At 41.0% G+C, this 71163-nt stretch overlaps 3 protein-coding genes across 5 annotated transcripts; 2 read left to right on the plus strand and 1 right to left on the minus strand.

Annotated features, from left to right (window-relative positions):
- The first annotated feature begins 1750 nt into the window (after positions 1–1750).
- On the plus strand, positions 1751–9729 carry RBP2 (retinol binding protein 2). Its single transcript, XM_063408694.1, has 4 exons — positions 1751–1823; positions 4507–4685; positions 7660–7761; positions 9481–9729. Exons 1-4 carry the CDS (start codon positions 1751–1753, stop codon positions 9532–9534), a joined length of 408 nt encoding a protein of 135 aa, XP_063264764.1. The 3' UTR covers positions 9535–9729.
- A 16748-nt stretch (positions 9730–26477) lies between these two features.
- COPB2 (COPI coat complex subunit beta 2) lies at positions 26478–40216 on the plus strand. 3 transcript variants are annotated; one of them, XM_063408077.1, is made up of 22 exons: positions 26478–26633; positions 27772–27909; positions 28163–28249; positions 29114–29240; positions 29797–29945; positions 31062–31208; positions 32170–32269; positions 32388–32530; positions 32751–32950; positions 33242–33352; positions 33594–33682; positions 33760–33866; positions 34146–34289; positions 34933–35063; positions 35357–35564; positions 35752–35862; positions 36676–36890; positions 37162–37254; positions 37361–37541; positions 37653–37721; positions 39349–39441; positions 39858–40216. In XM_063408077.1, exons 1-22 carry the CDS (start codon positions 26631–26633, stop codon positions 39951–39953), a joined length of 2742 nt encoding a protein of 913 aa, XP_063264147.1. In that variant the 5' UTR covers positions 26478–26630; the 3' UTR covers positions 39954–40216. The 3 variants fall into 3 exon arrangements, with proteins under 3 accessions (XP_063264147.1, XP_063264149.1, XP_063264148.1); XM_063408079.1 differs by having other exon boundaries at positions 39355–39441; XM_063408078.1 differs by having other exon boundaries at positions 26479–26633; positions 39352–39441.
- A 495-nt stretch (positions 40217–40711) lies between these two features.
- On the minus strand, positions 40712–46559 carry MRPS22 (mitochondrial ribosomal protein S22). The gene is made up of 8 exons (XM_063408080.1): positions 46441–46559; positions 46047–46207; positions 45120–45284; positions 43921–44064; positions 43383–43466; positions 42293–42438; positions 41137–41245; positions 40712–40887 (listed from the first exon to the last, which is right to left on the minus strand). The coding sequence occupies exons 1-8, from the start codon at positions 46538–46540 to the stop codon at positions 40795–40797; spliced, it is 1002 nt and encodes a 333-aa protein (XP_063264150.1). The 5' UTR covers positions 46541–46559; the 3' UTR covers positions 40712–40794.
- Between the last annotated feature and the right edge of the window lie 24604 nt (positions 46560–71163).

A 71163-nucleotide genomic window follows, 5' to 3' on the forward strand; every position in this document is an offset into this window, starting at 1 on the left:
TAGATGTTCAGTCTGATGTATTTGTATTTTTACAGTACCTTTCCATATTTACATAAATTGTGTAAATAGTAATAATGTATTATTGACATTGGTGCAACACGGAGTCTCTGAGAAAGAAAGCACACAGACATGCAAAATTAAATTATTGCATGAGTATTACATAGTGTCACTGAGAACAAAAGGGGTTTAATTTTCACTTTCAATGTGAAATCACTCATAGAGTTTCTGGAATCTCTTAGAGTGGAAACAAACACATCAGTAATGGTAGTAATAGATGTGATCAGCCCAATAAATTGTGTTTCAAATGAGACACATTGCAGAAAGCTGTTCTTGTCCTGTGTGAAGGTAACCACCACCATCCCTGGAAAAACTGCCCTGCAGACAAACTGCATCCCGGCCAGGGATGCCAGGGGGCATTCCCAAGGAATTCACCTTGCTCCAGCTTTCAGGCACAGAGTTCCCTGGGCCTCTGCTTGATGCCCCGTTGAAAACCCTCTTCATGTCTCCTACAAGTACAGATCAAGATTCTTTTTCTTGTCTTAAATTAGCTCTTTAAGTTGAGGCATTTTAAGAACTCAGCTCCCAGAAACTCTCAACTTTCTTTAGGTTTGAGTTTTTAATGTTTGTACAAATTTTCATCATCTGTGGAATTTTGCATTACATTTTAACAAAGTAGAGGCATAGATGAGAAATCATAAGAGTAGTAACTCTTCCCTTTACTTATTTCTGAGTTGAAGATCTAGACATTAATATGTTTTCTAGCAAATTTTTAAAAAATATTTCCATTAAAAAAGAAAAAAAGGAGAGGAAGGCAAGGAGTTCAAGAAGTTTTTGACTTTTGGTCACTTCAGTTATTGTCTCTGTAGAGCCATCTGTAAGTTATCTTGACTGATTAAAGCCACAAAACATAAAATCTTATCTTAAATTAATTTGCTTTTAGTACTTAAGTTCCAATAAACTTTGACTGCACATTCTCCATTCTGACACATTCTGAATGTGCTTACCTGTGCAACTGAACTCTGTGTTTTTCTCCACAACAATGTATAAAATAGCTTTCCAATACAAACTGACATGTTTCAGAGGAATTAAGAAATCATTCTCAGGGCAGGATTGATACTAATTATGATTGATTTTGATTTACTTTACATCTGTTTGCTCTTAAACCAAAACAAAAATATGAAAGTGTAGTTGGTATAAGTACAGCTGTTGGTATATGGCAGATATATTGAAAATCAAACAAAACCAAAAATACTTTGAACAGGAGTATTCTCTTTCCTGTCCTGTCTAACGTTTGTTCCACATTCAAGACTCCCATACCCTTTAAATGGAAGTTCTGGATGGGTCACCTCTGTAAGGCTCCACTTTGTAGGGAAAAGTGACACATAGAAAGGAGCTAAAAACCAATTCACCTTGGAGACTTTAACTGGGTTATACAATTTGCCACAGTGTTTAATATATTTCAAAGGTGTCCCATAATAGCCAGCAGCTCTTTGCAAAGGTCACTGTAAAATCATATCCTGTATTACTCCACGTTTCTGAAAGTGTTCCTTGTCTGCTAGCCGTTCAACTGAACTTTGTCAATGAAAGCAAAGTTTCCAGGGTTATCACTCTGCCCCTTCAACTGCATTATCTACAAAACCATAAACCTGAGTGGAAAAAAGATGTGGAAGGGTTTATAAAACCTTCTCTGTGCAGAGGCTGTTTCCAGTCTCCCCTCCAGAGCTGAAGCTGTGTCTAGGCTCTCGCCACCATGCCTGCCAATTACAATGGGACGTGGGAAATGGAAACCAATGAAAACTTTGAAGGCTACATGGTTGCTTTAGGTAAATGACAAAATATTAATTACATCAAGAGAAAATGCTTCAATTCTAAGTCAAATCCTTCGAAAGCTTTTTCTGTAATGTACATTGTGGTATCAGGGTTTCTGCCAATCACATTACAAACCAAATAATTGTTCTTAAAATTGCAATGATCTAAATATATAAGCAAATGAAGACTTGTAGCCAAAGATGTTATTCTTTATTTAGATAAATGAAAAAACAGATACAGATCGGGAAAAAAGCTCCAAGCCAGCAGGTTTTCATATCTAGAAGCTCTTTTTTTACTCCTGGTATATTCTTAGTGTAACAGTGGAACCATAATCTGGTTAAAGAGGAATAAGATATTCTATACCACTAAAGTAACTATAATGCCATAATTTAATTAGTGCTTTGAACTAATTATGGTACAGAGAAAAATTTTGATGCTTTAACTGATTTTCTACTAGTTTTACCAAAGAACCTTAAAACAAATTGATTGATCTGTTCCGACTGAAATAGAAGAAATACAAAAATACATTAAAATAAATTCTCATCATTATTCATCAACAATTTAAAGCAGTTTCTCAAAGCTGCAAAGTTGCAATTTTCTCAAAGCTTTAACTCTCTTAAGAGAGAACGGCAGGTTTCACTATTCACAATTTTTAGCTTTTGCATTTGTGGGAAAAAAACTTAATAACTTCAGGGGCATCTGTAAATAATATGCATATACACCAGTGAGGGACAAAAAGAGAGAATGCTTGAAAATTAGAATGATTAGGACAATCAGAAAGATTAGGACAATGTCTTGAATTTCAGGAGAAAGATATATATTAATTGAAGTGATTTTTGTGCCTATATGAATGATAATATTATAGTTATATATATATACTATCAGTTTTAGATACACTATCAATTATAGTAATTTAAAACTGCCAATTAATAAGCAAAAAACCCCAACACCAAAACCAGTGCAAACATGCATATACTGTTGGTGATTCTCAGAAGGAAATGGCAGGGAAAGGGTGAAAATATATTCTTCTGCTCTTTTTCTCACCATTTTACATTTTGTTGATATTTTAAGTATTAATCTGTTCGGATTCAAAGCACACTGAGGTTTTGAGGGTTTTTTTTTTAATTCATCTGTCCTTTTAATTAATGCATACACATTTTTATACTTTAATTAAAGATTAGTTTCGCCCTTTAAGTCAGAAAGTTTGATTTTATCATAAACATGCTACAAAGTATTTAAATCTACTATAATAGAACTACATATCATTTTTATTGCTTGTATTGTTCAAAATGCAGTTATGAAAACCATGCTTTAATAAAACCTCCCTGATTTTTCTCCAGGAGCAACAAGACCAATATATTAGTCAGAAATAGCATTTCTTTAGAGGTCTAGACATTTTTTCCCTCAGAGAGAACTAAATTTTATGTTGCCTGGCTATAAATCAGCCTGGAGATACCTTTAATCCACCACAGCAGATAAAATATACCCAAGAAGTCTTGAATATAAATACTGAACAAGACCATTATTCCCCACGTTTAAAAGTCACATTTTTTTCCAGCCTATCCTCTTACTCAATTCGATTAGTACTTCACAAGTAGGATAATGAATCCAGCAGAAGAAAAAGGGCTCCATTAGCAAGTGGCATTGCTGAGCTGACAGTGATTAACGCCCACTGAAACCACCAAAGGATGGCCAGCAAACCAAACCCATTTTTCAATCTCTTGCAGAAGCATTGGAGATCATTTCATTTGCGTACAGCCCCAGAATAAGATGCTCTGGCAGCTGGTCAGAAATATTTCTTGCAGATGGTGGTGCTGCTGGCAGGAGGGGGTTGGCTGGGAGCACTGGGATCGTGGTCATGGATATTCTCCCTCTGGTCACTGGCAGTGCTTTCAGTCCCAAGCAGTTGTGTGCATCATCATATTGGTCCTCAGAATGAGCAAAATAAGGGTGTTAAGGAAATCAGTACTACAGAAAATGCTGACAGAATATTGAACAGAAACTGTCAAATTCTCTACATGGATACTTTTTTGACTTCTGACTTTGAGTTTGTCTCCTTTTGAACTGAAATTTATGTGTGTGTCTGCTATCGAACAATAATGGATTTCAGGGTTTTATTTGATGGCTTCTTTTTTCATTAATATAATTTTCATTCTTTTGAGCTAATTAATTAACCTCTTGTATACACCCACAGACTATAGGTTCATCATAAAAGTAACATGCCTAGGTCCTCTTGATTACATTCTCATTCTCCCTTGATTACATACCCATTCTGTCATGCTAAATCTCTGACAAGGAATATTGTTCTGAGATCCTTCTTTAGTGAGGCCAGAAAGGCACTATCAGGCATAATAGCCCCTTTTGTTTCACATTCCCAAAAAAATTCAGGTGATTTAACACAGCAGCATGTATTCACTCCTGGCTGTATGTTGTATGCTCACAGCATTCCCACAGATATCCTGTTAATAAATTTATTATCAGTGGAAGATCCTCAAATTGCAAGTGTACTTGTAAACACAAGATGATTTTTATTTGAAATAATCTTTTTCTCTGGAAAATGTTTCATGCAAAAGCACCATTTGTGAGACTATGTTTCCCTTATTTTATTTATTTTTTAATGTGTAAATATAAATGCTGTGGGGCTTTATTTTTGTTAGCAAATTCTGGAATTTTTGCACTCTTCTGTTTTTTTGACAGGTATTGATTTTGCAACTCGTAAGATTGCAAAACATTTGAAACAAACAAAGGAGATTGTTCAAAATGGAGACAATTTTAAAACCAAAACACTTAGTACTTTCAGAAACTATGATCTGGATTACACTGTGGGAGTGGAGTTTGAAGAGCACACCAAAGGACTGGATAACCGAGTGGTAAAGGTAAAAACCTTGTACCTGGTATCTGTATATGTTGCAGTCAGCACCAGGGGCCAGCAGTGCCCCAAATCAGCTGAATATATTAAGTGAAACCCCAGTATTTTACAGACATCAGAGGAGTTTTATAAAGCAGAAATAATTTGCATCCTGGGACAGTTTTCTTTTCTGCTACAAGCATTTATTAGAAATGCAAATCAGGATGGCTACTGAGAGACGTGAGGACAATCATTAATTAGGTTTTTCTAGTGGGGGATTTTTCCAGTTTCTCTGATACACCTTATGTATCTAAAAGTAGCAGAATTGTATTTTTACCTATGCATCCTCCTTAATGAAACTGTGGGTTCATCCCTGTGAATTTAGGACTGTGTCAATTTCTTAACAGAAAATTCAGAAAATTTTATTTTGGGATGGCTGGGTTTGCACTGATTAGCCTCAGCTGGGCAGTTTAACAGTTGGACATTGTTAAAAATAAACCTGCACTAACTTTAAACGTTAGGGGAGCTTTGGGAAGGGGCAAGAAAAAAAAACTGAGCCAAAGCTCAGAGCGGTTCAGGTGGCAGGGCACTGGCAGGGCAGAGGGGCAAGGAGGAGGCCCAGCAGTGGCTGCTTTACTACCTTGGGAATAATTGGAGTAACCCGAGCTCAGAACTCCCCCAGGAACCTGTGGCCATTTGTTCAGACACTTTTCAGGGAGATTTGTGGACAACACCTGTATTAAGGGCCGGGCTGTAGCCCCTGCCCTGCCTCCTGTGGCACAGTCAGTTCCCGAGGATTCAAACAAGGCTCTCTCTGAGAAGTCAGGGAGGAAAAGAATACACACAAGCACTGATTCACTGATTTCTGTATCAATACTGCCTCTGTTTTACTTTCTTCTCTCTCTGAAATGCTTAAGCAACACTTTCAAATTAGAAAGGCCAGTAGATGATAAATTTCCATTGGCTGTCCTTGTTGGAGCCTTGCTGATGCAGCATCCAGCTCCTCCGTTGGTCATCATTCACTGAATGTCCCTTATCAGCTCTGCTGATGTCCACACCTGTATTCTGTCACTCAGCTCCAATTGCCAAACTCTGAGAAGCTGAGATCAAAACTCTCTGTCTTGTTAGTTTTGGCAATTGCCACAGGAAAAGTGGCAGCATAAACAACATGTTTACATTGGAACTCACATCATCCTTCACTGGAGGGGCACAAGTTTAACAGAAGATATTGTTTTTTCACCATGGATCACTTTTAATTCTCAAACTAACTTTGTGCAGTGTAATTCCTATGATTTTTTCCAAATTATTTTTTATTCACAGCACTGCAAGCCATCAAAGAGTAAGATATATTTTTTCACTATCCTGAATATCTCTATATCTAAATTTTCTTTCTGTCTCCTTCTCCAGAGGGCACTGGATGGAACAAATTCCTGTGACAAAGTCTATGCTTAAAAACACTGCTCCCACATATCTTCAGATCAGTTGAAGGCATTGCTAAGAATCTAAGGACTCATTAGTTTCATCACTTCTTAAATCCATCAATTAGTGCTCCTCCAGTGCCCATCACCAGTACCAAAGCCTTGCTCTGCAAAAGGAGGGAGGGAGGGAGGGAGGGAGGGAGGGAGGGAGGGAGGGAGGGAGGGAGGGAGGAAGGAAGGAAGGAAGGAAGGAAGGAAGGAAGGAAGGAAGGAAGGAAGGAAGGAAGGAAGGAACTGTGCATTTATAACCTTACCTGATTTAATTACTTTTGCCTAATATTCATTTTAAAACAAATCATGTTGTTTCTGGAGAGGAGAAGGAAAAAGGATGCATGTCATGCCATTATCCTCTAAATTGCTCTAAAAGTATTTTCTGGTCATTTTATTAACAAAACAATGCCCAAAACACATTAAAGTTAGATGAGAATAATAAAATTGCTAGGCAACATTTAAATGTAAAGAGGGCATGGATAATTTAAAGAGCATGTAGCTTGAAAATTTCATAAATAAGAAAGAAATTAACTGAAATGGAATGAGTTTTGTCTCATTATGAATGGAAAGCTCCCTCATAAGAGAAATAAATCATCCAGTGCTGACTGGAAAATGAATTAAGCTCCCAATACACTTGGAGCTTTATAATAACTGAGCTTTCATGGACTGTAACCGGTGTCTAATAAGGAGTTGTCTGATACATGGTTAAATATGTCCCTAAAGGACAATGGTTCAAGTGCAGAACAATTCCAGCAAAGTTGCTTCGAATGTACCCTGCCACATCTGTAGCCAGGTAATTCAGCCTGTGAAGAGAGCTTTTGCATGCTGAGGGTTGTTCTGCTCATGGACAAGAATCAGCATACCCAGTGCCTTGCCTGCTGCTGCTAGACTGAATCACAGCAGACCAGGAGGTGGTGGAGGATGGAAGGGATCACCTGAGAGCATCAGGTCCAACCTGTCTGCTCAAGCAGGGTCAGCTACAGCACATTGTCTAGCTTGTGATCACACCTCTTTAAATTTCTTTCTGAAAGTGCATGAAAATATACAAATAAATTTAGTATATGAGATTAACATACTCTTTCTCTTGTTACTTTATGCAGAGCTAGAAAAGGTGTTAGCACTGCACTTTTCAGTATAAGCCCTCAAGTCTTCACTCATGAAACCCTATAATTTTTCATTAATGGCTTTCAACAGCAAGAAAAAAAATGCACTTTGCATATATTGCAGAAGTAGTTGTGTATAGTATATTAACGCACTCAACAATTCACCAGTTGGTGTGAACACTTGGTACCCATGTATGTGAGGAAACACATGGAAATGACAACAAAGGACTGCAAAAGCTTCCCTTCATCACACTGTTATCATCCTGAATGCATTTGGGTTTTGTTTAAATGCTTTGGGGTTTTTTTTAATGAGGAAGATGGAGAATGATAGGGAGCAACTGTAATTATGTATTCACATTGTTTGAACTTATTTTTATATGTTCATAAACTTCTGATTAATGTAACTGAGTTAATTATCTGATTCATGCAGACCCTGGTGACCTGGGATGGTGACAAACTGGTCTGTGTGCAGAAAGGTGAAAAGAACAACAGGGGCTGGAAGCACTGGATTGAAGGAGACATCCTGCATCTGGTAAGGGCTGCTCCACAGACCCACAGCACATCACTGAGGCTGCAGCATAGGCTCAGGATTTCCATTTCAAAGGATTTGTTATTTTTTTCTAGTTAGAAAGATCTTTAGACAGTTCTGATCTCTGAACTCTAAGGAAATCCCCCCTCTGCTTCAACTCAGGAATGCTCAATTTATTTTCACCTGATCTCAATTAGGTCATAACCCTGCAGTGGTTTTTTTGCTTCAGTCCACTTCTCTCCAGCTCTTAACCCTTCTTGTTACATTGCACTTCCAACTTATTCTCATTCTTGTATAATCACTGGTAGAGGAAAAAAAGAAGGAAAAAACCCTATCAGATTGAAGGAAAAATGTTATTCTTTGTTCTGAGTGAAGCAATATAAAATGTTAGTACACTGTGCTGTAATACAGATCAGAAACACTTAGATATTCAAGGATCCCACAAACAACCTATACTGCAATTTTTTTTCCTAGTTCAATAATAAATTCAAACATCTAAAGTAGCAAGCTGTAGCCCAAAGACAGATGTGGTGAGTGCAAGAGAGGCCAGAAAAGCCTGTGCAGGAAATCAGCAATCAGTGATGTGCAGAAAGATTTCAAAATAACAGTATTGTAGAATCATAGATTCATTAGGGTTGGAAAAGACCTCCAAGATCACAAAGTCCCAACTTCAACTGAACACTCCCATGTCCATTAAACCATATCACAGAATGCCACATCTACTCATTTTTTGAATGTTTCTCATAATGATAATCATTGCAGAGTTTCCTGGGAAAGCAATCAAGAAATGGGCATGATAGTACTGGATGGCACAGCAGGTGGATGGAGTGAGATTCTTGAAAAGAGCCCATTGTCTGTCCTATGCTTTGCTCCAAGTCATCTGCTCCTTCACAAGTTTGCTTTGCACATTTGTGGTGTGGGCAGTCACAGTGGCTCCCATCTCTGTGCCTGAAAGGTCAAAGACAGGAATTCAAAACCACAGTGTGCCACCCAACTAAAATCACCTGTCCAGGGAACTTCTCCATCTCTGTCTAAACACACATTCAAAAGTTGACCTAAAAGGTTCTACATGCTGGCACCAAGATTTAGGCTGAGGCTGGTGGAAACAAAGCCAAGCGGATCCTTACAGCAGTGTTCAGAAAGTTTCCTGCAGGTTCAGCCCACTGCTGGCCACAAAGGCAGCTTCAGTCCCTTCAAAGCCCTGTTTGGCACAGGGATGCTGCCTGATGGCACCACCCAAACTGGCTGCATTGCAATGTGCCAGCCTTTAAGAGGTCACTGCAGCCCTGGGCAGCAATGGTGTATTGTTCTGGCCCCTGAGAAATGGCTGGGCACATCTCTGAAGCAAATCAGCTTTTTAAAGCATTCCTCTTTTTTATTTATTTCCTTGTTTCAGTGTACCTTGTGAATTTTGAGGTAACATGAATTATAAACTATTACAGTATATTGTTTTAATAACAGAACATGAAAAAGCCTTGAATTAAAGCACAATTCTAATGCATTTTTCATGTTTATCCTTCTTAGAATTCAATTCATGTATCAAAAACTAATTACTGCAACATAAGGTGCATACCTGCTGTTTGGTTACATATAATGCACTGTTCTCTGTTTCATAAGGCTTTAATGCAGTGGCTCAGTTGTAGCAGTTTCTGGTGGGATGTGATATACATGCAAAATAAAACTTCTATCAGTGTATACTTACAAATTGTTTCAACGCTGTAGGAACTGACATGTGAAGACCAGGTGTGCCATCAGACATTTAAGAAGAAGAACTAAAATGGAGCAGAAAGCCTCCCAGATCTTCATCACAATGTTATGCTGTTATGTTTTGTCTAAAAAGAAGAATGAAGCTGATTTTCATTCCTTTGACACTTCAATGTGGATATATTATGTGCCTGTTTATGGAAACAAACACATCTTTTAGAAATAACATCAAACAGTTACAAACCTCATAAATTCCTTTGCCTTTCAGTCTGGAGTTAAATAAAAGTAATTGTCTTTCAAATAATGTTTCCCTGCATCTTTCTAATGAATTCCAGAGGAATGTCCATTAGCAACAAGGCTGAAAATTACCAGTCACAATTATTTTGATCACAGTCTGTGTCTCCATAGTGCTGTATTATCATAATGTCTTTGGGTGACTGAGTAACATTGGATATTCACTGGACTGTTTCTATTCAATTTAGTCCTGGATCACTAAGCCCACGGTTTCAGGCAACAGAATGCCTCACTGAGCACAATACATGTCCTTTCACATCTGGGCTGTTCCCTTGAATTTGGACCAGGTCTCAAGCTGCTGGTGGTTATCACCTGACAAATGTCTTATGGCCTTTGTGAAGTGCTGCAGCTCCTCACTACAATCCTAACATGGATCAATGACAATGCTGTAGCTTCCAGTTAGAACTGGCAGCCTAATAACCATCCCAATGGAGAAATCTGCTGTCTGAAGCAAACTCTGCACTGAAGAGTTGCTCCATGGTGTGCACACTAAGGCACACTTAGGACTGTGAGATGAAAACTACAGAGTACACACAGTCTGCGTGTACCCTGTGCAGAAAGAGTGCCCAGCACGCTGCAATCTTCACCTTGTACCACCCTTCAGAGACTGTAAAAAGAAAAGTCTTTTCCATGCAATTCTTCTCAGTTTTATTCAGGGTGTTTCAAAAGAATTCATCCTCTTTGCTAAAGGCAAGTTTAAGTTAACCATGGATGATGAACACTACTTCAGTAGATAGAAACTTTTATTATTCAACAAAATGTGTGCACATCTTCCCCAGAAGAGCTTGTATGCCCAAAAGCTCATTTGCTTTTTCCCAATGTCATGAATTATTCTAATAAAAAACACTGTCTTTCCTACAACCTTGCCTTTCAGATATAAAAACTTTCACACCAGCTTTAGCACTGTTAAGTTCCCTCTTGTCCATAGGCCCCCATCCTCCGGTATGAGAGGAGTGAAAATCCACTAAACAGATCAGTGGTAGGGAAGAACAGAAAATATGTGAAAGACTTTGGCAGAAATGGAGGAGCATATGCTTTCTCCTCATCTCCACCTGCTCCTCAGCCCACTCACTGTCAATAGCTCAGGGTAGGAAAGGAGTGAGTCTCTCAGCTGACAGCTAGGTTACATCTGCAAAAATCCCATTAATATACCACCAATACTTCTATGGCCATGGCCATTATCCTGGTTCCAGCTGGGATTGAGTTAATTTTCATTTTAGTACCCAGTACAGAGCTGTGTTTTGGATTTAGTATGAGAATAATGTTGATGCCACACTGATGGTTTAGTTGTTGCCAACTCATGCTTCCTCTAAGTCAAGGACTCCAGGTTCCCTGTTCTGCCTGTAAGGAGGTGCACAAGAAGCTGGGAGGGAGCAGAACCAGGACAGCTGACCCAAACTGGCCAAAGGGATATTCCACACCATAGAACATCATCCTGAGCACATAAAGCTGCAAGAAGAGGGAGAACTGTTGTGTTTGGGGTGGCATTTCCCAGTAATTCCTTGGTCTTCCCAAGGAGCTGTTACACATCCACTGCCCTGGACATGGCTGAACACTCACCTGGGAAGTGGTGAATGAACTTGTTCCGCTTTGCTTGTGCACACGGCTTTTTCTTCACCCATTATTCTGTCTTTAGCTCAGCCCAGCAGTCTCAGGGAATGGCTGTGTGGTGCTTAGTGCCAGCTGGAGTTAAATCATGATGGGCATGTCAGGATATTTTTTGAACTGGACTTCGCTCCTCCTAATAAAAATTGACTTGGTATCAAACTTCCTGTATCCTTTGCCTGAGCAATGCTTTCATGTTAGTTTGCACGGAAGAAACTGCACTTGGAGTTAGTAAACTCCTTATTTTGTCTTATTCATCCCTGACCTGGACTTTTATTAGAAATGTATTTAATTCATATTTCTAAGTCTCCGCTAGTTACAAGGATAAAAAGTACTACAGCTCATTAAGTTTTCAAAATATTATCAGCATGTAATCACTGTGAAACAAAATGTGCATGTTTTAATCAGTGACATTTGTCCTGGTTGGTTCTTGCCAGGAGTAACCCTTTTTGTAAATTCATACCAAATCATAAACCCAAAGAAAACCTTTAATATATCACAAGACACTATCACCAATTCACTAACGATGAGTTTGAAGAAGGAAAGCAAACATTTTTCAACTGGTTTCTTATTATGCTCACTAGTTCTATCTAATGGTTATGGTTCAGAAGTAAAGGAAGTAGGCAATTGAGCACAAGTAAACTTCAATTAGGAGAAAACTGGATCTGACCCTATTTTTTTGCTTATCTTGGAAATTAAAATTTCAGACTTTTTAACAGGAAATTAGGAAATATGCAAGCTTTTTTACTCTCCTAAACAACATTTTGGTTTTGCACATACTGATACGCAAGAAATTGCAGTCTCCTTTACAGCTGCATGCACAGGGCTGGAGACAGAGGAGATATTCATTCCGTTGTATTATAAGTACTTCCAAAGTTGTCCTCATTTGTATCATATTTGTGATATTAGGCTGGTCTCTAAGCTGTTCAAATTCCCTTATCTCCTTGTCAGCAGATTAAATACTTGTGCTGGAGGAATGGACCTTGTTGGTAAATCAAAGAATGTTCATTCATGTTTTGTCAGCCCTCTGGCACACAGTGCTGTCTCAGCTGTTTTGGAGGATTACCATTTGCATGGATTCTTTTCCTCACAGAGCATATTGCTCAAATACAGCCCCAGGAAGGGAATTTATCAGCAACCTTCTGATCCAGTGGAGTGAGTTGATAGATGGATTCTAAGAACCCACCAAAGCCTCTCTCTCACTCCCATCTGCAGCTGCACGTGGGAGAGAAAGAACAAGAAACGGTTCATGGGTTGAGATAAGGACTGGGAGAGAGATCCCTCACCAGACACCATCACAGGCAAAACAGGCTCTAATTAGATATTAATTGACTTTATTACTAACAAAACAGAGCAGGATGATGAGAAGTAAAATTAAACCTTAAAAACACCTTTCTCCCACCCCTCTCTCCTTCCCAGCTCTACCTCCTGCCTGCAGTGGTGCAAGGAGACAGGGAATGGGGGTTATGGTCAGTTCCTCACCCACGGCTTCTCCTGCTGCTCAGGGAGAGGAGTCACTCCCTTGCTGTATGTGGGGTCCCTCCCACAGGAGATAGTTCTCCATGAACTTCTCCAGTGTGAGTCCATCCCATGGACAACAGTCCTCCCAAAACTCCTCCAGTGTGAGTCCATCCCATGGACAACAGTCCTCCCAAAACTGCTGCAACGCCCCTGCTGGCTGCAGAGTTTTTCCTCTCACATGTTCTCACCCCACTGTTCTCTGGCCACAACTGCACAATAACTTTTTTCTCTCTTCTCAAATCTGTTCTCCCAGTAGTGTTGCCAGCATTTCTACCTGGCCAGCCCTGGCCAGCAGCACATCTGTCTTTGGTGCTTCCAGGATTGGCTCTGCTGGACATGGAGGAAGCTTCCAGCAGCTGCTTACAGAAGCCACCCCTTCAGCCCTCGTCCTCCCAAAGCTTGGCCATGCAAAGCCAATAAATCCGGAACAGAAAAGCCTGAACAATACAAAGCTTTTCCTCATGAGTGCAGTACTGGGGAAGGAACCAGTACCATTACCTGTCACTGGGCTTTTCAAATGACAATGACAAAGCTGTGCAGAGCAAAAGTTTATGGTGGAATTTCTAAAATCTCTGCATTGAGCCAACTGGCTCTGCATTAAGCCAATTTTTCTTCCAAAAAGTTATGCATTTTACTGCCAACTCTAAAAGAAGAGAGCAACACTGTAGGCAGAGGCTGTAGAATAATGTTGTTATTGCTCCTATCAACCATCTTCTGTGGCAAGGCCCTGCAGCGCTGTCTTTCTCTGGAGCTCTGGAGGGTCACGGATATGCACAGAATGCCTTCCAAATTTGCCACGGATATTCTGGATGCTTTGCTGCTTGTGAAAGATACTCCACTACCATCTGGCAAGAAATCTGAAGGTTTTAGGTCAGCATTTGCTTCGAGATCTGATGAAGACAAAATTTAACAACAACAAAAAAGTTGCTTAATAAGATTAATTTGTATTCTTTTAAGAAAGGGTATATATTTTGCTTTAGTGGGGAGAAATTGATAGAAAGGATTTCTTTAGAAAGTTTTTTTCCCCACTAGAAGATATTCCATTTTTTAAAAATTTGTGACTGATTTAAAGGGTAGAGGTTGCAGATACTTTAATTTCAGCTTGCTGATTACACTTCTTATGCAGATTGTGAGGATTAGAAGAAATCATTTTGTGAAAATGAGATTTAAAATAATATTAATGAGACAAGCTGTTCAAGAGCTGCAAAAATTTCATGAGTTATTCTCTAAATATCACACTTTCTTAAATTATATCTCACACTGCAATGCTTCAGTCACCATTAACTAGAAATGGGAATGCAATAGATGAAAATAGATATTCCGGAGTTCTTCAAGGTGGAGGAATCCATGGAAAGATGAGGAGCTTTGTCTTACATGAGAGCAAACATACTTCACTTGGAGAAAGGATATAAACGTGGAAGGAATAGGGGCACACTCTCCTCCATGCTCCAGGACTGGAAAAGATTGACAGGACAAGAAGGAGCAGCCTGGAACTGCAGCATGGAAACCGCAGGTGGACATCAGGCTGTGCCTCTGCTCTCCAAAGAGATGAAGGGCTGGAAGAGACCGGCAGAGGAGCCTGAGGAGTCTCTGTGGTCCCACCACAGAATCCACTTTCTTCCATCAGCAAACCTATCATTGTACCTGGAGTAACAGTTGGCAAAAAGACTGGCAAGAAGATCCCAAAGATGTTATAATTCTGACTGATGTTATGGGTGGAAAAGGGTCACCTAGAGTCCCTGTAGTAAGAGAAAAGCTAGTAATGTATAGCAAGACCCAGAAACAGGAATTACTGGAAGTTCTCTTCCAGTTGTTTTCATGCTACCATACTTTGGATTTCTGCTGGGTTTGGTTTAGGGTACAGTCTTTCAAAGAAAAGCTTCCTGAAGATCTGATAAACCCTTCACAAAGGCTTTTCCTGTAAACTTAGTTACGATTTCAGAATTAAAGCATGGCATGAAAATTAAATGGGATGGCTCCCTGTGAAAGCTGCAGCAGGCATCCGTTGAACTGCTTTTTAATGTGCAGTGCCCTTGCTGCCTTTGTCACTGCACCTAAAGTTAATTGTTTTCCCATAATTTCTTGATTGTCTTCCCTTGTCACCTCTGTTTCATTCACTTTTGGATATACACGTACCATATCCATGTGTTGGAGTCCAGGGCATAGGTTATGTGTGTATATATATACATATATATATATATATCTTTACACACACACATATTTATATCCAGGGGTAGAAGGGTTCATAGGTGCCCCCAGTATTTGTTGGCCCACAGTCCCACAGCTTTCAAACCAGTTGCCCAGGGTAGATTGGCCAAGCAAACCTGACTGTAAAAGATAAAGTCTCAAAGTAGAATATATCTACAATATTATGTGACAATTAAGAGCCTGATAGAACACCTCCAGTAAGAGAAAGGCTAAGGGTGCACAAATGTTTGTCAAGTTCCAGAAAATCATTTAGGATAAATGCTTATAACCATGGAAAGCCTTCAGCTGGATGCCAATGAACTCAAACATAAGATAAAATCCCCTAGAAACCAAGTTTTGGTGGTTCCGCTGCTCACAGCAGTGCTTGTTTCATTGTCTACTTTACAATATTTAACATTTTTTCTATTTACTGAATGATCTGATTTGTCTTTTTCTGGCTGTCTCTCTAGGAACTGACTTGTTTTTTCAAAATTTCTTCACCTTTTCCCTCACGTGTAGGGGAAAAGAACTTTAATAGCAAAAGTATACATTTTTTTCTTGGAGGTGTCATAAAGCCAAAGATTGCTTAAATTTCCTGATGATCAGACTAAAGCAGTGCTCTTCCAAAAGGGCAGCAGTCCTAAAGTCCTAAAGTCCTGAAGAGTGTAGTGTGCCTTTTCTTCACATTGCCTGAAAATCCCCCCACTCCGGGGTCATGCCTTCCAGCTTGGGCAGAGAAAGGTTATTGAGCTTTGGCATAAAAGTGAGTAAAGTCATATTAAAAGTCAGTTGGTGTAACAAATGAGACAACTCTAGGTCCTCAAAAATATATAATTGTATCTTTTCTTGAGATGGTTTTAGTTCATTTTCAGCTTTTGAAATAATTATAAGGGTGTCAAACTAGATATTGGAGCTTGTTTTGCAAGTAGTTCTACTCAAGTCAGAGCATTTCCAGGGAGTCATTTATTCAGTTCAGCCAGATCACATCAGGCCTCTACTGAAAACAGGCTCTGAAGTTGCAAATTTAATGCATTCAAAGTATCAGGGTCAGAAAAAATGAGTATTGCTATTCACTGTTGTTGATAGAATAAATTATTGCAATGAAGTTCCTGAATGTTTAGAGACAGGGTTTTAAGTTTTTCTTTTTGCCTAGATATTGAAAACAGGCAACTAAACATAAATGCATGTGACATATGGCATTTTTTGTCATTTAGAAAAATGAGAATTTACATTTATTTATATAGACACATATATTGTATTTTTAATAATCACGTACAACTTAATTTAAATTACACTTTCATTTTCTAAACACTTTTAAGAAACCACAAGCAGTCAAATAGTCAGGAAAAACACCTGGAAGATGAGCTTTACTGATTAGAGGATTAAGGCAGAGTTGAATTGCTCCCTTTGTGAAATAACAGCCTTGGTTCTCTAAAAACACAGATTGCTGTTTGCTACTAATGGGTGCCTTGTGTAGCATTACAGCAAATTGCTTTCCTTGATGGCATAAACTGAATATGCAGCTAACACGAGCACTTAGTTAAAATGTTAGCACATCCAGAGTCGCTAAAGGAAAATAACTGTTTTCCAGAGCGAGGTTTTGGATGATCAGAACAGAAGGATTTCTGTTTTAGGGGACTCATGTCATCTAAAACAAGAAGCAGCCCCAGGTTTTCTGTGGCCATGCACAGGGGCAGGAGGACCTGAACCCTTGGTAGGATCAGCAGTGGAAGCTCAGGCAGCTCCAGCCTTTCCCTGAGCTTGGCTTTCCAGGTTTTCATAATTTACTTCTTCACAAGGATAAATCTCTAGATGCTGTTGATACAGTTTGTGTTTGTCATTTGTTTCAAATGAGAAAGGCAATCCTTCACAAACTCACAGGAAAAAAGATCTATTCTGCTTACTCACTGTGTATCTCACTATAAACAAATACAAGCAAGGCTGTGCATGAAAACACCATAACAGCTTCTCAGATCTCAGGTTTTATTTATGAAGTATGTGACAGAACACTGTAGCTGTCCTACTGCAAATAATTTAAATAAAAAGAGATGCAGAACATATTTCCAGTGAAAAACAGAACATATTTTGGCACCTTGGAATGGATTAAATAAGGTCCAAATAGTTCATTTCACCCTGCAAATTTGTTTCCTAATGGAAGTGACATAGATTAAAGCTCTTTCATAGAATAAATCAGTATCACTCCGGTAGATATAACAACAGTGCAACAATTTATCTAATAATCTGGGCCTGCTCTTTATTCCAAATATATGTATATATTCCAATGTATGCAAAAATACTTTGGCCTTGATGGCCAACAATAGAACAACCAAGACTTCTCAGTCCATCCACTCTGGGTAGAATTCTGTAGCCAAGTATGTTCCAGCCTCACACCCATTAGCCAATTTCCCCTTAAATAACTTACAGGCCAAATAATTTTCTCAAATATTAGGTCACTGCTAGATGATTTGACAGACATGTTTTGGGTTTTTTCAGGATTCCACTTGGGCTTAAGGACCAAAATATGAAAATATTTCTATCAATTGATCTCGCTTTGTTAAAAGGTTATAACTTATCCTTCTTCCCTGACCATTCCATTAGGTTTTGGTAATGAAACCATTAAACCATTACTATTGTATCCTTCCCTGCCAGCTCCCTCTGCAGTAATTAATCTCCCATGACTGAGGAGCGTAAATGTGCTTTTATCACCATTTTCCCCCTGCATTATAATGATTATATTTAAAAAAAAAAAAAAAAAAAGGCACGAGAACATCTTTAGGTAGGAAGGTAGGAGAAGATTTCATGTGAGAACTTCTGGATCCAGTTCAATGTCAGGGTCAGGTCTTCTTATCTGGCAGTATTTAGAGAGAGAAAAAAACCCCTTTGTTTCTGTAGTTTCCTGTAAAGTGTGAGGTTGCAACTTTCAGAAGTTACTTGGAGCCACAGAAGAATTTGCAGCATCTCCTCTGGAGATAAATGCTTTAACTTAGTGGTATTTGGGTTTTTAAGAAAATTTATATGAGTGTTACAATAAGAGCTTTTTTCCCTAGGCTATTACCTTCACATAGAAACATTTCCTAAACGTCTGGTCTGCGCTGCAAAGGCTTATTGCCAGAAACTTCCTTTTGTCACAAATCTATAAACACAAACATGACAGCCAGCAAAGCCTAGTTTTTGTCTTGTCCAAATCAAATCTGCTTTCCCAAACAGCAGAATTCTCTCAGCCAACACACAATCACTAAAGATCCTGCTGACAGAATGGCATTGTCTCCAGTGTTATTTTATAAATATTTCCAGCTTCTATTTGCAGCCAGAGTCAATCTTCTGAATCCCATCTCAGAGGAGCTTTCAAACAACTCCAGCACTAATTTCTAATACCTTGAATATAACAATATTCATCAGTTGTCATGGAATAGTTCCCATCAAAAATCAGACAGGATTTTCATTCAAGTAATTTTGTAACTAATTTTTAAAAGTTTCAAACAGTGGATGGCACCTCCTCCAGTTACAAACTCATCCAATGAGCCTGGATTTTGTCAGCGAAACAGACAAGTGTGCACAGAACAGAGCAAAATCCTAAAATCTGTTATATTTGGGGGTTTTGTTATGAGTGTAGTGCAGCTCCTTGACACAGAAAAAGGTATCACAAAGGAAAAAAGCCTTGTTGGTCGATTTGATGCCAGGAACTGTTCCCCTGCCATTGTCTGCCCACAAAAATTTATATTGAAGAACTTCTTAACCAAAATTGAGGGAATTTTTCATTGGGCATCAGTGAAAATTGAAATAATTTTATTTACTTCTGCAGAAGACATTGAAAACTATCGTTTAGAAATATGTGATAAATATTCTTTCCCAGACAGATTTACTACAAAACCAGTTTGGGATTTTGTGTCCAGACATCAGAGAGGAAAAAGAAATGGATATGAACAGAATCACGGCGCCATCGAGTGGTGAATCTTGTACTCACACGGCTCTCTTCTCTAAAACTAAAAATAATCATTATTGTCATTTCATGCCTCCGTGGTAAATTGAATAACATCCTTGTCATTTCTTTTTAGGAACAAAACTGTTAAGATAATTTGTGTACTCATAACCCATCACAGCTTTCCAAGTACTTTTGCTTTGGGGGGATGAAGTTCCAACAACATACTGGCTTCGTGTTGTTAAAACTCCTCTGTTTTAATTTGGAAGCCATAGAAAAATAATCCATCTCCATTTTCAATGGAAGAATTCATAAAGGATATAAAAGTATGTGGGTGATGGTTCTTATCACTGCTTGGAGAGAGGGGGAAGCTGACTGTGTTACAGAATAGCAAGAACAGCAGCATAAGAGCTGAAGCACAAACCTCTAGCATTAAAAGCCTAAACTTTTTTTAGTCTAAAATGAGACTCTGTACTGATCTTCATTCATCAACAGATGAATATATACCTCATCATTGGGAATGAATTTGTCCAGAAGATCTGACAAATCTGCAAATCCAAAGTCAGGTTCCATTTATGTAATATACTGACCAAGGATGAAAAAGAGATATTAAAAGATAAAAGAATTCATTGCTACAGTCTGAGTTTAGAAATTCAACAGTGGACAGAGACTGTTGAGATAACTTGCAGTCTTCAGACTACACGAAGAAGGTACATAGCACACGCCAATATTATTTAATTACATATATATATATGACTGTATCTCTGAAAAAATTAATGACTCAGGTTTTACTAGAAATGGGAAAACAAAAGAAACAGTGCTTGTGTAAGACTTGTACATATAAATATATTGTTACATTTGCCTCTGGCAGTATGTTATTTATGTGTGATTATTGTAAAAGAGCAAGGATAAAATTTAATATAGCTTTCATCATGGCCTACTCTCCTACATAAACAACTTGTTACTGGGTTATTGTGAAGAAAAAGCTTTTGATACAAAGAGAAACATCCAGTGCTGCAGAAATGCCACAGAATCCTGTGTGCCTCTGGTTTTCTGAACAGTCCAAACTCATAAACCATGTAACTATGCAGCTCCAATCATAAATACAGAGAGATTTGACCTTTCCTAGGAAAACACCTACATATTACACTGCTGTAAACAAATTTAAAAATAATAATAGATTAAAAAAAAAAAAGTTCCAAACCTGTTGACAAAACCACATTCCATTTGACTGGCATATCTCAAGAGAATAGTGTTGGATTATGGTCACCTTTGGGATTTCTAGACGATTCTTCTGACACCCTGTGTAAATTACCCTGCCCTGAAACCAAGACATAGCAGCAGGGTTTGGTTTTCTGTGCTAGCATACCACAAAGCTGACCTGCATTTGAGCCGGTGGGGAAACCACTGCTATCAAATGATAAAGACAAAAGACTCTGAGCCTAAGCAGTGGGATCTTAGTGACAACAGTGACATCTGGGCTTTAAACCCAATCCCCTTTCCTTTGTCTGTTGACCAAATGCACAAGGGGAAGGTATTGTCTGGTATCACTGAGCTGCCACAAAAGCAGTTTTAATATCATTGCTGCTCCCTTGAGACAGACACCGGTGGAGGCTCTTTGGACACGATATTGAGATTCTTGGATTCTGGATTTTTCTGGACATTGTACAGACATTGCAGTAGGGGCTGAAGCTTCACCTCTGCATGTGGAAAATGAAAACTGCCAGATCAAGAGAAAACAACCAAAACTTCCTTCCTTCACAAGCCACAGTCAATCATCAAAGTCTGACTGCGAACTTTTCATGTTGACTCAGTGTCCATAGTGCTGCTCTTAAATTTCCTTTTATTAACACTTTGGGTCTGGATAAAAAATAACTCTATGCCAATTTTGACTGACTTTAATAGAAAACAAACACGGTGTTCTCAGTTTTCCAGGGTGCTGGCAACCCATGCTATTCAATAAACAATTTTTGCAAGCTTATGGAAAATCTTATGCTGAATCATTTCCCAAGAATGCTCCAACTCCGTAGTGAGCAGTGATAAGTTAATAATATAAACTAGGAAATAAAAATGGAAATCACTGAATCTCTCTGTCCTGAAATCAATGTTGTTACAGAAATTTTTAAGTAGCTACTGGACTGATACTCCTCAGACAAGAAGAAATCTTTTTATAGGTTTTCTAGTTCATGTTATCTCAAGACTATATTCAGGGCAAACTAAACTGCTCACTGAATCAGATCTTAGGAACTGTTTGGCAGGTTTGAAGATGAGCAGAGAAAATGGAATAAGTTTATCTGAAGCCTCCAAACTCCACAAAAGGACATTAGCACCAACATTGAACGATAGTGGAATGCACGGTAAATCTGATAAAGAAAGAAATTACAAGCTCCAAATTAGGAATACGTGGGAGGATATAAACTGGTGCCTTCTGAACCACTTCTGTGGTGTAAGGCCTTTTGCCACCAATCTTAATGGAAATGGAATCATGCCAGAATTGGAACTGTGGCCTCCAGGAAATAAAACAAGAAGCAAGTGTTAATAAATCAGGAGCACTAACAGGTCAGTCAGGATGGTTCTTGCTAAGTGATTACATGAATAACATAAAGATAGCACTTATCTAATGAATCAAATAAGCCCAAAGAAGCTGTAGTACAGGAGGTCAAGAACTGGAGTCTTTATATTAGTACAACACTTTGGTTTCTCTCCCTGACAACCTTTTTTTCTCGGAGCTGTCTGTTTAAAGACATCTCTCTCCTTGTTATCAGCATGTGGGTATCACATACTATGGTGCTTCCACAATTAATACTTTATATTTTCTCTTTAAATTAAGTCTATATCAAATGCTGCTGAAAGTGTTGCTGATTATCCTGTCGCTGATTTTAAAGAAGGTGGTACTTGTTCTCACTTAAAACCCTTTAACAATAGTAAAAATAGTAAACCTTTCTACTGAAATTTGAAAACAGTCTGAAATAGGTTATCTTGTTGAGATGAAGGCACCTACCACAAAACATCCACATCCATGTGGCTGAAGTTCGGCAGAATTGTGAGTTCAAAAGGCAGGTCTGTAATGAAAGTGTCAGGCAATACTATTTTAGATTACACCAAATACAAAACTTCCAAACCCTCCTTTACTTTGTGCAGTATCTTGTTCCTCTGCATGTGCTACATTCATAGTTGTATTTTTGGAAACAATCATTTTATGCACCATCAGGGTCCTACTGGCAGATTGCAGGTTTTGGAGGAGATGGGATTATATTTTTTCTAATCTGAACTCTAGCCTTTTGACAGTTCTTATTTCTTTACTGGCATTTTAATTCCTCATTATTCTAGTCAGGTTAATGTTTGGTACACGGGTGAGAATTGTACCCAAGGCTGGGATGTTTCCAAGACAGTAAGAGACAGGCTGGGCACCTCAGACTAAAGGAGACAAAGTGCATTCCACACCACTGCTGTGTCCCTGAGCCACCACAGAGTGAAATCATAACAAGGGAGGCTTTAATTCAGATTTACAGCAGGGTTTGTCTCACAGCTCTGCCACCTACATGTCAATAACGCCTTCCCTTTAAACCCACCATGCTCCATCAATCTTCACTGTCTGCCAAGTTAAGGCTGCAAAGAGTTTCGCTTCAGTTCACTGCACTGCCAGTATTAACTCCTGGCAATCTGCAGCACAGCATATTAATTCACATGTAAAATAAACACAATACTGTAGAGCTGACCTGAAGAGCTAAGTGCCTCTGTTTCTCCTAAAAGCAAGGACCTTATGGAAACAATACAGCACTTCAGGTTACAGGGTAGCTCACAGACACTTAGGGAACTAGTAAACCACCAAAAGCAGCTAAGTTAGCCAAGCCCTGAGGCACTGGGGAGCTGAACCCCAGGTGAAATACAGAGATCCCAGGAGGTGCCACAGAACCCTCTGAGGAGAACCAGCAGTGCCTGAAGCCTGGAGAAAGAATCTGCCTCCTGGGTAGATCAATCAGGGCAAAGAAAACCTGGACCCCAGGACTGAGCACCTACTGTAGCAAGCAGCAGCACACATTATATTTATTGCATATAATTATTACATGTAATATATATATACATTACATTCTATTTACTATATCTATTATTATGCTAATAATAAATTGCATTCTCATTAATTTTTAGGTATGACTCTACCTGACAGCATTTCACACATGCAGGATGTGCCACATAGATATGACTCTTATTTCCAGACCTCTGGTCTTTACTTGAGAGAAAAAGAAAGTGGTCTGGTATTTGATTGTTGAAACACCAGGTAAAATTCATTTGGTACACTAAGGATAACCTATATGTGTCTGTGACTGATATCCCAAACTGCTTTAATATTTTTCTCTGAAATAATGATACTGTATATTTTTTAACCTCAAAATGCTATATCCAACTTCCAGACAAAATTTTTATTGCCAAACAAATTCAAAACCTGCCAATAATTTTATAGCCAAAATAATGGAAGCTGAAATTTCAGAAAAGTAAGTAAGTGCTCTCCTGAGAGACAATTATTTGGGTAATAAAAAAGGTCTTTTTTACTGCTTTGCATTGAGAACTTTCAAGAGATTTAAAAGTAGCTTTGCACCTACAGGAAATATGTCCTGCAACACCCTCTAACCAGTTCCTCTAATATACAATTATAGGCACACCTATATCCACACTAACAGAAATGCTGGCTGTGTTCCTAACAAGAAGGCGGTTGTGGAATGGCCATTCACACTGCACTGAAAATGTTCTGTACAGCTTCATTCTGTTTTTTGAAGGAAGCCACACCTGTGGCTGCACTCTTCTCATCTGCAACCATCTTATCATTTCCCTGCATCATCCTCTCCTCTCCCCTTTCCCTGTCTGTGGTCTATAAGATATCTGGTAGCTACACGAGACAGGCCAACTCAGGTTTGTGCCCTTTCTCCAGAGTAAAGAAAATGCCAGATTTCTACCAGGCCTGGGAGAGAGACAAATGCCCAGCCCAGGGGTGCTGCTCCAGGTAAGCTGCAGCAGGTGCTACTGCAGAGCCAAGCAGGCAGAGGTGAGAAAGGGGCATTGGAGAACTTCAGGGGAATGCCCACAAGGAACAGAGTTACCTCTTTCACTGCTCTGCAATAAAACACTGGGTCGGCGGGGTTTTACCTGAAAAATATCTTTCAGTAAACAAGCATAGGAATAGCTGTTGAGTTACACAAAAAGCCTGAAGCAGAGATTTTGTTCTCATGTAATCCCTGTACTGAAAGGCTTCTCAGAGACACATCAGGTTTCCAGCTGTTTTATATGCAGCCCCTGGTGAAACAGTGGACAGTACAGGATACACAGGAAACCATGTAAAAAGCAAACAAATATATAATATATTCACTCTGTATACCCTTTTAATTTCCACAATGTATCATGGTTTGGACTCAGAACTCATACCCAGCTGGTAAACTTGCCTCTAACAGCTTGTGAGGGATATTTCTTATTTTGAATTTAATTGCTTTTTTCATTTCTTCTTTTCTCCTGTAAGGTCAGTCTTGGCTTATACCCTCAGCTTTTTTGCTGAAACACCCCCCCACCCCCACTTAGCTTTTCTATTACTACAACTTCCCAGGAGAAGCTAACTGCAAAATAATTTTTTCCTTTCTCTGCTGTTATTTTCTTGACTAACAAGCTCTACACCTTCATCTTTCCCTTACTTTGCTGATCATCTTTAATTGCCCTGTGATAGTCTCATCTCTCTCTGGACAGGACTTCATTGAGTTTTTCAACGAAAAACACACAGTATGTGCTGTATATCCCCCACTACCTATATTCTCTGTAAGGTCACTTTCCTCTACATCTCTTCTTTCAGTGTTCCTGCTCAGCCATCTAAAAATCATGAACTACACTCAAAATTCATAAATTTTAGTCAAATCATTCCTTTTAGGCAGGGTTATCCAGATTCTGTATCCTCAAATTCTGTACTCAAACATTTTAAGTGTTATTCATTACACTGTAATGAATTCAAAGTAGGAAGCAAGACTTAAAAAAAGCTGAAAGTCTAAACTCATCCACAGCAGCTGACAATATTGTGCCCCTTTTCTTGCTTCAGGCATTTCTCTTCTCACTTTTCATCGGACTTGTGGAGTTTTTTTAAGATTTAATTATCGGTCTTTTCTCCCTCAGAATGAAAATCACAAGAATTGCAGTAACTATTCTGTCTCTCTTGCTTTCATTTGTTTATGTCCTTCAGACTGTAAACACTCCAGGCCAGTGTAATCCTTCCCACAGTGTTGTGGGATAAAGGACACAGGGCTCCCCAGCAGAACACTTACATTGAAAGACAAATTGTCTTTAACTAGATCTCAATTAATATAAATAGCCTCTATGTTATTCCTCTCTTTTACCCAACAAAATGTGGGGGGATGCAATTTTTAGAGATGGAACTTCAATCTGGCAGCATGGGTAGGAGAAATTCCCTCAAGACTGGTTCCTTGTGCTCTGGTGCTTCCCAAACCCTCACATTTCCCATGTTTCTATCAGATGCTGTTTGGAGTTGCAGCAATTTTATCTCATAAAATGATAAAGAAAAGTGTCACAATGCCTGTCTCAGGGTCTGCAGGAGTGACCAGGCCCACGTGTTTGTCCTTGAGAGCTGTCACCGGAGTCGTGTCCCCTCAGCAGTGTCACCGTGGTGCACGTCGAGCCTGTACTGAGGGGACATGGCCAGGCACACCTGGAGAGCGTCACCTCTGCCTCTCACTGAGGGTCCAGGGTCACACAGGGGACTCTGTCTGGGGACACTGAGGGAACAGTCTGGGGCACCCCAGTATAAAAAAAAAGACATTCAGCTATTCGAGAGTGTGCAAAGAAGGCCACGAGGATGTGAACAAAGGGATGAGTGAGTGAATGGTGAATGGTGGCTTAGAACACTTGGTCTGTTCAGCCTGCAGGACGCTCACGGGAGAGCTCATAGCAATCTCCAGCATCCTCAGGAGGGGAAGCGAGGGGTCACTACTGATCTCTGCTCTGTGGTGACAGTGACAGGACCTGAGGGGTCAGCAGAGAGCTGTGTCAGGAGAGGCTGAGGCTGCATTTCGGGAAAACGTTGTTCACACAGAGGTTGGGCACTGAACAGGCTCCGGCAGGGCACAGCACCAAGCCTGACAGCCTTCAGGAAGTGTTTAGAAAACGTTCTCAGACACACGGTGTGGTGTGCGGGGTGTGCTGTGGATTGCCGGGGGCCGGGTACGCTCCCAGACACACGGTGTGGTGTGCGGGGTGCGGTGTGGATTGCCGAGGGCCGGGTACGCTCCCAGACACACGGTGTGGTGTGCGGGGCCGGGGCTCGGTTCCATAGTCCCCGTGGGTCCCTTCCCAGTCTGCGGCTCCATGGCTCCGCGTTCTCTCCGCCCCCGAGGCACCGCGGGCCGACTACAACTCCCCTCCTGCCCTACGCCGCGCGGCCCGCCGCCGCCGACTACATATCCCGGCATTCCGCGGGCCCGCTTCGCTCTCGCGAGACTGAGGGGCGCCCCGGCGGCGCTGTCGCGAGAGCGGCGGGCCCGGAAGCTCCACGTCGGAGATCGGACCGAGCCCGGGCGGCGGAGCCGGGACAGCACCTGGGGGCACCGGGGCGGCACCTGGGGGCACCGGGGCGGCACCTCGGCACAGCGGAGCCATGGTAAGCGACAGGCAAGGGCCCGGGGGGCTCCTCGCCCCCGCTGCGGGAGGGTGACCATGCCAGCCGGCCCCAGCGATCGGCGGAGCGAAGGCAGGAGGGGCCGGGGCCGGGGCGCGGTGCTGCCGTGGGCGTTCCTCAGCCCCCCGGGCGGCTGTACCGGGGGTCGGGGTGCGTGTCGCACTCACCCCTCGGACAGGCCATTCCCGGCCCTCGGGAGCTGCGGATCCCAGAGGTTCCAGGGTTAAGCAGGGAATCAAGTGTAGCTGTGCTTGCCTTCCTAATGTTTATAGTGGGAGAAATGAACCCCAAATTCGTCTCTGCATCCCGTGTCATGTCTGTGGTACGGGTGCTACATGATAACCAGGTTTTTTTTTTCTCCTCGCAGTGTCTAACAGAGGTAACTAGAGGCTTTATTTATATGTGCAGTGTTCTTTGATCAGCCGTTGTCCACTAAGTTCTCTGAGATAAAAGCAGCGTTAATGAGGGTCTAAATGAATCTACAATGCCTCTAATATATTAAAAAATCACTTTGCTATACTTCATGCCTTTTAAATACTCTGGCTTTACGTTGCCAGTGATGAAAGTGGAAGGTCAGACCCTTCTTTGTAAGGGAAAGACTTTTCTCACCTCTCAGTTTCTACCAGACAGTGTTCCATTCTAAAACGTAATTTTGGAATTATGAATGTAAGTAAATTTGTAATGGGCAAGTGTTGTACTCTGTTGTGGTAATTGACTTTCCATCCTGGTTTGCCAGGTGAAGTAGCAGGAAGATTATTTTTGTAATATTTGTATTAGGAGTAATTTCTCTTTGCTTTGCTTTTGTAGTTCAGGGACACCAGGAAAGATGTGCAGTGCATTTTTTTAAAATTTTTTTTTATTCTGCTGGAGATACTTTTTACAATATGAAGAAACTGTGAATTTCACAGAACTAAATTAAACAGAGCCATTGCCATTGGTGGGGAAGTAATGCTTCCTACAGAAACAGATACACAGATGGATAGAAAAGAGTAGTAACCTTCTGTCTGCTTGAGCAGCAGGATGGGATCTTTTTATTCTAAGAGTAAACTGCAGCTCTTCTTCTCCCTTTTTTGTGCCAGTTTGCTGTGAAGTCACCTGGTATTCCCAATTGTTCCCCCAGCCTCTGCGCCTGGACATCAAGCGGAAGCTGACTGCGCGCTCTGACCGGGTGAAGAGCGTGGACCTGCACCCCACGGAGCCGTGGATGCTGGCCAGCCTCTACAACGGCAGTGTCTGTGTTTGGAACCATGAAACACAGGTGATGCCTTCAGCTGTGCCTTACTGTGAGGTGTTCTGAACCGGCACGTGTGTCTGGTGTTGGAAATTTGAATTTCTACAGAACCTTCAATCGCTGCTGCTAACTGACTGTGCTCTCCTCTGCCTGAGTACAAGAATCACTGTATCAGTAGACAAGGAAGTGACATATTGGACACTGTTCAGAAATTAGAAAGAGCTGGTTTCAAAATTGGTATTTTCTCCAGTGCTATAAACTTACCTGTTTTTATTTTCAGACTCTGGTGAAGAATTTTGAAGTGTGTGACCTGCCTGTGAGAGCTGCCAAGTTCGTGGCGAGGAAGAACTGGGTTGTGACTGGAGCTGTAAGCTGTTCTCCTCTTGTGTTTTCCTATGCAGCTGCACTTTCTCTGATTAATTTTCATGCCATCACTTTGTGCATCTCATGATAATCTGATCTGATATGAATTCGTAGAGATATGAATTCACTATGGTTTCCCAGAAGTCTTCTCCTTTAAGGAAGCTTAGAAGCTTAAACTTTTCATTTCAAAAGAGAGCAACCTGCTAAGTTGCTCTGCAGATAATGCCAGAGAGATGGAGTTTACCTTTTCCTGCCAGCTGGAGCATACTCAACACACAGTTCTGACTCAATATCATAGGTACTACTTTAACTAAGATGAAGCTGTTGACAATTCTAGGTAAGGTGAATTAGGAATTGCTTTCTACTTTTGTTTTTGGTTATATAAAAAATAATCTTTTCGTTTTGCTCACCGCTAGAAAAAAATGTCTGCTTTTATTTGGTGAATCTACCTTGAGAGGAATAGATGTTTTCTGATTATTGTAACACATTTTTCTTTTTGGAGTGAATTTTTTTTTGCTAAATTAAGGTAGTGCCTAAATATTTTTGTCTCAGCTTTCATTTCCTAGTCTGCTGCCCTGTACACAGAGTATAAATTTATTTTCATTTAATTACCTTATGCTGCCATGACTCAGTTACTTGTAAAAATGAAAATTTGGTTAAAGTTTTTTCCATTTCATAAATGCCTTGGAACAGCAGTGTGTAATTTATAGCCTTCTGAATCCAAGTATAATTTGTATCATTAGCAAGCAAACTTTGTTAAACATTTTATTGTCTCCAATGGTGGAATGTGTTTTCCTAGCTCCCCTGCATTGCATCGAAGGTGTGCTGCACAGATTTATTTTCATGTGGCTTTTCCTCCCTCTCCCAGGATGACATGCAGATCAGAGTTTTTAATTACAACACCCTGGAAAGAGTTCACATGTTTGAGGCCCATTCCGACTACATCCGATGCATTGCAGTGCACCCCACGCAGCCCTTCATCCTCACAAGCAGTGGTGAGAGTCCTTTGGGATGTTTTCATGGTCAGCTGTTCCCAGGCCCCTGTTTTCTGTGGAGTGAGGGCTTGCAGGTCTTCCTGGGAAGACTCAGGATTCCTTGAGCGAGTAGCCAGTGTGACAGTTGTCATTTTGTTGATTCTTTGTATATGTATTCATATTTTTTAATGGAATATCAACTGCACTTAAAATTTAAAATATAATGGCTTGTGTTCTTGTCAGAGAAGAGCAAAGAGCCTTCTCTCTTAGCATCTGCCAGAGGAAATATTTATATATGTGCTAATTAGTGTGGCAAAGTCTCAAACAGCTCAGGTTCTGTTTTTTAAAAAATTTTGTCATGGTTTGGAGTAAGTTTTTAGCTGGGAATCTGACTTGAAAGCAGCAGACAACTTTCATGTCCATGTGGTTCTCCTGCAAGGACTGGTAATCCTATAGATGCAAATAGATTATTAGCAGTGCCTCCTTTCCAGCCTGTAACATGAGATTCTGGGGGGTTATGCAGTTGAAGGAGGTAGTTCTCACCCTCTGAAGCTGGGTTGTTTGTGTTTTTTTCCAGATGACATGCTGATCAAACTCTGGGACTGGGATAAGAAATGGTCTTGTTCTCAGGTGTTTGAAGGACACACCCATTACGTCATGCAGATTGTCATAAACCCAAAAGACAATAACCAGTTTGCCAGTGCCTCTTTGGATAGGACAATTAAGGTAGAGAATCTATATTTGGGTTTTTTAGTCATTAAGTGATTATCAGTGTACACAAACCAATAATCCTGTATGGATGATGGGTCAGTATTCTTAAAAGCAGATGCAGTAATAGAATTTTGACTGAACGAAGACCTGGACATTGGTCCAGGCACCCACTAAGTAATTCAGTAAATTTACCATATTACCTGTTGTCTCTATTTCCTGATTGGGAAGTAGTTCTTTGAACTCTTTTAAGTGCTGTATCTTCATTTGGACTACACAGAAATATGAGAGAGGAGTATTGGTTTTACTGTCGGTGAGTAATTTGGGCGCATTGAAACTGTATAGTGGATAAAGACTTTAATTGTGCATTAAAGAGAAAAAACCCTGGAAAAGGTGTCACTCCCATTACTTTCATGTCCTTGGCTGTCTGTGCATGGAATTGTTTCCAGAGATGCCTTCAGCCTTCTCATGGTCTCATTTGCTGTGCAGCTGCTACTGAATATCTGTGACTACAGCTCTGCAGCCACTGAGCAGTGACACCTCCTCACATTCCCTGAACATTATCAGTGTATTGGCTGTAAAAAGCCAGCACTGATTTCATATGGCCACAGATGTTGAGATTGGGTGCACGTAAATGTTGATTTGATGTGATAAACACGAGAAAACACTAGAATGTCCACACTTGACTTGCTTCATTTTGTATCCTCGTTTAACATGAGATTTGATATTCTTTAGGGTAGCTGGAAAAATTAAAATTTAGGACATGGAGAAAACCTCACGTATAATAACAATTAGTTACTAGTTAATTTTATAAACAGATACTACTTCTTTAAAGCAGTGTTTTATATGATTTCATGTCCTTAAAAAAAAGAGTTTAAAGCACCCAATTTCATTGCTTAGAGGTCTGAGCAGAGCATGGGCAATTCAGTGTGTTACTTGTGTTTATAGGGGAAGGACTGGTAGTTTGCTGAGCAGTTGTTGAGGCTTTTCACCTAAGAAAACAACTGCGTCTTTGGAATTCTGTGTTCTTTCTCTTTGGACTTGTGAAGTACTTCTGGATACCTGTTGTGTTTGCCAAGGGTGACCTGGACACAGAAGGTTGCTGAGTACAGGTGGTTGTGTTTTGTTGGTCAGGTGTGGCAGCTTGGATCATCCTCTCCCAACTTCACCTTGGAAGGCCACGAGAAAGGAGTGAACTGCATTGACTATTACAGTGGTGGAGACAAGCCATACCTCATTTCTGGGGCAGATGACCGCCTGGTGAAGATCTGGGACTACCAGGTGTGTGCTCAGCTCTTCAGGAGCCTTTGTGCAAGCTACCATATTCAGTATAGAGTCTCTGTTATTAGATTTTTTGTCCTGTGACAAACTGATTCCCTGCCTTTTAGGCCTCATGTTTTTGGATTAAGCTTTCCCTTTTCTATGTTCAAGTGTAAATGCTCACGTATCAACTCTTTCCATCCTTCCACCTCTCTTTTTTTTCCTTCATTCTTTGTAGCTTCCCCCCTTCTGTTTCCTCCTGTGCACATTGGCACAGGCCCATGTGTTGCATGCATACAGATGTTCTTCTACCCCCAAAGAGGGCGGGGCTGATGAGGTGCCCTGTTTGAATGCTTCTCAGGAAAGAGATCTAATCCAGGGGTTCAGTTACAGTGCTGGAGTCTAGAACTCCTGAGTTCTTCCTGTGAACACTGAATGGGCAGAAGGGCAAGTTGAAGCTGGCACTGTTAATTTAAGCATTCAATGCAGTCATGGATATTACACAACAAGGCTTGAGATTTTGCCACCATGAGCAGCTGGAGACACTATACATGCTCCAGTGGTAGTTATCTCAAGCAGAGTAGCCTCTCTTTCACAACTGTGTGAATGAACATTCTTTCCAAAGACCTAAATTAGATCTGTTTTCACCTGTAATGGAATGTTTGGTTATTTTTTTTGCAGTGAACTCCGCTTTCTATCTTGCTTTAATCTGCTGTGCTATGCAGTTCTGAGAAAGCATATTTTCTATCCATAAACACATCTAGAAAGAGGGAAATGCCTCTGTCAAGGGAAATAAATATTTTCTTCTGTGTAGGAGGTACGACTCAATACAATCACAGTTTTTAATAGCTCAGTGCTGTTGTTTGAATGCCTTGCAAATGTAAGAAATCTAGAGAATTTTCAGATGTATTTTGGATTTGGGGGAGATTTTTTTTAAGAAATCAGGGTTAAAATGTGGCATTGCGTTCTCTCTTTCTTTCAGAATAAAACCTGTGTCCAGACCCTGGAAGGCCACGCTCAGAACGTGTCGTGTGTCAGCTTCCATCCAGAGCTGCCCATCATCATCACCGGCTCTGAAGATGGTAACTTTGGGTTTTGTGGTGTAGAAAGGATGGTAAAGAACTGAGGGGAGAGCTCTTGTGGTGTGGCTGCCCCTGCTGCCCTCACACGGAGATGACAGGATCCTCTGTTTGTCCCCAGGCACGGTGAGGATCTGGCACTCCAGCACCTACCGCCTGGAGAGCACCCTGAACTACGGCATGGAGAGGGTGTGGTGCGTGGCCAGCCTGAGAGGCTCCAACAACGTAGCCCTGGGATACGATGAAGGCAGCATTATTGTTAAGGTACAGTTCATGGCTTGAAGTGAGAAATCGTGATCCATCGCTGTCCTGTGTGCAGAACAACTGGTTGCTGAATCTGGGATAATAAGTAAAATACTGAAATTTTGGCATTTTAATTGGCATTTTTTTGATAGAGATTGGCTATTTCATTTGATATTTTCAACTGAAAAGTAAATCAACAATGTATTTTTTTCCATAGCCTAACTTCTTACTTACTTTCTAGCTTGGTCGTGAAGAACCTGCCATGTCCATGGATGCAAATGGAAAAATTATTTGGGCTAAACATTCTGAAGTCCAACAGGCTAACTTGAAAGCGATGGGAGATGCTGAAATCAAGGATGGAGAGAGGTTGCCACTGGCTGTGAAGGATATGGGCAGCTGTGAAATTTATCCTCAGACAATCCAGCACAACCCTAATGGACGGTAACACATTCCTTTATCACTTCTCTTGAACTGGTTGGGGTATTTTTGTTAACAGGCGCAAATAAAAGGGATCCAAGGTACAAGAGCTGCTCAGTGGAGTCCAGAAGGAGCATGATTCAGGAAGGAAATGGAGTTCCATGACATTTTAGGAATATATGAAGCTCACACTCTGTGTTTGCAGTGATTAGCTTGGGCATGGGATCCTTTATCTTTACAGATAATTTGCCTTCTTGCTGCTGCCTGTGGAGCTGAACACAGATATCTGACGAGTGCCTCTCTCTCCTGCCCCAGGTTCGTGGTGGTGTGTGGTGATGGTGAATACATCATCTACACAGCCATGGCTCTGAGGAACAAGAGCTTTGGTTCTGCACAGGAGTTTGTGTGGGCACATGACTCTTCGGAGTAAGTCTTGCAGGTTTTTTCCTTTGTATTACATTTGCTGCTGCAAATGTTAGTTTTCAGACCATGAAGACCAAAACATGCATGTAAAATGAACTTTCAATAGTTGTCCTGCTTGAAAAGTTTGGATTTTTAGCACTGCTGGTTTTAGAAGATAACTCAAATGCAGTTGTTTTGTAGCAGCTTATGGTTTAGTAATTCGCTACTTTGGAAACTGAATAATGGTTTTGTTAATTTTATTTAGGTATGCAATCAGAGAGAGCAACAGTGTTGTAAAGATATTTAAAAATTTCAAAGAGAAGAAGTCATTCAAACCTGATTTTGGAGCAGAAGGTAAGTACGTCAAAAACAGACATGTTGGTATGGTTTTTGCACAATGTGGACTTCCTTCACCTTTTATTTTCTTGCAGGCATTTATGGTGGCTTTCTGTTGGGAGTCAGATCTGTTAATGGCCTGGCGTTCTATGATTGGGAGAACACAGAGCTCATTCGCAGGATTGAAATCCAACCCAAACATGTGAGTTTCTGCATGGGACTGAAGAAACCTGTTGGGGTTTACTGATTTATATATACTTTTTTTTACTAAACTGATTTTCTTGCATGAAGCCAAGCTGTCAATAATAAAGTAATAATTTATGTTTACCTCAGTCATGTGGCAGAAAGGGCAGAAAAATTCCTGTATATGTGGGCTTCTCAGTCCTAAACCTTCTAGAGCTGGTGTGTTTTACCCTTAATTCCCACACAGCCCTCCTTAGCCCGGGGTAACACTGTTCCACTGTTGATTCTGCTGTCACAGATTTTCTGGTCTGACTCGGGTGAGCTTGTGTGCATTGCTACAGAAGAGTCATTCTTCATTCTCAAGTACCTGTCAGAAAAAGTGGCAGCAGCCCAAGAAACACATGAAGGTGTCACTGAAGATGGAATTGAAGATGCCTTTGAGGTACCTTCTATTTAAAAAGTGGAATAACATTAGAGATGGTAGAAGCAAGAGAGTGCAGCAAACTTAGTCCTCAACATAGTCCAATTTAAATGTTAGTTTCCAGACCATTTTTAGTATCACACATTGTGCATCTGCCTGAGGAACACTTAAGCATTTTTTTGGGATTCCTGAGGAGTGTATCCCTGTCTGAATCCCAGCACAGACCTTGATGCCTGCATTTCTCTTCATCTGTTCACCATTATTGGAGAGTTACAGAGATTATTTTTAAAACACACTTTTAGGTCATTGCTTAATTTTTTTCTACAATTTTCAAATTTTGAAATGTTATTCAAGTTTGAGCAGTGAAAAAACATCCTGCAGTGAAATGTCAGAAATCAACATTTCAGAAGGAAAGTTACCTTTGAGTGTCTTGTGTAGTGCTTGTTTTCTAGATTTATAATTGGGTTAGTTAAGAATTTGGGTAGCATGCATGTAAAACTAAATTATCATTTATGTACTTCTAATCTATATCTAAACTTATATTTGCAATTTGCCCAACTATTCAAGTATAGAATATGGAGTTGTATTTTAAATTGCAGTAGTCTTTCTGTTACCTAGAACTACCTTTTTAAATGTATCTAATTAACCAAAATTTGCTTTGCAGGTTCTTGGTGAGATCCAGGAGATTGTGAAAACAGGTCTGTGGGTTGGTGACTGCTTTATTTACACCAGTTCTGTGAACAGACTCAATTACTACGTCGGAGGAGAGATTGTCACCATTGCCCACCTGGACAGGTGAGCTGCTGCTTCAGTTAAAGTGCTCAAGGTTCTCTCAGTGAAGGGGGTTCAAGGTGAACCCTGGCAGCTGCTGCTGTGCCCTGCTGTAGCAGCAGAGGTGGAAACAAGGTGGGTGTTAGGAGGCAGCAGTGCAGTTCTGAGGGAAGAATAGTGCTGTGTGAAGGAGTACCTCCAGGAAAAGCAGAGGATTTGATGGGAGTATTCTTGCTACAAGAAGAACTACTGCAATGTTTTTGTACAGACTGTTTGTGTGGGTCTGTTGAAGTGGAGTGCTCTTTGTTTTGTTTCAGAACAATGTATCTCCTGGGGTATATCCCCAAGGACAACAGGCTGTATTTGGGCGATAAAGAGCTGAACATTGTTAGTTACTCTCTGCTGGTCTCAGTGCTCGAATATCAAACTGCTGTGATGAGGAGAGATTTCGGCATGGCTGACAAAGTTCTTCCCACAATCCCAAAAGAACAGAGGACCAGAGTCGCACATTTTCTGGAAAAACAGGCAAGAAAACTACTTCTCAGTTATCCGACTAAGTAAAACAGTTTATTCACATTGTTACTTGAGTTTGCTAAGCAAAAACCAGTTATCTGTGAGCAGTAACCTTCTGCTTAAAGTAACTTCTGTTAAAGTATTTAGGATTATGTTTGACCTGACAGGTCCCAGCTTCACTGTCACATTTTTATTTTAGGGCTTCAAACAACAAGCTCTTGCAGTATCTACAGATCCAGAGCATCGTTTTGAACTTGCTCTTCAACTTGGAGAATTAAAAATAGCCTATCAGCTTGCAGTAGAAGCAGAGGTAATTATATAAATTTCGGTGATTCATCCTGGATTCTGAGCATTAGCAGGAGTCTGAGAGGCCCAGTAAGAAGAAAGCAGCGGTATGTGGGGATGCCATACAACTCCCTAAACACAACTGAAATGTCACCAACTCCTTGGATGAGGTTCTTCTACCTGTAATTCAAAGGAATCTAAGCTGTGGGATGGGGACAAAGAATGGTGTCTGCTCAGAAAGCTACAGGAACTCCTGGAGAATACCAAACTTGAGCCCTGTACCAAGCCTTAATCTCCAGTACTTAACAGTGAGAGGAAGAAAGACAGGGCTGAAGCCTTCAGACCCTTGTTACAGCCTTGGCAAACTTGGACTGCTGCACTGAAAAAACTGACAGGCAGTGATTTGTCCCATTATTATCATGCAGAGAATCGATCTCATTGTTCCTGCTGTAAAATAATCAAGTTATTTAGAAGGAATGTTAACTTAGTTATAGATACAGATGCCTTTCAGCATTCTGAGAGTTAACTTGGGAACTTGAAGAGATTGTTATAGTTAAATTTCCAGAGGTATGCCTGCCTCCCACATCCACTTTTACTGAGAAGCTGTTTATCTTATGTAAGGTTACAGCTGGGTAGGGATCTCTCAACACTCACTGTGTCATGCTGGCGATCTGCAGTAATCACAGTACCTCAAAGGGAAGAGAGGTGTAGTCAGTACCTTCACAAGTCAACTTATATTTTCATACTGAGTGCTCTAAAAACCTTTAAATGCTGTTCAGAAATGTGAGTGGTTTGTTTTGTTTTTTTTTCCTTTCCTCTCCCCTTTTTGTACAATCAGTCAGAACAGAAGTGGAAGCAGCTTGCAGAACTTGCCATCAGTAAATGCCAGTTTGGCTTAGCCCAGGAGTGTCTCCACCATGCCCAGGACTACGGAGGGCTGCTGCTCCTGGCCACAGCTTCAGGGAACGCCAGCATGGTGAACAAGTTAGCTGAAGGTGCAGAAAAGGATGGCAAGAATAATGTGGCATTTATGAGCTACTTCCTGCAGGGAAAGTAAGTAGCAAATGAGCTTCTGATTGTTCTGTTCTGCTTTCTCAAGTGCCAAGACCCTCAGGTTCTTCAAGTGGTTAACTACAGCTGAAAACTTCATGGAGAAAGATGAGTGTAGGTGCTTCTCAGAAAAGCTCATTCTATGATGGCTGCTTGATTTAAAATCTGAAATGAAAGCACCTTAAATTAATGGAGTAGAATAAACAGCTGTTCTAGTACAAGAATTTGTCTTTATTAAGTTTGCTGTTTAAAATCACATCTTGAAATCTTTTAGGCTTGATTCATGTTTGGAACTCCTGATCAAAACTGGGCGTCTCCCTGAAGCTGCTTTCCTTGCACGGACATATTTGCCAAGCCAAGTTTCAAGGTAAATTCTAATACTGTTGTAATATTTTAATATTGCTATAATATGCAGAGCATGAGTTGTGTTGTCTGAATGAACTGTCTGTAACAAATCTGGTTTGCATCTTCAGGGTTGTTAAACTCTGGCGGGAGAGCCTCTCTAAAATCAATCAAAAAGCTGCTGAGTCCCTTGCTGATCCTACAGAATATGAAAATCTTTTCCCTGGATTAAAGGAAGCTTTTGTTGCTGAAGAGTACGTTAAGCAAAGTCTTGCTGACTTGAGGCCAGCCAGGGAATACCCCCTTGTCACTGTAAGTAGAAGGTTTTACTGTCTCTAGAAGAAAAACATTTGGTGCTATGTAAAATCAGCTCTAAGCAACTCAGTGCAGCAATTAAATGTGTCTGGGTTTTTTTACTTTTAGCCAAATGAAGAAAGAAACTTACTTGAAGAAGCAAAAGGATTTGAGCCCTCTGGATTAATGACATCTCAGGTCAGTCAGTGATGAATCTAAGGGAGAACTTTGCTATCTTAAGTAACATCTACCCTGGAGAATATTTCACCAGTAATGGACAAATTACTGCTTTTATTACCTTGACTGTAAGTGCTGCAGTTGGCTTCATGTTCTTTTGCCTCAGACTCTTCTTAATCTACATCTGTACCTACTAACAGCTTCTTGACTGTGAAATTACTTGTGTGCTTTCTTACCTTGGTTCACCCTTTGTAGTATGAGTAATTGTAGAGTCTTTCCATTGAATTCATCCTACAGAAAAATATCTCCAGTTGCATTCACAGACACTGTCTCAACTGCAGCTGGTTATCTAAAAGTTCAGCAGCTGGAAATGGAAACTCTTGCCTGTTACAGCAGTGATAAATGCTCTGTGTTCTTTGCTGGTGTGCTGCATGGTTATGGAATAACACTGCTCCATAACTAATGCTACTAACTGGAATCTTACTCGAGTACTTGAACATAGATTCTAATCAGTATCTGAAGTAACAAACTCATTTTTTTACCACCTCAGTTGTCCAATTCTTATTTGACAGAAAACAGGACAAGTGTAAGTATAAGCATACAGATTGAAACAAACATTTGAAGCTTTTCAGAGCCTTAGGAGAAGATGACAACTTCTAATTTTGCTCAAGTCAAATACACTTTACATTTGTATGTGAAAATCATGTGAGGTTTTCTCAAAGGCAGTGATGCTGCCACAGCTCTTTGAGGCTATAAACATGTAAAATCAAAACTGCACTGGAAACTGAAGGAGAAACAGAAAAGCTACAACTCTCCATTGTCTGTACATTTTTCCTCATACGCGATACACTAGAGAACATAATTCTGAACATCCCTGACAGAGTAGAGAAGTTAGGTTACTTTCAAGACTCTGTAGTGACTATGCCTCTTGTGCCTCAAATGAATACTATGAAAGCAAAATCAAACTTGTCTGCACATTTGGTAAAGATGATTGTCAGGGCTACCTATACAAACAAATGAAAACTAGCTTGCCACAGAGGCTGAAAACAAGACCTCAGTGTCTGTTTGCATTCAGCTCATGATGGGAGAGAAGCCCTAAAACCCAGCTGTCCCTTACAGCTAAGCTGAATATGGGATGTTTTGTAGGAGATAGATTAATTCTATAATTAAATATAGTTAATTGAATAGGACCATTGCTACACTAATAGTACTGATGGATGAATTATCTTAATGTAAAACTTGTGCAGCAGTGAAGCGAGAAGATGAAGTGTTAAACCATTGTAGGATTTGGAACACAAAGCCCAACAACTACTAAAATTTGCTGTCAGTCTTGACTAACTTAGTCTCTCCTGCTGAGGATGTTGAAAATCACTAACAGTACTTCAGTACTTAAAATGAATTGATAATTTGAGGGTTCTCATTTTATCAGTTCCACCATCAACTGCTTCAACTATACAGGGGTGGGAAATAGTCTCCAGTGGAGTGAGGACTAGAATCTTTTCTGACAGTGAAGATGTGGCTCAAGAATAACTGAGGGAAGCTGAAAGAGAACCACTGGGAAAGGGGCATGAGAGGTCTGCTGTTGTTTACCTGCTTTTGTTGAAAGAATTTAAGTTGAATAAAACTAAAGGAATTTCTCTGCCATTAGAAGAAGGCTGAAGAACCAGCTCCCTCTCCTAAACAAGAAGTGATGAAGACAGTTGTGCAGAATTCTGATAACCTTCCAGCAAGAGATCAAAAGGTACCCAAACAGTCTCATGAGGGGAAGTATACGCACTGAATTCATTTTACATTAAAGACTTGAGTGAGTGTGATTTAACCAAGCTCCTGAACCATGACTCTGGCAGTCCCAGCACAGAGCTGAGAGCCCTGCCCCATGTGTGCAGACACTGCACACAGTAACAGAGCAGTTCAGCAGGCGGGGGGCGACAAGGGGGAGTTCAAACCCAGCTGCTGATGGTAAAAAGCTGCAGTGGTGGAAGGTTTACTCACCAAGCAGGCAGCTGCTCTCCAGCTTCCTTTAGCACTCGTGTTCCTCATGAGGCCTTGGCTGCTGTTTGCAGAGCACAGATCCATCCTGCAGAGCCCTCCATCCCATAGGCTGCCTCACGTGTAACCACAGTGGTATCCCCCTCATCCAGTCTTTTCTCTCCCTAGACCCTGCTGGACTTGGAAGATGACTTAGATAACTTGGATCTGGAGGATATTGATACCACAGATATCAATCTGGATGAAGAGATCTTAGATGAGTGAACATCCTTGTTTTAGATGACCAAATCAGGAAATAATGTGGTCAAAACCCAGGGGAATGAAATTCTGTGGACTATGTGCTCCAGGTTATTTTGATTTTTATATCAAAAGTGGACCATGTACATGTAGAAGGAAGTACAGAGCCAGCAACTGTACAGAGAGAATCAGCTTCAGTACATTGAAATACAAGATGTAGGCCTGCTCCAGAACATACTAAAAATGTTTTCATTTATCAAGCAATTCAATAAAAATCCTTTTAAACATTCTGTTCCTTGGTTCTCTATTTACTAGTACTATGTAATAAGAATAGAATTCTTAAGAATAACGCAGCTTCCATAGTGTATATTCCAAATCTATGAAACAGGAGCACAGTAGCTGAAAACTACACTGAGGTGTGTGCTTGTACCTTTACTGTGCTGCCATCTAGCACTGGTAACCGTCAGTATCAGCTCAGTTACTCTTTCAGACACCACTTCTAGCTAGAAGCTCCAACAGATCAGTGATACAGCTTAAGCGTTTGAAGTCATGTTTGTTACACCCTTTCCTAAATGAAGCTGCCCAGACCCTGCACTTACCTCAATAACTAAAATGATTTGTGGGCAATTCCTTAGATTCGAGATGTAACAATAAAAAACCTGAACTCTGTGCAGCGTCAGCAAAAACAATGATGCCTGCTCTAAGTTCACTTACAGAACTTTTCTAAATAAACTGCTGTAGTGATTCACATGTATTTCAGTAAAGAAAGATACATTCTATAGCAGTCATTTTCAAGTATTTATTGTGGAATCCTGTACAGAAAATGTTTATAAACAGATTTAAAACTTCTGCTGAGCCGAGGTTTACTTCATGAAGCTGAAGAAGTAGCCATTGCTTCTTCATAAGCCTGCAGGGCCAGCTGGATATAACCTTCTCTCTGGGATTCAGTTTTCACAAATACCTGGAGCCATGGCAGGAGAGAGGTTAATGTAACAGCAGAGTCATCATGCCAGTGCAAATCAGCCACCCACAGCTGAAATCCTGGTGCACCTGTACACACATAGTTTAACAAAAACCCGGTGTGCCATGAACAACAGTTCTGGTTAAATATCTGCTTCCTAAGATAAGGAGAAATTTAACTGCTAGATGGGGTTCTGCTGGTTAGAAGCTCTCTTCTGCAGGTTAAGTAGTTTAAAGCAAAAAAGCTTACCTTGATCAGATCAACTCCTTGAAGTTTCCCTTCTTTAGTTTCCTTTGCTGACTGACATTCAGGGTGAAGCATATGATACAGTGTAATTAAACTTGTAGCATCCTCCAGCCTAAACAAATAAAGGCTCATTTTAGCAATTCCTTTCTCTTCCGAGTATTTACAGAGTGTATTTTGTGATGTACTTTGCACAACACAGGCTGTCAAACTGTTGGTTCCACTGAATATCCAGTCCCTGAAATACACAGGCAAGTACCTGCACCTGTCCCTCCTGCAGCTGAAGCCTGCTGCCCTGCCCAGCAGTAATACTGCTGACATCCCTCTGAAAATACAATTAATTACAAATAATGAGTGTTTAGTTTTTAACACAGACTGCAGTGACTATGTTTTACAGAAGTGCATTGGAAATCCTGTGACATAGCTCTCAGCTGAATTTAAAGCTACAGAACTGTGTGGCAGGAAAGACATTCTAAACTCTGCCCATTTAAACTGGCCAGATACACGAATTTTCCCTTTACCAATCTCATTCTAAACCAGGAACCTTCCTGATTTCTCCATATGCTCAGATTTAAAAGCAAGATCTGACCACCTGTTCCAAGTTTCTAACTGAAACAGCAGGAAATAAATGCCACCATCACTGCAACCTGGAGATCTGATTGTACAAATTTCTCCCAGTTCTAGTGACATTTTGAGCTATTGAATATTGTTCACTTCAGGTAACTTTGAGTAAATTTAGCACCATGTTTTGTAGAAATCCACCCATTTAAAATGAAACCTTATCTACATATTCCTAAGCTACTTAGGAATTGCTCTAAACCCCAGAGTGTATCAACCTTATAAGCCAAAACTGAGCTCAGTATGGAAATGTCAGGTTTTAAGATCAGCAGTGCTCAGAGCTAGAAGTGTTCAGACAATTACATGGGAAACAAAAATAAAAACCCCAAAATTACAGAATTTCTGCTAATTTCTGCAGAAACATATATATACGCCCTACAACTTCAAGGACTGTTACTGGTGCTCCTGTACAGCTAACAGTTAAAACTGGCCTAAAACATGATGCAAATGAAAACTTTCCTATATCTGACAGAAATACTGTTTTTGTTGTGGAACAGCAGTACTTGTTCTAAGGCCAAGCAGGATTACCAAGTGACAGACTTACAGGTCTCTGTTGATCATGTCTATGAGTAAGCCATCCGTCTTCTTCCTGCTGACCAGGTACCACACCATGCCCCCGAAGTGCCGGGTTGAGCGCAGCAGGTCGTACTTGGCGTGCTTCTCGATGTCCTCGTAGGTGCGCTGGTGAACCTGCACACACAGGGCTTGTTTCATTGCAGACTGGAGCCTGCTGACAGCTTTCCCTCTGCACCTCTCAGAGTTTTAAATCCTTTTCACTTCCCTAAGGTGCAGGTGTAAGGCACATGCTGAGCCATATGCCTGTTATAATTCAGGGTAACACACTGGGCTAGCCCAGTCCTTGGTACTCGGGCACAGACATCCTTATGCTAAAAGGAAACTAAATCCTGTGTATCCTGTCTCTGTCCTGAACTTCTGGGGAGGGAGGGACATAAGCTCTGAACCCTCACTGCACTGCTGTCGAGCTGCATCTATTCTTGCAGGAGAAAAATGCTAGAGCAAAGAGGTGACTTTACTTACAAAAAAAGTTACTTGAAAAATCTCCTAATACAAGTTACAATTTCTCAAATCACTGAGAATATTACAGTTTAAAGAAAAGTAAACATTTTAAAAGCAAGTATGGACTAACATTTACCAGCAGCTATAGCTCCTATTTTATTCTGCTAGAACTCCACTTTTGTAGCTGGTCTTTGTCAAAAATTGTACTTTGTGCACAGTGCTGTTTCTCAAAATGCACTCTCTCCGTTCCCTAGATGGCCCTGCCAGCTCCTAGGCCAGCGGTCAGTGTGCCTTCAGCAGCACAACTCTGCTCAGAGCCCCTGACAAGTGTTACCATCAGTTCCGCTTTGATACCACAAGAACCTGAACAGACTGGTTTTGTATGTGCAGTACCTTTGCAGTACCTGGTGAAAATTACTTGTGCAAAATCCTGTTTTACTGTTCTACATAAAAATAAACCCCAAAACTCATCACAAGGATAATCTATATGGGAAAATTAGAGCACATATGACCAACACCTCAGCTCCCCAGATAAATATTTATGTGTACAAAATAAACCCTACAATTCTCTGCTAGGATTTTTTTTTTTTTGCTAGAAAAATGGAAAGTGAACTCACTCTGATATAGTCAGGTGAATCTGGCTCAAACTGAGCAATGCACATGTTCAGGACATCTTCATGACGATCCTGCTGAAATACAGTCTGAAACAACAGTTCAGATTCAGGGTAGGTTATGTAATCACACCATCCCAACTTTGCAAAATCAAAAGAACACAAAAGCCACAACATTCTGTTCTTACAATGAGTAGCACCTTCATCAAAAGACAAAATGGAAAGAAGTACAGTAACTGCCATGATGACATTAATATAATGTTCCTTGATTTTTGATTCTGAAACACCAGTTCACATTTCTAGATGAAATATACAATTGTTTCTAGTATGACACAATATTTACACCTACCCAGGATTTACCTGGCCCTAACCTGGAAATTTGTTTCAAGTATTTTAACCAGGTTACAATGAAAGGCAATTGTTCAAAACAGAATTCAAGCATGCAGAATGGTTTATTCCGAGTTACTCTACTCAAAGAGCAGAGTTTCACTGTCAGACTGCAATGAAGTAGAAGTGCTCAGTTTCAAAGCCAGGAAGAGCTTACCCCAAGGTTCTCATCCTTGAATAATGTGGGGGGAATCACCCTGCGCCCTTCCTTTGGGAAGAATATCTGGATCATCCTGTCTCGTTCCTCCCAGGTGGCTTTGCGTAGCACCCCGTTTGGTTCTCTGACTACAACGAAACGCTCCTGGAAATGAGGGGAAAAGCAAACACTGTGTGAAGCCTGCACTCTTCACAGCCACAACTATCGTAAAACAACCCTCATTTGTCAAAGTCCTTCTGCTCAAGTCACCCTAATAACACCAGTTTCTAACTGACTGTTGCCATGTGCCAGATTCATAATTTCTGCCTTGCTAGCTGCTGAATAAATGCTGCTTTTGCACCTCAGCTTTACTGTCTGACAGCTGTGCACATGCCAGCAGTGAAAGCTACAGCTCTGGGAAGCTTAGAGAAAAAGTAACTCACACCCAAACAGGGAGGTAGCCTGATTTTATCATCTGATAACCCATACAAAATTAGGAATGCAAGTGTCATGCACTCTTGTACCTTTTCTCCAGAGGTAAGTGGTAGAATTGAGTAAGGGCAAGTGCAAGGCAAAAAAATACAACAAATCAAACAGTATACTCAGATCTGTTCACAAGCATAATTGCTTTAGAGTGGCCAATGGTAAAGTTTGTTTAACAGGGAAGTTTTCAATACAGTGCAGCAGGAGAATGAACAGCAGGTTCCTGGAGAAAGCTCTCAGAGTAATAGGTGGAAGACCGGGCAGTTCATGTCACAGGATGATCACTATATGCACATTTGAACCGTGAAGGCTTCTTGGAATCATAACTTTGTTATGAATTTTTTTCACCTCTTATTACTGGTACTTAAAGACAATCAAGATATTTCATTACACAAAGGAAACTTTATTCCTATACTCCCCAAATCCATAAGACAACTAATTCTTTAAAGCATTCCAGGGAATTCATTCATCATTTCCACAGCTTCCCACCAGATCTTTGCAAGTGTGGAGTAGTTCCATCTTACAAAGAAATCCAATCCTACAGAAAGCTTCTAGGAGCATGGAAGAACTTGGCACTCCTAGCATATCAAGAGCACCTGCTTATAAAATAATTACCTATCACACAGCTTTCCCCATGTCTGCTTCTGACTCCTCAGCCCTTTTGCAAACTGATCCATCAGCATTTCCATTAAAGCTTATTTTGAGAACACCTTAATACTGTTGATCACGTTACTTACACGATGTGGAATGGAGTAACTTAAATCTGTAAACACATATTTTGCAGTTTCAGTTCCTTCAAGGACTTTGTCTTCTGCTAAGACATCGTCAATTGGCTCTCGTTCATTCAAAACAGGAGGCATGATTAGTTTTGTTTTAGCTTCCTCAATAGCTTTTCTTGTGGCCTTGTAGAGGAAAAAAAAGGTAGTTTAATTGCACAATTAAAAATATCATCCTATTGGAATCATAACATACAATCTGGAGACAACTATTTTCATTTAGAGAAGCCTGGTTTTTTTCTTCCGCAGTTGAGAAAAAACGAGACACCAATTCCACCTCTAGGTAGGTGAATTTCACATAAACAATTTACCACTACTAAAACCTAAAATGCTGGAGGAAGTTACAAAACTACAATGGACAAACCACTGCAAACACCAAGTTCATTTCAAACACCAAGTTTACTTCAGGTGTTTTTTCATGGTAAATTCCCCCTGAAGCATGAACCACAACTAGCAGTTTGTATATAGCTTTAGTTGTGGCTACAGCAGAACTGGCTTAAGTCAGATCCCTTTGTCATCTTGAATGAAGTCAGACCAGAGGGGAGAGGAAAAAAAAATAGTTAAAGGATTCCCAGGGCTATAACTTAAGTATTAGATGAAGGTATTTGACAGAGTTAGAAAGCATAACAGGGTAATAAACAGAAAGTGTCATTTAAGAAAAAACGATCAGATTTCTTTCCATATTCTATCAAAGTCACACAAAACTGGACAAATCAAGGTATTTCAAGTGAAGAAACACTGATTTACACTGATGTAGGGAATAATCTGAAACAAAGCAAAGAAACCAGAATGTTTTCAAACGCAGCAGTAAGGAAGCCAGAAATATGGGCTATTACAGGCATTTTGCTAAATCCAACACTTACTTCTGAAGGAAGCAGAGCAGCCTACCTCTTCCAGCTGAGCTTCGGTCATCAGCTTGTAGTGGGGCGGCTTGAGGCCCTTTTTCACAGGCCGGAACACCTTGTGCAGGTCGAGTCCCGTCATTTTGTAAAGTAGCGTCTGAACCGCTTCGTCTGTGAAGGCGGGCTTGGGCTGGGCGGCCTTTCCCTCTGCGGAGGGGGCACACGCTGTTACCTGGGGGTTCAGGGGGCGGCCACGATCACCCCTGCCCTCACGGCTCCTCCCGCCCCGCTGGGCCCTCCGCTGCCCGCCACCCGCCCCGACCCGCATCCCTCCCCACGGGGACCGCAGCCGCCCACCATCACCGCCACGCGGGGATCTGAACCCCGGAGCTGGGGCAGCCCAGAGCGCTCTGGGGGTGCCCCCGGGTCCCCTCGCGTACCGCCCGCATCCGCCGCCAGCGCCCGCCGCGCGGGGAGCGCCCACAGCGCCCGCAGCCGCGCGGGCAGCGCCGCCGAGCCCCGCGCCCCCAGCGCCGCCATCTTCCCTCCCGCCCCTTCCCGCCCCGCGGCGCGCCGGGAAATGAAGTCACGGAGCCGCGGAATGGCCCGAGCGGGCAGGGAGCACCGGGACCAGCGAGTGCCACTGCTCCCGGCCCTGCACAGCAGGCACAGCCTGCACCATGAGACACGCCATGGGCCGAGAGTCGCACCCTGTGCCTGAAAGCGTTGTCCAAATGCTTCTTGAAGTCAGACAGGCTTGGTGCTGTGACCACTGCCGCGCAGAGCCTGTTCCACCGCCCAGACATTGTGGGTGAAAAATCTTTCCATGATATCCAACCTAAACCTCCCCTGACTCAGCGTCAGGCCGTTCCCTCCGGTCCTCCGGTGCCTGCCCCTCCGCATCCCCTCACGAGGAAGCTGTAGATTGCTGTGAGGTCTCCCCTGAGCCTCCTCCCGGCGTGGGGGAATCACGCGGTCCCCGGCACTTTCCCCGAGGGAAAGGGCAAGAGCGTTCTTGCTCCAAGCGCTCCCGGCGCGTTCGTGCTATCCAAGCGCTGCTGAGAGCCTGGAGCCCGTCCTGCGGTTGTGGCACAACCACGGCAGGAGCGCGGGATGCCCGGCTCCCTCAGCCGCCCAGGGCAGGGAGCAGGGCTGCGGGTTCCCTTCCTTAGCGGGGAGTCTCTGTTGTAGGAAAAGAGATGGAATGGAGGCCACTGTGCGGGATTGAAGCGCTGCTGATCCGCGGCTGCCGCGAGGCCGGAGAGGTGCGGGCGGCAGTGGGTGCGCTGCACCGGGGGCTGCCCGCTGTGAGGGGCACCTGCCCGCTGAGGGACGGCTGCCCGCTGTGAGGGACGGCTGCCCGCTGTGAGGGACGGCTGCCCGCTGTGAGGGACGGCTGCCCGCTGTGAAGGGGCGGCTGCCCGCTGTGAGGGGCACCTGCCCGCTGAGGGACGGCTGCCCGCTGTGAGGGACGGCTGCCCGCTGTGAGGGACGGCTGCCCGCTGTGAAGGGGCGGCTGCCCGCTGTGAGGGGCACCTGCCCGCTGAGGGGCGGCTGCCCCCTGTGAGGGGCGGCTGCCCGCTGTGAGGGGCACCTGCCCGCTGTGAGGGGCGGCTGCCCGCTGAGGGGCGGCTGCCCGCTGTGAGAGGCACCTGCCCGCTGTGAGGGGCGGCTGCCCGCTGTGAGGGGCGGCTGCCCGCTGTGAGGGGCGGTTGCCCGCTGTGAGGGGCGGTTGCCCGCTGTGAGGCGCGGCTGCCCGCTGTGAGGGGCACCTGCCCGCTGTGAGGGGCGGTTGCCCGCTGTGAGGCGCGGCTGCCCGCTGTGAGGGGCACCTGCCCGCTGTGAGGGGCACCTGCCCGCTGAGGGGCGGCTGCCCGCTGTGAGGGGCGGCTCCCGGCCCCGCGTCCGGGCAGGCTGCGCCGGAGGGAGGAACACGCTGGGAATTCGCACATTAAACCCTACGTGGGGTTTAAACCCCTCTGTGCTACTCCGGCCCTGCGTGGTGCCCGGAGGCACCTGTGCTGTGCGGGGCACTGGCCTCGTCAGCCCGGCCACGGCTTCACTGCCGCGGGTGATGGGGAATTGCTGCCCTCATGTTCAGGGAGTTTTAACACTTTTGCAATGGAAGGGAAATACACAACTGCACTTAACCATAAAACCAAAATTAGCTTTACAATCAGTAATTACGACATATCGGCTCTAATGTCGGTGAAGAGGGGGTATTGACTTCTTATAACTGGGCATGTTTCAGGGGGTTGAAATTTTATTATGACTTGAAGTTTATTTATTCTAGTTGGTCTGTATATCTTGTATTGTGAATTTCAGTCATACAGACTGTGCTTAGGGGGGTGTGAAACAGAATTTGATCTTAAAGATCTCTTCCAGTCTTGATTATTCTATGATTCTCTTATCAGCAGGCAAGTGTCTATCCAAAAGCCCGTAATGCCTCAAGTTCCAGAAGGTTCAAAGCCACCCATCAGTGCAAGCTGGCTTATGAATTCCCATTTAAACAGGAGAGATTTCATCTCCAGGAGGGGTGACACAAGCAATGTTCTTATGTTCTGTAGATCTCCAGTTGTTTTCAACTTTAGAGGGTAGTTCATTGCTTTGCCAGATCAAAGTCTAAGTTACTATACTGCTTTCGAAAATGATGATTGAAGTCTTAGAAAATGAAGGCTTTTAAACATATATTGGTTTTAGTAGAATAAAGCTAAAAATTTATTTGTTTCTTATAATTGATAATTTCTGTACTGGGGAGTATTCCTGTTTTCTTCAGCCTTATACACAAACACGTGCTCTGGGTTGAATTTAATATTCAGGCTTTTCAATATCCTGGCCTTGTCAGGAAGGTTGCAGGAGGATATGTTCTTCTCATATTTACCTTGCTACAACTAAGTTAAAATTACTGGGTATTGCAGAGGGCAAATTAAACCCTTAATATTATTTTAATGTAATTTTGTGCAGAAATTATTTAAATAAAGCTAAGAAAATGAAAAATAATTTTGATGAAATGGAGAAGGTGTTGTTTTTCAGTTCTTGCATGGAAGATCTCTGGAGTGAGAGCTATACCCTATAAGGGAATTGGGAACCTATTTGGCGATGTGCCTAAAAGCCACTTCAGACCTGTTCATGAGTTTGGATGGCAAGCCAACATCCATTTTAATTCACAGAAGTGCTTAGAAAAACAACAGAATTTATTGGGCAATATCCAGGAGAGGTTAAATTCACATTCAGTCTGTACTGGAGTAGTAACAGCTGCTATGAGGATTAACCTTTTTGGCTGGTGGGATGAAAGGAAATATTAACTAACTGTACTGTAGATGGAAGTATAGCAAGTTAACATAATTTATAAAGTAGGATCATTTTTAATGGATAGGTTTGCTATATTTTATTGTGGTTTAAATTTGTACTGAAGTAACACTTTAAATAGGATATTTTATATTGATGTAGTTATAACACCAGCTTGATGAATCAGTGATGTGAAAATCAAAATGGAATAAAGAATCTTTCTGAGCTCTTGTTATTATTTTCAATGCATCCAAGGATAGTTGCTGCTGGAAAATTACAACTGTCTGATGATGGCTGGATAGCCCCAGGACTTGCTTGTCCAAGTCTGGATTCTATTGGGAAAGTGTCAATCCAAAATCACCTGCACAGTTGGCATTAATTTCCTTTTCATTGGCAGTTTCAGGAGAGCAAAAGGATCAGATGGCTGCTGAGAGTGCACCAGTTGGTTGACATCTCAGGGAAAGAGGTGACAAATGAGGAGCTTAGGAGTTTGTGTTGTTGCTTTGCCTATTTAATTAATAAAATGAGGCTGTCGTTTATGAGCCTTCCTGAGCCATAAATACATCAAATTAGTAGTGAGAAGTTGTTTGGAAGGAAGAATTCTTTCTTGGAAGAAATACAGAGAAAAATACAGAATGTCAAGTTTGGTAACTGTGCATCCAATTCTTATGTGAAGAACACAGAGTGAACCCAGTTAAGCTGTGCATGTGTTCACCGTTGATGATGTGACCTTTTTAAAATTAATAGTTGGTTCCCTTGTTCCTGATAAGAAAATATATGGCAATCCTGAGGAAAATTTTTCTGAAGGACACAATGGACCAGGTTGGAAGGGCTTTTTATTAAATCTGCATGGATTAGTCTGAAGATAAATTATTTTTTCCAGAGAAGGCATGGACTGCTGACATAAGAGAGATGACACAAACCTTATTATATCATCAAATTAGTTTTTAAATGAATGAAATAATTCACATGGCTGGTTTTGTTTCACCATGTATGTTGAGGGAGTGGGTATTTTTTCCTAATACTGTTGGAGTTGTCATTTTCAATAGGATTGCCTATTTTCAGTTCACCACTGAACCTCAGGTAACAGAGCTCAGCACTGTCACCCTGTGTGCCAGCTGCCTTTTGCTGCTGCAAACATCCCCAATGGGAGGGTCTTAGGAAATGTGGTGCAAAAGGCTTCCAAAGCTGGTCCTTTGGTGCTGTCACTTTTAGCAAATGCTCATAGCACAGGTTGAAAACCAAATACCCCTCAAGGTTTTATTTGTGCCATGACTATTTGACATCTGTGTTTCCAATTTGAAGGGGAAATGACAAAGCAGGAAGGATTATCCGTGCTCTTTATTTTCAGTTTTCAGTCTTGTTTCAGCCACGCTTGCCCTGAGCTCATGTGCTGTGTTCCTGTGGACCACGGCGGGGCAGGAGCGAGGGCTCAGAGCAAGGAAAGTGCCTGAGGAGCTGCAGCGGGTAATGTAAATAAACTGTTTTCATTAATGACCCACATTTGCCTCTGTCTCGCATAAAGCTGCCATAATCTCACTTTAATAATGATAAATTAGATACACACAAATACAGTCTCCAGTAGTTGAGATTACATACATTATTTATAGTAGGGATATAAATCCCACTTCAGTTTATATTGTTTTCTTTGCTACGCTATGAGGGCTTGAGCCAAAGCCCATTAAAGTCCTTTTCTAACTTCAACAGGCTCTGAATGAGGAGTCCCTATTTTTCAAATTAATTTTATTATTCCTTTCTCCTCCTGTAATACTTATCTTCTAAAAATAGTTAGCAAGGAAAGAAATAATAGTACATATTCAGTATTGTTCAAAGGAACGTATTGTTTCAGTAATTGTTATTTTTCCCATTCTTAATAGTTTTTAACCTCCCTCACATTCTGTTGCTGTTTTGAGTCCTGTCCTTCTGAATCCAAGTGCTTGCCAGGGCATGAACTAAATCTGGTGTGCAGCACAAACTGTTACCTGTGGGCAGGTGGGATGTGTCTGATCCCTTTGTTTCCACGGGAAAAGGACAGAGCAACGATTCTGGCAGATTTGTTGATTTGTTTTGTTCTTTGGGCACAGGGAAATTAGGAGAAGATGGCACCCTCCAATTCAAAGGTTAATTATAATATTTTATGTTTAGTATTTATTTAATAAATATTGTTAAATTTATTAATATTATTTATTTTTACAATATTTTCCTTCTATCCTGTTGCTGGCACAAGTAGTCAATACCTTGTTCTCATAATTGTACTTTTATCTGTTTTTCACTGAAACCTGACACCTAAGAGAATCTTCTGAAACCAGCTTCTGTCCAAATTAAACCTAGATGTGTGTTGTGTGTATTGCCTGGCCTGTTGTCAAAGGTTTCATAAAATCTAAATCCCATGTGTCTACTAGTTACACTTTGTCATGTTTTGTCATCCTTACAAAGAAGTCTGGAGGTCTGGTTTTCCTGCTTTTTTAAATCCACGTTTCATCTGGGCTATTGTCTCATTTTCTATTTTATAATATAATTATTTTATCAATGAATTTTTCCTAGCAAAGAAGCACATCCTCCTAGTTATAAACTGTTTTAATACCACTCAATGGTAGCTGCCAAGTTTTGTTTCTTCCAGCCTGTTTATGTAACAGTTGATTTTATTAACGGGCAACTACTTCATTCTTCAATTGCCTCAGAAGGTGAATATGTTTGTCTTCTTGTGACTTGTAACAGTTAAATACATTAGTTTTTCCCCAAAACTGGTTCCATTTCTGTAATTTTTGTTTGTTTATTTTTTTTCCAGTTTAAATAGCAGTTACTTCACACCAACCATCTTGCTGCTTAGTGATGCCAAGAAATCACTCTTATCTGCATGCCATTCCCTTCTCAAGTTCTTTTTCCCTCTGAGACTCATCTGTCTGAGATTCTTTTACAATTTCACTTCTGCTTTTAAGAAATTATTTTTCTTTAAGTCTCCTGATTGTTCTTTATAGTACTCCTAAGCCTTCCTGTCTTTATGTTACTTTGAATTCATTTGGATTTATTAGGATTTGTTTTGTCACTTTGATTCTTCTTTTGTCTTTACCCAAATTAATTTTTTGTGGAAATAGCTCCTGTAGTTTCCTATTTAACAGTCTGCACTTTTTAATTTACTTTGCTGCTGTTGATAAGGGCAATGTGTACCTTTGGCTTGCTATCATATATATAAATAGCCTTCATGATAAAGCCAACTTTTTTAACCTTTTCAGACCAATATCACACTATTTAAAACAGAATCCTCTCTCTTTTAAAGGTGGAACTGGAGATATGTTTGTGTGTTTGGTTTTTTCTTTCTGGTTTTTTCTTATTATTTCCTTTGGATCCAGACTGTAATACAAATTAAATTTGCTTAGGCAAATGTGTGCATTTAAAAAGTCATTGAAAAGACAGGATCCTGGGGGTCTGACAGAAAAGCTAAACCAGCTGTGCTCTCCAGGACAAACAACACATAAATCTACAGTATCTTTTCTTCAGGATCAAATAAGTGAAAGAAAAGCCTCAGAAAGTAAAAGATATTTTTGTCTCACAGAAGCGAAGCCGAAAGAATTTCATGTCAGTTAAAATCTTAGCCATTCTTAGCCAATCTAAGCCAAAATCTTAGCATTCCTGTTGGGCTTGTAAAAGCCAGCATTTTTTTCATTTTCATTTTAAGCAGAAGCATTTTCATTTGCTAACCAAACAGCTCTATTTACCTGTTTCATTATGAGGGTTGTCTTTAGGTCCAAAGAAAAAATGTGAAGAGCCAATCTCACAAGAACACTTTCCAGTTGTGCTTGTTCTAGCTGATTTGCTTAAGCAGAAAGGAAGCAAGAAAATTCTAAAAACCAAAACAGAAATATAACTAATTTGGTGAAATAGTTACCAGATTATTTTCCCCATTTATTTCCAAGTAAGCCTCTTGACATTTATTAGGTTGCTCACTGGAGCTAATAGGAAGACTCCTATCCATTTTTGGACAAACTGTCTGATTGGAGAACAAGATATCACCAGATGATTTCCAGAAGAGCCAGGATAAAAAATTATTCAGCTGGTGCTATCCCTGCTGTATTTGGGGCAAAATATATATCTATATTCTTCACAAATTGTTTTAAACCTGTGCACTGAGCAAGCAATTGCCTTTATGCTTCTGTGGGTTTTCAGAGAGTATTTGTGAGTAGAACCCTACATTTCCACAGGGCTTTCTCCTGCATGTCCTGTGTGCTACCCATGGCATTCTGCAGAAATGGAATGGGCACTAACAGATGTCAGGGTTTGTACACTGGGGTAGAACAAGTGCTGGCATTTTGTGAAGGCACATATTTCATATCTTAATAAATAATGTAGCTGGGCAGCTGGAGGGATCCAGTGGTGGGTTTATTAAATGCTTTAAAGGGAAAAAAAGCCAGCAGACAGCCCAGCATGGAAGGGAAAATATTAGTGACAGAAATATAAAACACAGGCCTGACTCTGCCCTGTGCACAGTGCAGGGTGTCCCCATTGTCAGAGGGATGAGTGGGGGACACACAGAGAAGGGAATTCTTTCATTGTGGGGGAAGGGGATAAAAAACAACTGGACAGCAAGCAAGTAGACTGAAAATCAAAGTAAAAAGTGAAAATTGCTAGAAGTCCAAGTGGTTTTTGTCTGATTAGAATTTATTGTTTTTTTCATCCATACCAAAAATGTCTTGGTCTTTCCTTTTATTTACTCTTTTCTGGGCAGGCTGTCTGATTCGTCCCCTTATGCCAACTCCAAATACATACATAATATCTTTTCATGAACAACTTCAGTATATTATCTAAGTGGAAACAATGAATCAATTTTCTTTTCCGTTATTGAGCTGAGTCAAGACACAGAGGGACCCACGGAGTTCCAGACACTCTGAAGGAAAAAATGGAAGCAGAATCTTCCCACTTTACTAGCAGCAAACCTCCAGATTGTCCAGCTTTTCAGATAATTGCAGCCTCAAGATGCAGTTTTCTATCTGCCCAAAACTGATCTGAGACTTTTGTGTTCCCTCTGTTCAAGCTGTCCCTAAAAACATTTTGTTCTTAACGATCACTAAACAGAGTTGATAATTTTCTTGTGAATTTGATTAAAAGCATGGTAGTTTGTGACACAGAAATTCAGGATCTGACTCTGAAAGAGAGCTTAAATGCTGCATGGAAAAGCAACTGGATTCTGTCCCTTTTGAGTCTCTGCAGCATAACAGACCTCTCCTAAACCTTACAAGGTATTACGGGGATGCAGCCAATCCCAGGGTGTTTTACAGGAGAGTTTGGCTGCACTGAGATAATTTCACTTTTCCTGGGTGCTCCACTGCAGCAGAATTGCTTCCAACCAAGTACCATTCATTTTGTAAGGAGATGGGGGAGGTTTAGATCGATACATACAAATTTAGCAGGGTATTGCTGGGAGGGGGTTGTATAACAGACCCCAAAATTATCTGTGCGAATTTTATGCACATTTCTGCCTGAAGGACTGAATATTTGCCCTTAAAGCAGAGCATCATTTGAATTAATTGTTCACTCTTTTCGCTGCTCCATTCCTCTCTCTTTTTTTCATTGCAGACCAAACAAAACTTCTTCTAAACGCTGATACAACATGTGCAATTAACTATATTCTCTAAATACAATTATATTTCCTACTAATGATAGTTCAAAATTACTTGTCAGACATTCTATTGCTTTCTCCTCATAATTTCCTCAGTCCTACTGAAAAAAAAAAATCTTCCTTGTCATCTGTTAGATGCGATTGTTTGATCAAATAATACTGCACTTGTGAAAAACAAAACTGATCCGTGCTTGTTATTGTGAACTAATTTGGAATACCCTTTCCAAGTTCCCGTTGTCGCTGCGGGTGTGGCCTCGGGCGCTAGATGGCAATGTGGCTGTGTGACCTTCAGGGAACGGCAGTAGCGAAAGTCTCAACACGTGAGAGAATCCTTATGTTTCAAAAATATTTGTAATATTGCCTTTCTATTATGAAAACAATTATAATGTGTAAATGCTCTATTTTTTCAGTCTAAAAACTTTACAAACTTTCTTTTTCCTGCATTATGACTACCCGGGGAACATTTCTTAATGAGTTAGACTGGTGAGTACAACATTTACGGTTTTTTTGGTCTAGTGTAAAGCTTTCCAATTGATTAATCTATCAAAAGGCAGAATTTTCAGTTCCTGGCATCATCAGCGTGTTCCTTATCATGAAAGATTAAGGAGGAATGACAGGATGTTGCCCTCTCCTATCTCCTGAAATAACCTTTTACTTGGTGTCATGACAAGGATGAGAATGGACATTTTAAAACTCAGGTAAAAGCAAAAGTTGTTAGGTGGCAATAGCAGCCTTATGCCCCTGTTTCAAGCTACAGAGCCATCCTGAAGACAACCAGTGCAACAGCTGTTTTTCTGTTTGAATGCTTTTGGATGACTTTGAAAGAAGCGGCTTCAAAACCACAGACCTTACACAACTGACAATTGTTGAAGGGCCTGATCCTGCACAGGCTCCCTGGGAGAATGTGTGTGTTTTGGGAATGAAGCTGAACCCCCTGTGGTGGGTTGCCACTTTTCCATGTCATATCCTATCTCTGTCCCACTGCTTTAGGTCTACCTCTTGACCGACCTGCATGGGTCACTTTTTATCAAGATAAAATGGTGCCCTATGTTTGTCAGGCTTAATGATCTCATTTTGCAGGCAGAAATAATTTCTCGAGGAGTTTTGCATGGAGTGTATTATTGCTGCTCAGACAAGAGGGAAATATGGAATGGTGAGGGCCCACCAAGGCTGTAAGGGGTGGGCATTGTGCCTAAGGCACCCCAGAATGTTCTATTGCTCCTGTCACTGGAGTGCTCTCCGTAGGGCAGGAAGGGTTTGTGCCTGCAGGTGAGCCTGCCTCTGGGACAGGAGGGTGAAAAGGCTGTTTCAGCGGTGCTCTGATGGAATTGAAGGGCCATCCGTGGCCTGTGGATCCCACTGGATTGTAGGATGAAGGAAGCACTGTCTTATTCTTTCTTTTCTCAGAGGCAATACTGCTTTCTGTGCCCAAAAGGGGAGGCAGAGGCCAGAGCAAACATTTGATTTCCAGCTTCTCCTTGTTGCCTTCTCCATCCTAGTGCAGCATCCAGTGCTCTTATGATAAACACCAGCAGTCATTCCATTGGGAAAGGAAGCCTGGATGGGAAAATAAATGTATTTATGGCCTTTATTAATGACCCTTCTCTGCCTCCAGTCTCTTTTTTGCTGTTAGTCTCTCTGCTCTATGTTCCCCAATGGTGCTTTATTTTGACGTTTTTGACCCCTCATGCACTTCCTTTTCTTCCACCCATTGTCTCTTTCTGTCCTCCTTTGCTTTTCATGGTAATAGGGTGTATCTCTGTGGCATTTGGTTTTGGTTGATTGGGACTGACACCAGTCCCCACCGAAAACATTTTGGTTTGGGTACTCATAACTACTGTGTGCAAGTGTAAACGTCTCATAGCTACAATCTTTTATTTCTCAATGAGGAACACAAACAAGGAAAGCCCTTGTTTAGTGGAAATGAGATTTGGGACTTCCTGCAGACTGATCAACTGTAAAATTGAAGCTGAACATTTCGGAGAGCAATGCTAAAGTAAAACAAAATACACCCAATGAATCATGAAAGATTTTTCCTGAGGTTTGAAATTTTGGGGTTTTCTTTCAGTGATTCAAAATAAAATCGGCATCCAAATTGGCCACATAGCTGCCCCATCCTCTTGCAAAGCAATCAGTCTCAAAGCTAGCAGATATAGAACCATGAGCACATACTAACACCAAGTTGTGTCCCCCGTGCTTTAATAGCCAAGGGTCACCATGCCTTCCCTCTGCCAGGGAGGCCACCTGTGCTGAGGGGCTGGGGCAGGGCAGGAACTGCAGCCCACACCATTGCCAGGAGCCCCCAGAGCCTGGCTGGCCCTGCCATGGTTTGCCTTGAAAGACAAGCAGGGCACAGATATTGCTTGGGAACAAAGCTGTCCTTTGAGGTTATCTCCATGACCAGATCATATCCCCTCCTAACAGAAGGAATTTTCCCTCCCATCCTTCCCACTGATGACACCAGTGCAGAGGACACAAAACTGAGTGTGCTGTGTCTGGGGAGGTGTCCATGCCTCAGAGTTCTCAGCTGCTGGGGGAAAGCTCTTCAAAGCACCCTTTCCAAATCAGTTTATTTTATTAGCAAATTAAATGCCCTCAAGTCTCCTACTTATGTTTTCAGTGAGAAAATGGCCAAGTAATAGCTGAAGTCCCTCAGAGAAACAGGACATCCTGAGCTGTGGCAGATGGACTTCCTTTACACAGTTTTAATGAAAATTTTCAACAATAGTTCTGTGCGTGTTCTTAGAGGGGTTAGCAAGTGCACGTGTTTATGTACACACACACACTATGCAATGCTACATAAGCTTTTTAAAATAACATACAAAATACTTGGTATATTTTACTGGAAGAAATTAGTTTTGTAAATATATATATATTTATTACTGCGTTATGACATAAGGCAGGATTAGGTAGAGAGAAAATTTCAGGATGTGGGTAGCCACAATTGAAGGTCTTACAAAGAGTGTTCAGTAAAATATCCTTGGAACATCAAATTAAAATAAATGAAGAATAAACTTAGCCAAAGTATCAGTGACCATAAACAAATCATGCTAAACAAATGATCCAAGGAAGCCAAAGTGCAATAATTAGAAATGGATAATTATGCTTCCTCTGCTTCCTAGAAGAGCTATGTAAGATTTTCAGTAATTTCCTAAATGAATAGTGTAATATGCTGGCAAAAAATGACAAACCCATGTTAAAGTTTATGATATTCAAGAATCTACTCTGGCCGAGGGCCTGTTTCCTGGCAATAAAGACATAGTAAATGAAAAAAAAAACTGAAAAGTATTTTAAAGGTGCTATCTGCTATAACAAAAAAAATCTGGAAATGTAACTTATAAGAGAACAAAACAGTTACAATACTGTAATTTAGACAGAACTGTGGTAACATAGTATCCAATCACCGACTGTGTTGTCTTTAGCTCACACATTTTCCTCTTTTGAAGAAGATTTTTTATTTTTGATGTTTGTGACTGTTAATTACAGTTCATTTCTGAGGTACCAGTTTTCTAAGAAGAACAACAGATGGGCACTCTTCTGATGTCAATTATCTGGAACTATTCTGTGGAACTCAGTTTAGATTTTGAAGGAATGCTCTGAGGTAATAAACTATTCTTATGATATTTTAACAAAATTACATTGTTGTCAAAAAGCAGTAACAGCATGAAAAATATTTATTAAAAACTCTCTGCATTTTCTCTTATATGGTAAACAATCTGGTCTGCTAATCCCTTCTGAATGAGCTAAACCTCATACCCGTGCTTAGAATGACCCAACCATAATTGTAGCATCACCTTTAGCCTCTCTTTCATATTTTTGTTGTCCTGTGTTCTCAGAAATGTGTCAGTATTAGAGCCCACAAACACGGTGAAAAAGACATGCCCCAAAGTCGATGCAGTCAAAACTGGGAGGCTTTTCTGTTGTTCCTGTTGGCACCGTGTGCAGAAGCCTTCCCAAGATGCTTTACACAGAGCAAGGCTATCAAAGAACAGCACTCAGTGTTTTGTTTTGAAAGTTTGAGTCATTCTTAGAGCTACCATAACATAAAGACTTTTTGTTTTTCTAATCTCAAATAAAGATGTGAAAAGTCTCTCTCATTTTGGATTTCCAAATTGGAGCCTGGTTTTGGTATTCCTGGGAAATAATGGAATGTGGGCAGGAAGTGTTTGCTCTGAAGGAGGAGCACTGTGGTGTCCCCATCAGTTGCAATAGCTGAGCCCTGAAGGTGTGTGACTGTGGGAACTCCACTTGTAGGCCAATAACTGCATCTAATACACACTCAAGAATAGGGACAAGTAGCAAAACTCATGCTGGAAAATGTAAGTGATAATAAGTGAGCAGGGTTTGTGTAGATAGATAGATGTGAATTCTGGAAAAGAGAATATAAAAACTTACACAAAATGCATCTTGTACAGAAGAAATATTTCATACTCTTTAATTTTTCTACAGATTTGACTGTCTTGCATCTTAAACTTCTCTATAGAAGACATTTTTACCATGAACTTAAATTTTCAAATTTCTGAGAAAATTCTCAAGATTCTGCTACAGCATCAGAGGAAAAAATAATTGGAACAGTAAGTGACAATCAGATACATTTTACTAGGACAGATATTTGCATGGCCTGTGCTATGTCCAAGAGTCATGGAACTTAAACCATGACTTAAGAGTCATGGACTTAAATGTAGACTTTAGGAAGATGGAGGTTTTATACCTCAGGACAGAAATCTTTTCACTGTCAACCTCTTTAGAGTCACTGTTGATTTAAACAGAAAAATTATGTCCAGAATACTTTTGTTCTAGTGTCCTTAGAGCCCTTAGGAGAGGGAAAGCCCACTGTCAGTTATTTTGGTGTGGTCCAACCCTGTACCTCTTTAGGATCTGTGGAATGCTTAATGTCTTGTGATGGATAATTAGACCTGTTACTGGGAATATCCCTGTAGGTCTCTGCAAGAGCTAGTGAAGAGGAAGAGGGCTGATAAGTGGCCCTAACAGGAGAAGGTTTGTTTGTTTGGCATGAGGTTGGAATCTGCTCAGTGACTCTTCTTCCTTCACACTGCATGGAAGGTGAAGCTGCACATGGGGCTGAGGAGCAGGAGGATGAGTGTGAGCAGACAGGCACAAGCATTTCAATGCAGGGAAAGAGTTTGTAGGGATGGGATTTGCCTCCACACCAGGAGAAGACTTAGAGTGGACAAAAGCAACCTGTGGCCTTGTATCCTGAACTTTTTGTTCTGTTACAAAGCTTTGATTTTAAGGTTTGCATTTCCATCTCTAATCAAATCTGAATTCAAAACTGAGCCTGAAGCTCAGGACACAAGCTGATATCCTGCTTCCTGTTTCATTTCTAGAGTTGTGCTGCTTGTGGGACAGAATAGGATCACTAGTCACTTGTTTCCAGTTAGGATTTCAGTGATTGGTTTCTCACAATTGCCCAGCAGATCTAGTTAAGCTGGGTATCTTTGAGAAAGCAAGTGCTTCATTTTCAGTGGTTAAATGTGGTTTCAGGTCTCCTAGAAATTTAGTCCCACATCTGTCTATAGAAACAATTTGGACCAAAAGTTGTGATTTAGGGTTATGTGGCTGCAGCTTTGTGTTGCCACACCTTTCTTCTTGAGGATGATTTAAGATATTGGGATGCAATATTATTTTATGACCCAAGTGTCCAATTCCAGTCTTATCCTCCTCTGAAGATGAAAGTTCAAGTAAGTCATTCTTCAGTTGAAGATTTGATGCAAATATTGAAATAAACCACTAGAGAAGTTTGATAAATTACTTGCACAGATCAAATTCAAAGTAAGGCTTTTCTAGACTGCATTTTCCATAAATAACCAAAATTTACAAATGCATTACAAATTTGGGTAGCATCCAAGCATCTATTAACATCAGGAAACAAGTAGAAACACCTGCTGTGATTAAATAACCCTATTGGCTAGAGAGTCAGAAATTCAGTTGGGTAATGCCTGGTTCCAGATCCTTTTTACCTGAACTCAAGAGCATCACTGAGCTGTCTTCTAGAGGTTTTATTTCCCTTACAGGTAGCAACACTGCGTAGAAACAAAACAGTTCAGATCACAGGGGGTAAGAATGGATCATCTGGGAGCACCAGGCAAGTGACTTAAAACAAAGTGGTTTGTTGTGGATTAGTTATCTTAATTTTGGGGTAGTCCTCAGAGAATGAGTGGAACCACCTCTACAGCCAGAAGAACCCAAAAGGGTCTGATCTCCCAACAAGGACACATGGGATTTATTGTTTTGCTCAAAACTGAGGCATTAAGCCATGCAGGCCTGAGAAATAAAACTGACCTGTTGAAATTATCATACTGCTTCCTGTAACTGAAAACTCTGGGCTAACTTAGCTGAGTAGGTGAAGGGCTCTTTTAGAGGAATGAGAACCTTGGTTTCCCACAGCTGGATTGCATGAGGAGAATGTACTCTGTGTGAAAACTGAAAAGGAGATGTCACTCAAGAAATTACAAGCCCTGTATGTCCCCCTTTAGGCTTGGAAGAAAGTAGAGAAATGAAGTCTTGGCTTCCAGTGGGGATAAATTTCTGTTTCCAGATTCCAGTAGTGTCCCAACTGCGCTCTCAGTGGCTGGAGTGCATGTCCTTATTACTCCCTCCCTGCCAGCTCCTGGGGAGGGGGGTGTTGCCTGCCTTGGTGTTTGGACCATTGCCCAAGCTGCTTGTCTCACCGGCATTAGACCTGACTCTGCTGTTTCTTCTGTACAAGAGTTGCACCCGTAACACCTCCCTTAGTGTTAAGCAGCTCACACTGTAAAGGAGGGTTGAGATACAGGTACGAGCTGCTCTCAAAGGAACAAGATCCCATAGCTGAAGTTAACCCCACAGGACTTTCTTAAAGCCATGCAGGAAATCTGTGACAGATCCCAGAATAAATCCCAGATTTCCTGTCTCCTCCACTTGTGCTGTAATTACAAGCCCCAGAATTTCTTAGCTGAGGAAAGTGCTGTCAAATATTATCTTTCTTTTTCTGGTTTACTGCTGCTCCAGTTCACTGCACAAGTTTCTGCCATATGTTAGGCTGTGACTGTTCACTCCATGACTCTTTTTTTTTGTTGTTGTTGTTGTTGTATTTTATGGAACATGCATGAGTGTTGTACAGTGAGCAGTGGTAATGCTGAGTACCCCTACTCCAGCATTAAGCAAGCAAAACACAATTAAAGTGAGTATTTGCAGGTGAAGGTAATTTATTGTCTGAGACCCTCTTCAAACTAAACTGCTCATACTTCTAATCTGAAGAGCATTCATAGAAGCAGGTTTGGTATATATCAAATAATAACTGCCTGTGCTAAGATAATACATACTGATCAAGTTAAATTATTTGAATAAGTAATTTTCAGTGCATATGCCACTTTGTACTTTGGAAAATTGGCACATTCTGTTGTTCTCAAACCTAAGTCTTCTTTAATGAATTACAAATTAACAGATGCAGCATTATCAAGGGAAAGCAACTTGTGGATCTATAATTGAATGAGATGCTCTGAAGATACTATGACTTTTACTAGAGCTTGATAAAGAGAAGTTGGAGGAATTTGATTTGCTCTTTGGGTATCTTAGATGTTCACATGGATTGTTGAATGTGTCTTTTTTTTTTAAGATACTTTGCCGCTAGGTTAAACCTTAATAGTTTTCTTTCTGTGCTTCTCAATTTGTCATCATATGGTTCTTTTTTAGATAACATTACTTGTACAAATTCCAACCAAAGCAGAGTCAGTAATCTTTAGCCAGTCTTGACAGCATTTCTAATGCAGTGCAGCTATGGAATTCTATTCTATCTTCTTGTTGCTAAATAACTGAACAGAAACGTGGGAACAAATAAGCTTTGCTGAACATCCTCTTGATTTATAGGATGACATTTAGATCACTTATTAAAGGTGTAATTGTTTTGAACGCAAAACCTTTGTAGACTTCAGTGGGCAATTTCATAAGCAGGATGCTGAAGGTTTGCTCTGCTATACAGATATTTAAAAGCAAAGTTAAAAACTGACTTCCAGCCCAGCACAGAAACTGAGTTATGAGTCTGCAGGGAGCTGCTCTGAGTGGAACCCAACCAGTGCTGACCTGAGGAGATCTGCCTGGTGCACTCTCCCCAACATTCTGGGACCCAAGAAGATTTTTCTATGCGGCAGATGTGGGTCCACAAGAAGGCTGGTGCTTTGGCACAACCCCTGGTTCCTTCTACAGCCAAGAGCAGTGAGCACTGATGTGCAGAAATCCTTTCCTCTGCAGGAATGAGTTCCCTCCCACTCACCATTATCCTGGTGGGCCTTGCCTGGCCCCACAGAGCTCTTTGTGCACCATGCAGGCTGGTAACCATTTCAGCCGTGGTGTTCCCTTTACTGTCCTCATTCCCATTTCAGCCATGGCTTTCCCTTTACTGTCCTCATTCCCATTTCAGCCATGGCTTTCCCTTTACTGTCCTCATTCCCATTTCAGCCATGGCTTTCCCTTTACTGTCCTCATTCCCATTTCAGCCATGGCTTTCCCTTTACTGTCCTCATTCCCATTTCAGCCATGGCTTTCTCTTTACTGTCCTCATTCCTATTTCAGCCATGGTTTTCCCTTTACTGTCCTGGCTCCCATTTCAGTGGATAATGAACAGCCAGCTGGATTACAATTGTTTTCATGTAAGATTCGTTACTTTATTCTGTGGGAAGGGTTAGTCTTTGGGGTGGGTGCTACCACTGTAACATCTGTACTGATTCTGAACATACTGCCCTGCAAAATAAAACAAAAAACATCAAATTAGGGAATGGCATCACTCACTTGAGCCCATTGCAAGGCAGAAGGATAATGAAGATGAAGATTTGGAAGATGATGGTGAGGGGGATGATGTCTCCCTCACAGAGCTTTAATGAACGTGAGAGGGACATAGCACAGATCCAGATACTGAACTCCATCTTAAATCACTGTAAAGGGAAAAGGGTCATAACCCAGGTGGTTATCAAATTTGTAGACTGTAACAAAGCATTAAGAGAGTAATCACTCAAAAGGTAAAACTTCAGTCTGAATATACTTTTGAGAAAGAGTATGCTATGGTTCTTAATTATTTTTTCATTTTAAAAAAGAGAAATCTGTAGATATCCTACCTGTCCTCTCCTAAACAGAGATTGATCTCAGTGTTTGATACTCATGTTGTATAAAGGAGGCTGGTAGCTCACAGTGGACTTAATGTTTGTGCGAGCTGGTGTCCAGTCTCTCAAACATCTTTCCACATTTTCTGAGCTGGGGATGCCAGTCTGCATGAGTCTAAATCCTAATGGGCGTGGAAATAACCACCTTAGCCTTTTAGTTCCCCTTACCAGGGTATCTAGGAAGTCAAGCCTGAAAGGAGGCAGAGTTTACAACTCTGTGTGTGTGGTTCTGGTGAGGAGCTTCCAGCCTCAGTCCTGGCTGTAGTTGGGTGAGGGATATGATGATATCTGCTAACTGACTAAGAAACTGTGTACTGAGAGGGAAAGATGCTTCCCTTGCCACTTCAAATTACTTTCCTTCATCTCTCACCCTTGATTTATAACATTTTTACTATACTATGTATAAAATAGAAAAGTATAGAGAAAAAGAATAGAATACTCCCCCTAACAAGCTCTGTGTACATGGGAGGGTTGATCTGGTTCAGACACCAAAGGATGCCCTCCGTACATGACACAAATCAGTCCCTGGACTGCAAGGACTGCAGGGCCAGTCGTGCCAGGAGCAGCTCCAGGAATGACAGATTGTTTGTCCCCCAGCTGCTGATGCCCAGAGCCCCAGAGAGCCTGGGCAGCCCAGCCAGCAGAGCTCTGGGCTTGCACTGAGCTCCTGAGCTTTGCCCACACCCAAATTTTCATTCACTTCTCTAAATTGAGTAATTATATTCAAGGAATGGAACAGTTGCTAAATTACTGTATTTTTAGGATATCGCCATGAATTAACAAGCAAGAGTAATGGGAGCAAAATAATAATTAATTATACATGAATGCACATGGCAAACATTTTTGGTCTCATAGCACTTTGTGTTTAGCTTAGACCTTGAATATGGAAATATATTTACAGGCTGACTCTATGTATGACTGAGGACACAGTTTTTTAAAGGCTGCAGTTAGATGACCCCAACAATTTTTCTCACCTATAACAGTCAATTCTGAGGCTCATGGCTTCGCTCCTTACTCATGATCAGCACAGCACTACTCTTCCTCACACTGCACTGCATTGCTTCACATATTAGTGCCAGCTTCTGCTTAGACCCTGTAATGTACTCAGGAATAACCAGGGGCAACATATTGGCCACAGATCACCCTAAATGGACAAAAAAGTTTCAGACACACAGAGGACTTTCATTGCCAGCACAGAGCTGAACTTCTCCATGTTCATTTGATAATTGTCTCTAGCCTCCTTTTTATCTTTGTAGTTTAGAAGTACTTACATGTCTCTGTAGCTGCAGAATTGTTCTTAATTCTGTAATACTTTATAAATCCAAAGTGATGTGATTAACAATTTATTGAATCATTTTGTTTGCAATTAAGATGAGTTAAAGTGAATATAAACCAGCTTCAGTTACAATATTCTATCTTTCCCATAACGTACTCTTTATTTAATCTAGTTGCTTACAATGCTTCTGCCTGATAATGAAGATACATGCAGTAGTGGTCTTACCGAAACCATCAGGTCTCTTCATGCTGCTGTTTTTAGTAGGTCTGATTTCTTTGTGAAAAACAGCTGTTTTGTACTTGGACCATGAGTTCAAAGACACAATCAACAAGCCTCATAGTTCTGCAGTCAGAGAGCTGTATAGTTCTATGAGACTAAGGATTGATTGCAGGAGTAGAATATCCCAAATAACAGCTGGCTGCATCTGGAGAGTTCTGCAGCCATAATTTCTTTCTTCATCTCATTACAGTCATTGGTTTCTGTTGTTTCTTTCTACACTGATCTGAGATGCGAATAAAATTTAAAAATTCAGTTAAATTTCCCAAATGAAACTAACCGAGATGCTTTTCAGAACTGAAGATAAAAATACAACCATCATGTAGCTATATGCACTTTGCAAATTTGAGAAAAACTCAGATCTTATCTGCTTTGTATGGACTGTATGCATAAACCATTATTAATGCATATCATAAAATAGTACCAATTAAAACAATAAAAATGTAAACAGTGATGTTTAGCACAGGCACAGGATTTCAATTTTACATGAGTGCTGAAGAACATCCACCTTCAATTCTTATTGTAGTTGTCTGTGGAAATACCACAGCACCTGGTCACCATGAACAACAACAGCCATTCTTAACTAACTGCCTAAAATGGCTCTTTCGTTTTCTCCTAATTCCTGTCTGTCCTTTGTGTGCATTCAGTGCCTATTTCAGGGATAAGCACAGACCTATTTTAACACCCTCCTGATTTACAAGTCCAGTTCTGCCAGGCAGAAGAGCTGGTTTATAACAGGTTTCCACAGTAAAACCCATTCTTGAGCTGAATGAAGTGCTCACCCAGGAGCTGTGTACCCAAACCTGCACCAGCTTTACAGACCCAGCAGGGGCTGCAGAGCCACCCGCAGTAAGTGCACCTCACTTTGCCAGAGCAGCTTTCCCCGTGTGCAGAACTCTTGGGGAAGAGCAGCAGCTCCCAGGAGAGTCTCTGCTGTCTGCAGGGGGATGCGATCTCTGGGCTGATGGAGAAGGGGTGCTGGTGGCAGCAAAGGAGGCAGGAGCTGAGGCAGTGCAGCTGCAGTGCTTTGTCAGAAAGCTGGATCTTCTACCTCTTGTTGAGCTTCCTTGTTTGCCAAGTTGCTCATATGTCAGCACTTGTAATTTAAGATTCCTCATGTCCTTAATGGCATGGACAGGATGGACTTGCAGTGATATTTTCCCCCCAAATAATCCAGGCTGTTCTGCACCCCTGCAAAGCAATCATCCAAAGCTGGTGGGCAGGATTGCTTTTCCTCAAACGTGTGGGTTTTACTCAGTTAAAAGCTAAAATGTTTACATCCCTTAATTGCTGATCATTTTTATTTGTTTTGTCTAATAATTATTTTTAAAGTTGAATTTTAACTATTACACTTAAATGATTTTACAAGGATTTATTATCAAACCACCTGTATTCAGTGCTTTAATGCAGGCTGATAAACAATTCTGCAGTATTCTCTGGAAAGGAAATAACTCTCCTTCTAGAATAATCTGTTATGGTGCCACTTTGAAAACATGGTTTAATTATTTTCTCAGAAAGTGAGCAAAGATAAATGTAGAACCTGATAGTAAAAAATGGAGTAGAACCACTTAGATTACCAGGTGTACCCCAAAATACTTTAGACCAACAACAGAAGATGAATTTTCTTGCAGAACTGTCTAGCATAAGCTCTTTCTAATCTTCACAGACATGGAAGCAGCAGCCCTTATGCATATTTGAAATAGGTAAGAAAAAAGTTGTGGCTTGTTTTTAATTTCTAATTTGCAGATTTAAAAGAAATGCTGTCATAGTTGCCTTGATGCTTTGGAATCACAAAAAGCATTTTTAGTTTTGTTCCAATGGATGTTTTCTCTTGGCAAGGTTTGTTGTTTGTAGCAGACTGACCCCATCTTAAAAATCTTCCCGAAATTTTCTTGGTCTAGAACCAAGTTCAGAATTTGTGTAGGCTTAAAAATCAGTATTCCCAGGGAATCTCCATGGGAATGGCAGCTGTGAGTAACAGAGAGGGTCACCCCTTAATCCTCCTTCTGCCCTTCAGTGCTGTCACTGCTGCCTCCTCAGTGTGAAGGAGGAACTAGATCAGGAGCAGTACAAGTCAAAGCTACCAAAAAGTCAATTTTTAAGACATTCTTCCCACAAAACCATCAGTCCCCTTTACTGGAAAAGCTGCTTTCTACAGCATCCCTGTCTTCTAAGCTTCCTAAAATGATAATGAAAAGAGCAGGGCATATCTGCTGAGTCAGCTGCTGCTTTGTTAGAGAACCAACTGGGGGGGACTGGAGAGGGAGAAGTAAAAATACCCTGGTGTAGAGTTCACTGCAGAGTCAGTTCAATAAAACTTGTGCTTCCCAGTCCTGGCAATGCATTTGGACATTTCAAAGGGCTTGATAAACAGCAATAGCCTTGTCTCCCACACATTAAAGCTTCATCACGACATTGTATGAAAAGAAGCAAAACCTGGCAGCACAGTAAAGCAAAGGGTAAGGTGTTCCTTGGATGGGTCAAGGTGCTCTGAGCTGCTCTTGCTCCACTGAAATAACAGCGTTGCTTTTCTGGCAGCAGAACATCTGTAACCTCTGCCTGCCTCAAAGCAGCACATCTGTTCACAGTTATGGGTCACTACCCTACAGGAAGCTCACTCGTACTGTGCTCAGAGATGCTGGATCAGAGCTCCCCAAAAGCATTCTTGAGACTTTAATTAGTGAAGGAACACAGGATAAAATGAATGCAAATCAAAACCATGAGAGTTAAAACCCCAAACAACTGCTTTTAGCCTGATGAACATCTAGACAGAGCTATAGGCAGCAATCAAAGTGTTTTATTCAATGCTGCATTTTTTAATTGATTTAAGCTAAAATTCCTGATTCTAAAAAATACCAAGGAATGAAATTTATATTGGTAGTGCTGCAAAGCTCATAAAGAGCCTGATGGGCTGTCTGATCACAATAAATTCACAGCACAGCATGTTTTCTGCAGTCATTCCTGTCCTGCCAGCCCAGAGCTGCTGCAGTGTTTCCCTCTGTCCAGCAGCTTCTTGGAAATTATTGCAGCTTTAGGGGGAATGTTGAAACATACAGCACACACAGTTTGCAGTGACATTAAAATCAGCTTACTGGTGCTACAGTTGCCCAGTAAAGAACACATTCATTTCTTTTGGTTCTCTTACCTCTGAAAATAGATTTTGAGCAGATTGAGATGTATATCTTCAGTCCTAAAATATCTAGGCCTATATGCATGCACTTTCTAATTATAGTATCTGCCTTAAATCCAGTTATTCCAAGTCTGCTTTAACTGGAATACAGAAATATTTCTGAGCATAGTAGCACCAGAACCTTTTGCCAGGTGGCAGGAAAGACAGATCAGCAAGCAATTTAGAAAACTAAAATGTAAAATATCTTTGTATTTCATAACATCACCCAATTACTTTGTTCAAAAGAATTAATGGACTTGTTTGAAACATACAAATATTAGTACACAATAGACTGAGCTGGCACTTTCTCTATGATTGGTTCTGCTTCTTGATAATCTTAACTATGAGGCTGACCTTGCTCTCTAACTTAAACCCATTTAATGTAGTCCAGTTTTATTGAGGTGTCTTGGAATAAGCTGGTAATACTGAAATTTGCCTATAGGATGCCTAACATCTCAGCTGCTAGAAATATGGTGTTAATCTTTCAATAAAAAGGAAATTATACTTCCATTTTCCTATTTCCTGGAAGCACAAGCACTTCTGCATTTCAGTGTTCTATTCCGTGAACTCTGAATTCCATCATGAAGACACTGAAGGAGGTCACTGCTGTAGACAACAACTTCTAACATACTAAAAATTGTAATTGCTAAAACAAATTAATCTGATGATTGATACTTTGTTCGTAACTGACAAACATGTCTTACAAGAAGCATACTCACTATGGCATTGGATGCATTCATTTGTGTGGCAGGAAGTGCTTTGTAACCTCAAGAAATAATGTATAAAATATGACTGTGACATAAAAATGTCTAAGTTATTTACAGAAAGACACTTGGGAGGTATATAAGATGCTCATCTCTGGCTTAATTCTCTTCTAATTGCAGTTAGTAAAATGCCTCCCTTTCCCAAAGTTCAAAGGACAGTGATGTTCCTGCTGAGGAAGTTGTGGCTGAACCTGGAGCTCCTGACACTTAGGGGATACCAGGGAAAATTCTGTCTCTGTTCCCTCTTGCAGGAATTTCATCTGCCCACTTGCCAACCATATCATGGACACCAGAAAATCACTACATCATGCTGGACAAACTCCTGCTCTGCTGCAAAAGCGTGAACCCATGCCTAATATTTATGCAGTATGACATGGAGAAATTATTGGCATATTTTTGAATGGCACAATTCAGTCCTTTTTTAGATGCTTGAATATCAAAGTTTTTTCTTGTGCAAAGTCCTGGATACCTTCAAAATGCATACACAGAAAAAATTAGTGATGCCATTGAGTCATCAAATAAAACTAGACAAAAACATTTGCGAATATGTATTTGCTCTTTTATTAATAAATCTAGCAGTTTAATAGGGATTTGAATAATACCAGTTTAAGGTTTAAATTGATAGTAAAGCTGTAAATGTGAGACCATGGGATGTGAGGGAAGAGCTTTTGGCATGGATTCTGTGTTGCAAATGTTCTGTCAGCCTTGTGAGACTGATAAACAGTTTCAGTAACCCGGCTGCAGACATCACTTTGCAAAGATCTCGGTGCACAGGTCAGCTGATCCTCTGCATGCAAACACTTCAGAGTTAGAGCCTATCAAATATTACCTGCTGGCATAATCCAGAGAATAGCAGCCATCACAGGCATGGGTTTTAGAAAATGAGCAGAAACACAAACATGACAAATGTTCTTGCAATTGCTCTTATGGCATCAAGGTCAGAAAGGCACATGAGAGGCAATGAGTACCCGGTTTTCTGGTTTTGTGTAAAAAAGAGTTTTACTCATTTTTTGTGTACACAAGCTGAGGAGGGAGAAGAGCCTGCCAGTGATCATAATTAATCATCAAGAAGCTCAGTTCAGAATTAACAAATATAAATGAGGTAAAATTGATGAACACCTATTTGAAGGCTGGAATTTCAATTGAAGGAGTTGCCACAGCCTATGTAGTTAGATCCAAGGCTTCCTATAGTAGCAAAAACCTTGAGTTTCCTCTTAAAAATAACTTTGGCCTAAATGACTGCCTGTGCTGTCTGGCAGGAGATACAAAATCTCAAAGTACACCATGGGCTGCAATGGCTGAAAAAATCAGTGTAGTAAGTTGTTTCATGTAACTTTTTCTTCCAAAATATTCAGAGCAGGTAATTTTTTATGCTTGCTTTCTTTGGAATCTGAACTTTGTTAGTAGTTACTGTAAGACGTATCAAGGTCCTTGTTAAATTCAAGTTTGCCTAATTTCCAAAGAGAACATCAGCATGCATAAAGTTCTACCAAGCAAGTAATTCAGAAATGGAATCAGAAAGTTTTATCAGCCCCTGCATGCCTTGCATATGATTGGTGTTGCATGTTAAAATACATTGGAGAAACCTGCAAGGATTTCTTCTGTAAACACAGTAGCACAG

Source organism: Prinia subflava, chromosome 11 (genome assembly GCF_021018805.1).
Source record: "Prinia subflava isolate CZ2003 ecotype Zambia chromosome 11, Cam_Psub_1.2, whole genome shotgun sequence".
NCBI classification, from domain to species: domain Eukaryota; kingdom Metazoa; phylum Chordata; class Aves; order Passeriformes; family Cisticolidae; genus Prinia; species Prinia subflava.

Coding starts and splice junctions, on each gene's coding strand:
- RBP2 (XM_063408694.1), top strand. CDS start 1,751: ATGCCTGCCAATTACAATGGGACGTGGGAAATGGAAACCAATGAAAAC. Junction 4,686..7,659: donor TGGATAACCGAGTGGTAAAG/GTAAAAACCTTG, acceptor TGATTCATGCAG/ACCCTGGTGACCTGGGATGG. Junction 7,762..9,480: donor AAGGAGACATCCTGCATCTG/GTAAGGGCTGCT, acceptor TCAACGCTGTAG/GAACTGACATGTGAAGACCA.
- COPB2 (XM_063408077.1), top strand. Junction 29,946..31,061: donor CTTTGGATAGGACAATTAAG/GTAGAGAATCTA, acceptor TTTGTTGGTCAG/GTGTGGCAGCTTGGATCATC. Junction 37,255..37,360: donor TTGCCAAGCCAAGTTTCAAG/GTAAATTCTAAT, acceptor TTGCATCTTCAG/GGTTGTTAAACTCTGGCGGG.
- MRPS22 (XM_063408080.1), bottom strand. CDS start 46,540: ATGGCGGCGCTGGGGGCGCGGGGCTCGGCGGCGCTGCCCGCGCGGCTG. Junction 46,208..46,440: donor GCTGGCGGCGGATGCGGGCG/GTACGCGAGGGG, acceptor CCCCCTCCGCAG/AGGGAAAGGCCGCCCAGCCC. Junction 43,467..43,920: donor TCAAGGATGAGAACCTTGGG/GTAAGCTCTTCC, acceptor CTGTTGTTTCAG/ACTGTATTTCAGCAGGATCG.